This window comes from Odontesthes bonariensis, chromosome 10 (assembly GCF_027942865.1).
Source record: "Odontesthes bonariensis isolate fOdoBon6 chromosome 10, fOdoBon6.hap1, whole genome shotgun sequence".
NCBI lineage: Eukaryota > Metazoa > Chordata > Actinopteri > Atheriniformes > Atherinopsidae > Odontesthes > Odontesthes bonariensis.
Window position 1 is genome coordinate 33,178,692 of NC_134515.1, and position 72,089 is coordinate 33,250,780.

Below are 72,089 nucleotides of genomic sequence, written 5' to 3' on the forward strand. Positions count from 1 at the left end.
TCACCGATCTTCCTTGGTTGCCACCCAGACTTTCCTGGGAGTCACTGGTTGCCCAAAGGTTCTAGATTAAACATACATCCGAGGATGCTTCTCCTTCATTCACCCTAAGTGAATGTAGCCTTGGCCAGGAGGACTTGATGTCATCAGGTGGCATGCAGGGGCTAGTCTCCTTGACCTTTCCCTGAAGGGTCTGGGGTCATGCAGGCGTTCAACCCCCTTGGCCAAGCCAACATCCCACTCGTGCAGTGAGAAGACATTCCACCTCTCAGCTAACTTCTGCTGAAGCCGACTCTTCCACTCTTCGGGGATGGGGGAGTCTCCGAAGTTAAAGAGACTTGGGTCTAGGTTTTCAGCTGCAAGGTCAGATGGCTGGATTGGGGTAACTGTGTCAACGGCATACATCTCAGCAATGACGGTCCCTATTGGGAGGGAGGTTGTCTTTTTCGATTCCTTCTGAATTAGAACAGTGAAGCTGTTGTCGTCTACATCGGCATCTGAGAGCACTCCAGGCTGTACCAGCACACCAGCGGGGAGTAACTGGGCAGTGGGTGCATCAATCAGTACAAACTCTTTAGATGGGGCACTCTGTCATTTTACTTTGCAGGTTGCATAGTACTTTGCACCTGGAGCAATAGAGAGTGGACCAGGTCCTTTCCACTTTATCTGTCCCAAAATTTCATTTTTTGGTAACTGCTCTTGTGCTTTGACAGGGGCGTACACAGACTGAATTCTCATTGAGTGCACAGTGTTCTTGTCACCTTCTGTCTTCACCAGCTCCCATAAGCGGCGGAACAGAGATGTATTGGTTCCAACCAGCACAGGGGTTTGTTGTTGGTTTCTTGGCTCAGGACAAATCAAAGCGAGCACTTCTACACGTCCCGACACACCAGTGATCTCTTCAGTGAACTCCATCTCTACCACGATGTACCCTTTGTACGGATACTCCGTGTCAGCGAGGCCCCAGAGTCCAAGGCGTGAGAGGGGTTTTATCGGAACGTCTGATAAGTGTTTGTTGTATCAGCTTTCAAAGATAATAGTCACATTAGACCCACTGTCGATGAGAGCTTCACAGACCACATCATTAACTTTGATGGTGTGAATAAATGATGGACCTACAAGACCCTCAGGTAAATCAGTGTTGTTCTCTGGGACTTTAACCTTATTGGTTCTAGCTACACACTGCTCTTCAGCCGCGGGCTTTGGGTTCTCTTTGTTGGGAAAGGGGGAAACTCGCACCAAGCGTATGAGCTTTCTGATGACCTTCTGAAGGTTCTCAGGGGCAGTACATCTGGTGGCTATGTGACCATTTTCCCCACACCTATAACAAAAAAACTCATCGTTATCTTTGGGAGAGGACACTTGAACAGGAGCGGGTTTGTGACCTGGAGCAGCTTTGTATCGGTAAGGCTGTGGTGTGTGTTCTCGTGGGAGGTCTGGAACCTTTCAGAGGGAGATTGGAGACAGATCGAGTGTGTCCCAGTCCTCTGTGAGTCGTGCGCTCCCCTTGGTCATCAAAGCTCTCATCAGTTTATCACCCATGGTACATCAAATTCCCATACACCGCTGTCCAACAAGTACAAATTAAGAGGGACTTTCATGCCGTGGCTGGACTGCCAATCATAATTGGAGCACGAGACACATATACGCATCAAAGCACCCGTGCCCCTGTCGTGGAGCGCACTGAGCTGAAGGCCAGGTGGGGGTGTCTCGATACAGCGGAGGCAAATAGCCCAGAGAAGGCATGCCAGATATTTGCACAATATTGCCATGAACGAGGGTCTTCTACAACCTGAACCAGCCCAGGCAGACCAGAAGGTGTGGGGCCAAAAGCTTTCTGACGACCTTCTGAAGGTTCTCAGGGGCAGTACATCTGGTGGCTATGTGACCATTTTCCCCACACCTATAACAAAAAAACTCATCATTATCTTTGGGAGAGGACACTTGAACAGGAGCGGGTTTGTGACCTGGAGCAGCTTTGTATCGGTAAGGCTGTGGTGTGTGTTCTCGTGGGAGGTCTGATGTGTATTTTACTGCCATTACACTCATTTTACTCTCCAGGGCTTTCACTTGTTTTCTCAGTTCTCATGTTTACTTCATGTTGATTAATCCCTATTTACGATAAATAATCCCAGCGGTGCCTCCATTTATGCAACCCAGATCTCTAGTTTAAGGATAATAAACTACTTACTAAAGTGAGACTGGGCTTGAGTTCGTACCAAAACAGGGAAAAATTATTACTATGATCTCAGTAAAATATCTTAAATGAATCTAAACCTTTTTCAGTTTTTCTAATTAAATTTAAAGGACCACCACGGCTGTGTTTTAAAGGAAACCTTCAACAGGTGTTTATTTACACAGAAAAATAAATGAAATGGTTGTTAACTCTCAGGAAGATAAATATAAAATAAAATAAAACATTAATAAATTCACATTTATCACATGTGGACCCACATCAAAAAGGACAAACTCAAAATTACGTTGCAGGCCTGTAATGACGCTCGGGTGCGGTGAGGCCTAAAAACTGTTATGACCGCTTCACTCAGTCAAGAGCAGAAAATAAAAGCACGTGCATTGTCATGTTAGTTCAATACTCACGGATCCAAACAAGGGGCAAAAGTGGATAACAGGGGGGAATAAGGCAATGGCGTTCACAGATGGGGGTGATGGCAGTCACAAGTCCAAACACAGCAACACACGAAATCCAGGGAAGAATAAACAGCAGTCCATCCACCAGCAACCGTCTCAATCTCTCTCTCTTCACAGCGTCCGTCTCCTTCTGCAGATCACATAGAAGAGCAATATAAGGACCACGGGTAGTCGACCTCGATTACTCCTAAATGTTTCTCACTCAGAACTTCTGACGATAGCTCTCTGGTTGATAGCGTCTGTGTCTCTCCCATACGTGCTCACTGACCTGCACCAATAGTCCCGCCCCTTACCCATCAAATACATTCTGATTGGCTCTTGAACTCACTAACCATTTTATAACACCTCGAACTGTATTTATCATGAACTTTTTCTCTTTACATCATGAATTATTTGTGAAACAACGTCTTATTATAATTTTTATACACTGTAACCTTTAAGAATTTTATACAGGGCTACATTACATTAAATTATATTTACAAATAATCATGAAAAAGTGAGTTTCTTAAATCTAAATAGATTCAGGCAGCGGATGCTTCCTCATCTTATTAGATCAATGAAGCATATTAGCCAGTTAAAAAAAAAGACAGGCTCAGATTTACTTAGAGAGACTATAAAAGTCGAAGAGTTTCTGTGCCACATGTATTTATTAATTTTCAATCTATTCTGCCTCTAGAATAGCTGTCTGTAAACACATTGGCATATCTTGAAGTCTGATCCTTGATTTTCCACCATTTGTAAAGACCCACCTTTGTTTTAACATAAAAATAAAACTAGTGAAAAAATACAAACACTCTTGCTCTTCTTATTGGTAGTTATCACTATGGAAGTTGCTACAATGCAATAATACCATAAGAATTAATTATTTTTTCCATGTTCATTCAGGCACCATCAGTTGTGCCTGTGATTTATATGATACCCAAATATGATTGGGACTATTATATTGCAATCCATTTTAATGATGCTTACTGTGACATTTCTTAATTATGTCTCTGTGGGATTGAACTGGTCACCTAGGGGTCGTGACCATGACATTAGACTCAAACAGTGTGAAGCTTACTGGAGTTACACTTTTCAAATAATGGGCCTCATGCAAGAACCGTTCGTATGCAAAGATTTGTTCTTAAATCGTGCGTACGAGTGATTTAAGAGAATTTGCGCATTCACCAATCTTTTCGTATTTTACGTTTTCTTTCAGGTACGAACAGAATTTACGAGTGATCCAGACCTGTCATAGAATTTCGTAAAATAGTCCGCTGTTATTCCAATCAAGTTTGCTTGACTAATGGATTGTATATTTAATTACTTTGAAGCAAACATAAATAAATATATACATTATACCCCAAAATTATGCTGACATTATTCTGTTTGACTTAAATTACGCACTAATTGAAGGTTAATTTGACTCTGTATATAACAAGGTCAATGGGAAGTGTAACCAGCGGCTGACTTGCTACTTCTGGATGCCTTAGAATATTGGAACAATATTACTGGGCATGTATTGTTGTAATGTTTTAAATACTTGAACGCAGTTTTTCTAGAGAAGATAATTGTTTTGTATATGGGATTATCGTCCATTGACTCTTTTGGGCTTTCACATGCGCGCGCCTACCGACAAGAGGTAAGTGACATGCTGTTTATAAAGTTGTTTTGTAACGTCCCCATGCCAGTAATGTGAGAACCATGCATATGGTTTTGATGGTAAGGCTTGTGACTTTATTGTCGGATGGTTTATAAAGTGGTGTGACGTTTCTGCAGTGTGCAAGTTGTTGTTTTACGTGGAAGGTTTAGCTCTTGCCCCTTAGCCACCACGTATTTGGTTAGCATGACAGGCTGCGCAAACAGCGCAATCGCTTCACAGGGAGCACCGATTTGCACCAGTCTGTGTCCTACCGTCAGTATTTGACAACCTCTAGCAATGGAAATGCGCTTCAAATGCCCCGGAGTTCCCCTTTAAGAGTGTTTGTTGAATCTGACGTGGCGCGTTCGTACGAGACCTTCTTACGAAAAAAGTAAGAGAAATTTAGAATAAAAATACGAAAATGTTCTTGCATGAGGCCCATTGTCTCCAAAAGTACTTTATTATTCACAAATTCTTTGTCTTTTTTAAATTTATAAGACAGCACTGTGATGGACTGTCCAGTGTGTACCCCGCATCTCTCCCAATAGCAGCTGCGACCTCCTATCCCCCTGCCAATCTGCATTGGATCAAATGGGCATAGAAAATGGATAAATAGATGGATGGATGGATTTTATATAACAACAATTTATGTTCATTATTTAAAAATATATATGGATCTTGTTGATAATGTTTACATATTAGATCCATTTTTTAATCTTTTTCTGACATTACCTGTTAAATCATTTTCATTGTTTGTACTTGCATTTTAACTTTGTATACATTTATTACTAGTGCTCCTACCTAATGGATGTATTTCTAATGAGATACAGGAATTTCAAAAATAAAAAAAAAGTTTTAATGTAAATGGAGTTTACAGATTCGAACTGGTTGTGTTTTCATGTTCACTGTGTGGTGTTCTGTCTTTAATTTGTCCCAAAACTTGTTCTTTTAAACTGTAACACTTTTGAATTATGTCGTTGAAAGAGACAGCATTACCATCAAATGTTTTGCAAGTCAGTACAGTAAGCAGGAGTTTCTTCTGTTTTCTTTCATTGCCCACATTTTTTCCTTTTGCTTGTCAGGGAAATTACCCTTTTCACTTCCAAACCACCTTTCTCGACTTCAAGCCACAGGGGTTATGTCAAAATATGTCACCTCAAAATGTATCTTTATGTTCCATAGATGATGATGATAGTTAAGCCATTGCAATGAATGGCTTCTGAAAACCCTTTCAGAAGTAGATGGAATGCTTGAATGTAAATCAAAAGACAACATCAACAAAAAACAACTAGTATTTTTAAAAACTAACAATTTGGCTTGATTCAATCGATCAAATGACTTGATGGTGTGGCTATGTTTATTTCAAATAGTGTGAATGTGTGCTGCAGACATAAGCTTTAAACAGTTAATTGACAAGTTAAAAGAAGCATACTACTTACTCTTATGCACATATCAAACTGAAGTCAAAATATTTCATCATATACAAAATAACATAATCCTAGTGAACAAATGAAAACATACACAGAAAACACCAAATTCAGTGAAAATGCAGGACATATAGAATGTAAGATAGATATCTGTTCAGAATTATTTACAACAAAATACAAAATTAAGAAATAAGTGCAATGTCATCCAACCACAAACACAATAACAAAACTGTACAAGTTGAGAGGTGCATTGTTCATGTCTGAAAACCTTTTCTGTCCACACAAAGCTCAGAATAATTCTGTGGGTACAAACTTTGAGTACAAAATACTGCTTATACATTGGAATTTATTGAGGAAAACTCAACAGTTCTTTAATTAGGTTTATGATTTATACTGATCCAAATAGAGAATAATTCTAAAGAATATTATATATGATATTTATTCATTTATTTTTCTCTATGTAACTGCTTAGCTTTTTTTCCCAGACACAATACATTGCAAGAATCAGACAATAACTTCAGCTTAAAGATTTGGAAAAAGTCAATGCTGTGCATACAAGACAATATGCATCTCTGTAGTTAAAGAAATTGTTAAATCAACTGAATTGCACAGGAGAAGCCAAATCAGGGCACATCTTTAAAAATTATCTAAAAAGCCCATAGTTTCCTTTGGAATATACCCTTACCCATTGTTTTATTTCTTCTTCTTTCTTTCTAGTCAGCCTACATGTTGCCTATTCCTTTTTCCTGTAAAGAAAGCTTTAACTTATGTGGCGATCATTTAGATTTTTGGATTAAGTCAAAAAGCAAAAAGTTGCAGAATATATATAGGAGCTATGAATGAGTGCAAAGTTTGTCTCTGTGTATAGATCAACATTCACCCAAGTCAGTTTCCTAAGATGATTATCTTCTCATTTCATTTCCATCTTGAGATGTCTCTCACCTTTCAGCCCTTGAATCAGTTTGACTGTTCTTAGTGAGCCAATGCCATTCAGGGCAAAAGAGCTGGGTTAATATATGGCGCATAGGGGCAGTTTTTGTGACAAACACATGAATGGATCATCATCACAGCTCGCTGTAACAGTCTGCCTGTTGGGCAGCGGAAGGTCACTTGAACAGTGGAGGTTTGGTATGGCGTGCAGCAGCGGGAGTCGGTGCACTGTCCGCAGTACCGCAGCTGGTAGGCACGAAGGCTGTAGCAGCCCTGGTGAACAAGCTGAATGGGCCCAGGTGATGTATAACTGGCCTTGCATCGCTTCTGCTGTCCCCTCTGTGAAAACAGTGTACCACGGACACACATCCAGTAAGCAATGTAAACATTAGTCAAGGGTGAGGTTGATTAGGTAGAATTAGTTTTAAAAGTACTTTTTCTGACATTTTTAGGGGCCACTTCATTAAAGCAGATCAAACTCAGCAAATCAATGTTTTCCTGGAAACTCCCCTGCAGTTAGCCACTATATTCTCAGCTAAAACACGTTTGCCAGTCAAATACATAGAGTTTTTGATGCTGGAAAACCCAGTCACAAAATTCTTGTCAACATACTTGAGCATTATTTACTCATGATAAGTATAATTTGGCTAAATTTAGGGAAAGATAATTGTTATGGTAAGTGAAACCAGCTAGGGTAGGTTAGTTAGGCAACAAAAGAAATGGGGTAAGGTAAAGAAACGTTCATGGTTCAAGAGAAGGAAAAAATAATTAATTAATTAATTTGTGCTGAAACATCTAGTAATTGCAAGGATAACTTAAATGGTATTTTTAATTTCTAAGCATGAGTACCAGACCTGATAATTAAAGTCTTTGCACCAGCCATTTTCATTGGCAGTTTATAGTTTAATTTTAAACAGCAGCTCTACCTCTAAGAAATACTTGTAATCAGCTGAGTAACTGAAGTAAAAGAGGACCCGACATGTCCATTTCTAGCTCCATTTATATTCTGGGATAAAGCTAAAGTGATTTTGCAGGTTGAATATAGATTATTTTTCACTTCTAAAAATAATTTGTATTCCGCTTATACAGACTGTTTATGCAGTCTTCCCAGTTAATACAATGTTGAAGAAAGCCATTTTAGCTCCTGTGTCTTCAATAGATTGTGTCCTTCTTCAGAGGAGTCTGAAGCTTTTTGCCATGACTAAATTTAAATATGTTTACCTTATTGCAACCCTTGTTGGCTATATGTAATGTAAACATCTGAACAGTTTATGAAAATAAGGAAAGCCACAATGAGTCCCCTTTGATTATATTACTATGTGTAAAAAGTTGTTTTGACCAGAGGCACAAGACAGTTTGCCCTCTGGAAAGTTTGTCCTCAGGAGCCGAGATACTTGGGATACGTGAGAAACTTTTCACACTAAACCTGCACCAATTTTTGTGATTTGGTTGAGTTTAACTTTTCAGTCATGACTGGATGATTACATAAAATTTGAGATTATTCTCAAAGTAAGAACTCATGGGTACAGGTTTTTTTTTAAACTTACCATGGGTTTCCTTGGTCCAGACTGAACAGAATGGCAAGGCCTTACTTTACAAAGTCGAGTTTCCATTTGCAGCTTACAGGCAGGATTCTGGTTTGACACCCTTGTGGATACCCCAGCCCCGCAGCTCTGGGAGCAGGTGCTCCATTGCGTGCTCTGTTCTACACAAGTAGGGCCAGGTGAGACCAGTTTTCTTAGAGGGTGATTCCTAGGCAGAGCTGGCCATACCCTCTCAGGTCTCATGGCTGTGAAATAAATCAGTCAAAACAGCAAGAAAAGTAAGAAGAATTTTCAACTGTAACTACAGTCAATGTTGCACCAAGCTAACATGTTGGGATTCGAAACTTGGAGATATGTGGTGATTAGATATTCAAAAATTACTTACTGGCTCTCCTGATTCAATTCAATTCAATTCAATTCAGTTTTATTTATATTGCGCCAAATTACAACAAATGTCATCTCAAGGCACTTAAATAATATAGTTCAATTCAAGCCAATTTTAGTTAAATTCAATGCAATCATAATCCAATGAAATCCAATTAATTAATTTCAAAATAATCCAATTTATTCATATAGAGCCAATTCAAAAACAATTTCCTAGCTAAGGAAACCAACAGATTGCACCGAAACTTCTCTTCAGTCTGTTCTGTCCCTCATGCTATATTTTTTATTCTTCACTTTGATAACTTACAGTTTGTTGTAATTTGTTCCATAATTAAGTTAGTAGATGTGCCTTCAGCATAGATATAATGATTCTGAGTCTGTTCTGTGGTGAATGTCGCCATCTATTGGTCGCATGAGGAAGCAACACGTACGTGTGTATTTGAGGCTAGAGGTAGCCATTTTGTCTGAGCATTCAGAGGGAAATGCTCTATGTGCCGTGTCTCTGTCATTCCCTATATTCGCTGCCCTTGATAAGGCAGATATCCCAAGTTCCAAAAACTAATTTCAAGTAAACCGGCAGTTTGGGAGCGAAGTCCTCTGTTAGGAAAATATCTTACAATGATATGTAATGTAATGTAATGTAAGGTACTTTATTTATACAGCCCTTTACAGACAATCCTTTTGTTGTATCAAAGTGCTTTACAGCAGGTAATAGATAAAGTCAAGAATTAGGGCTGGGACTTTAGCGCGTTAATTTCGATTAATTAACTACACACATATTAGCGCGTTAAAAAAAATAACGCATTTTAATTGCACACTATAATTATTTATTTATTTTTTTAAAATACAGACGGATGGAAGCGTCGACAAGAGCGTGGTTGTGTGCAGATTATGCAACAAGGAATTTGCGTATCACCGCAGCGTATCAAGCCTCAAATATCACCTCAACGCTAAACATGTAGCAGCTAGCGTGGAAGCCAACGGGGGCCCAATGCAGCTTAACATCCAAGATTCTATATACTGTGTTTTCATGCATGCTACATTCAGATTTCAAATAGGGATATGTTCTGTGTTTGTTGAAATATTGTTGAAAATGTTAATTTTCTAAAGGATAAAGTATATGCGATTAAAATGCGATTAATTTCGATTAATTAATTTCAAAGCCTGTTGTAGCATCCCCGGTTTAATGATGGTCTTACTCTCTCATACTGATGGTTTTTATTTTGATACTCTTAACATTTTTAACCTTTTCCACCGTAAGAGCTGCAAGGGACAAGAAACATAAAAACATCACCTTTTTACAAATGACTTGAGTTATAAACTAAACCATTTGAACCATAGTTTAATGAAACTAAATAATGAATTTTTAATAAATAACTGAAATAATTATTAACCATTCCAATTAACATAAGAAATCAGAATTACATAGCAGGCAAAATAAATGCTCTATCGTCTGATCAAAGCGCTAACACTTAGCATCGCGCTAGCTAACATGTGCGTCATGCTAATTTTTAAATCCCAACAAAAGGTCAGCAAATATTAAACACAAACCTTGTGCCTCTGTCAACCGGGTGCTGAATATATACAAAATGCCGAAACCCACACTGAGAATGGCATATAATCCAAAAGTTTTCCTTTACTTATATTTCTCTGATTTCCCTTTTCCGTTTTTCCTTTTCCGTTCTTGTGACATCCCTTCAAAATAAAATCCCGGTCATATCACAAACGTAAAATAAAGATGAACATCGAAATACAATGGATAAACCACACAAAACAAGATTATCTACACTCCCACCAAATTATGAGTGCCCCCCTTTTTTTGCATATGAAATGTAAAGCACGAATAATTTCTAAACTTAGTATGACCTTCAATCTTTCACTCATACATCTATAAAAATGTCCATGAACAAGACTTCATACTGTAAAGGATATGATTCTGCTGTGACACGAGTGGTTAAACAGTTTCTAAGAGCAGAATGAGCTTCTGAACTGGACGTTCAACAATGGACGGCTTGCCAGAACACTGTCCCTGCTTCCATGTCTTCTGGTCTCTAAGACGAATCTTTACCTTTCTCACGAGTCCATCTTTACCTGTCATTGTTTCCACAACTTTGGCCAATTTCCACTCATTCCGAGGTAGATCTGTTTTCTCCAAGACAATATCGCCGACCTTAAGGTTTCTTTTTGGAGCATGCCAGCGTTGTCTGGTGGCAATGTTAAAGAGGTACTCTCTTTTCCAGCGGCTCCAGAATTGCTCTGCAAGATATTGAACATGGCGCCACCTTTTGCGAGCATACATATCTTCTCTTATGAATCTGCCTGGAGGTGGTGCGGCTGTGACAGTTTTAATGGTGAGCAGATGATTAGGCGTTAAGGGCTCTGGACTATTTGGATCACTCAGATTGTTAACTGTCAATGGACGACTGTTCACAATAGCCATAGCTTCATAAAAGAATGTTCGTAGAGAAGCATCGTCTAGCCTGCTTGATGAGAGTGAGAGAGTGCAACGAAGAACATTTCTCACTGTCCTGATCTGTCGTTCCCAAACACCTCCTACATGGCTAGCATGGGGAGTGTTCATGAGAAAATCACATTGTTTCTCTGCTAAAAACGTGGTCAGACGATCAGCATCCACTTGTTTGAGAGCTTCCTTTAGTTCATTCTTTGCTCCCATGAAATTAGTTCCTTGATCAGATCTTATCTGACGCACTGCCCCTCTTATGGCAATAAAACAACGCAGTCCGTTAATGAAGGAATCAGTTGACATGTCATCCAACATTTCGATGTGGATGGCTCGACAGCTAAGGCATGTGATAAGGAGACCATATCTTTTTTGCACTTTGCGTCCTTGTTTGGTGAGAAATGGACCGAAACAATCCATTCCACAGTAGGTGAATGGTGGTGATGGCTCCACACGCTCTGATGGTAGATCTGCCATCCGCTGTTCCTCTGTGAACCTTCTGAGTTTTCTGCATCGAACACACTGATGAAGGTAAGTTGCCACAGCTCTGTTCATTCCTTGAACCCAATATCCCTGTGTTCTGAGCTCATTAATAGTCATACCTTTGCCTTGATGTTGCACCTTTTCATGACAATGAGCTATTATTTTTCTGGAAATGTGATGATCCTTTGGGATTATCACTGGATGCTTGACTGTGGTAGGGAGAGATGCATTTTTCAGTCTTCCTCCCACCCTGAGGAGTCCATCCTGATCAAGAAAGGCATCCATCTTGTAAAGTTTGCTCTGAGGAGAAAGTTGAGTCTTCTTACTCAGCAACCTTATCTCTTCTGAGTACACTTGTCTCTGTAAGTCTTTTATAATGACACACTGTGCATCCTCTCGTTCTTGTACTCGGCTAAGATCTGTTGACTTATCTCCTCTAGCACAACGGATGAGACGAGCGACAGCTTGAGTGACCTTTGACCATGAAGAAAACTTTGAAAGTCGATCTATAAGCCTCATTTTCTCTACTGTTTGTGTGTTTAGTGTCTGGATCCTTTTGACTTCAGGATCTCCGATCTGCATTTCTGTGATGACATCTACAGCTGGTTGTAGCTCCTTCTTCCATAGAAACTGAGGTCCTGTGAGCCAGTTGGATGTGAGAATCTCATTTGCAGTTGAACCTCTTGACGCAAGGTCTGCAGGGTTCTCATTAGTAGAGACGTATCTCCACTGCTGAGGAGTTGTACTCAGATGTATTTTCTGTATCCGGTTTGACACGAATGTGTGGAAACGACGTGCCTCATTATTGACATATCCCAGAACCACTTTGGAGTCAGTCCAGAAATATTCATCAATGTCTGTCAATCCAAGTTCCTCTTTCAAGGTGTTGCTTGCTGCAACTGACACAACGGCAGCTGTCAACTCTAGCCTGGGAATAGTTGTCACCTTAATTGGAGTTACTCTGGATTTTCCCATGATCAGAGTACAATGAACATCTCCAGCCTCATTTACATGTCTCAAGTATGAGCACTGGCCATAACCTTGTGTGCTTGCATCTGAGAAGTGATGTAGCTCCCTTTTTACCACTCTTCCAAAGTCAGCAGGCACACAGCAGCGTGGTATGATAATTTTTCCCAAGTTTGGAAGATCATTCTTCCAACGTTCCCATTCTGGTTGAAGTTCACTGGGAAGGGGTTCGTCCCAGCTTGTGCCATGTCTGCACATTTCCTGCAGCACTCTTTTTCCCTTGAGCAGAAAAGGAGATACAAACCCCAGCGGGTCGTAGAGGGAGGCAACTGTAGACAGTATGCCACGCCGTGTTGCTGGCTGTTCTTTTAGGCAGACATGATATCTGAAAGTGTCAGTTTCAATGTGCCAAAGGATTCCCAAGGCTCTCTCCAGGGTTGAATCATTGAAGACCAGATCAAGAGATGTTGTCTCAGCTGCACGCTCAGTTGGAGGTATACTCTGCAACACTGATTTGTCGTTGCACACAAACTTGTGCAGTCTCAGACCACCCTTAGCACAGAGTTTCTGGGCTTCCTTTGCCAGCTGGATGGCGTTGTTTGCACATGGTACACTGACAACACCATCATCAACATAAAAGTCTTTCATTATAAATTGTGAGCCTAGAGGAAACAGGCTCTCATTCTCTTTGGCAAGTTGTTTCAGTCCATAGTTGGCACATCCTGGTGATGATGTTGCACCAAAGAGATGAACTTTCATGCGAAACTCCTGTGGTTCTGTCCCAAGATTGCCATCTTTCCACCACAGGAAACGTAAATAGTCTCTGTCAGCTTCATACACATGGAACTGATGAAACATCTTTTCAATGTCACACATCAGGGCGATATGGTGCTGCCTGAATCTGATGAGAACACCAATCAGATTATTCAGCAAGTCTGGTCCTGACAGGAGGTGTTCATTTAGGCTGGTTCCCTTGTACCTAGCAGAACAATCAAACACCACGCGAAGTTTCTCAGGTTTTTTGGAGTGGTAAACTCCGTGGTGTGGAATATACCACTTCTCTCCTTCCTTCCCTCCGTCTTGAACTTCCTCTGCTTCACCTTTATCAATTACCTCATTCATGAATTTCACATACTGTTCCTTGTACTTGTCATCTCTTAGCAGTTTCCTTTTGAGATGACTGAGCCGGACCAGGGCTAGTGGCTTATTGTCCGGGAGGCAAGGTCTCTCTTTAAAGGGGAGTGGCATCTCATAATGACCATGCATGTTCTTCTCAATTCCTTCCTTTAGCAAATTCAGGAAGAGGATGTCATCCTGAGACACAGTTTTTCCATCTTTACAGGTGTCTTTGAAGTCGGACTCCAGTACTCTGATTGCATCTGCTGGAGTCACTGGAGGAAGCTCTTTGACAGCAACTCTGTGGCAAATATTTGTGATGTCCGTTAAATCATGGTGTGATGATGTACGACCCACAATACTCCATCCCAGTTCTGTGCGAACTGCATAGGGTTCATTATCTCCTCCAAGCATTACCTGCCGTGGTGCCAGTGCCTTTGAGCAATTATAGCCTATTAAAAGGCCAATTTCACACTCTAGCTGTGGTGGGATTTCATCTGCTATTGCGCTGAGATGACTCCAGTGCCTTGCCGTTTCACAGGTAGGAATGTGTTTTCGATTTACTGGTATGCAATCTTTAGTGTAAGCTGGAGGGAGATTAATGAGGACTGTGGAGTTGTAGCCTCTCACTCTGAGACCTGAGACCCTTTCACTATGGATTAATGCATCCTTTGTAACCATTGTTGTTAGCCTTAGCTTCACAGGATGTCTCTCTGTTTGCAAGCTATTGCTAACTTCCTGATCAATGAAGACTGTATCACTTTGAGTGTCCAGCAGTGCATAAACGAGTTTTTCCATACCTGGATTGCTTATCGAAGAAACCCATACTGGCACGATCATGGAGGTGTTAGATGATGGGTCCTCTGTCTCCACATTGAGAGATAGTGTGGTTGCTCCTTCATCTGTGCTGCTCTGATTTGGAACTGACACTGTTTTAACTTTGATGTAGCTGTCATCATGGAGAGACGTAGGATGTTTCCCCTTGCAGCTGTCACATGAGTGTCGATGGCGGCAGTCTTTTGCATTGTGACCTGGCTTCAAACAACCATAGCACAGATTATTTTCCCTTACATATTTTCTCCGTTCGTACAGGGTTTTGCTTTTAAACTCAGGACAAAAGTGAAGACGATGATTACTATCTTGACAAAGTACACAAGGGGCTTTAAAACCTGTATTTGTCTGCTCTCGCTTTTCAGTCTCTTTAGCTGTCTGGGTGTTGAAAACACTAATTTTACCCCTTTTTTCTTTCAGATGACGTTTCTCTGAGGTCAACTCTGCTGAGTGGAGAGCACTGAATGAGGTTATGGGATTACAAGCAATCTCTGCCTCTGTTAACATGAAATCAACAAACTGCTGGAAGTTAGGAAACTCATGTTCACTTTTCATGTTTTGAGTGACCTTTCTGTTCCACTGTGATGCCGCCCAGTCAGGTAGTTTCTTCACCAGTTTCTGATTTTCCTCACAGTCATTCAAAATGTCCAGACCTTTAACATGTGACATGGCTTCTTGACATGAGTTGAGGAAATCAGCAAAGGTTCTTAATCCCTCAGCATCCTTTGTTTGTATTTTTGGCCAGTTCGACAGTTTCTCTCTAAAAGCTCTCTGTATGACAAAAGGCTGACCGTACCTTTGATTGAGACGACTCCATGCATCTTTGTAGGCTTCCTCATCACTTCTATAGAAAATGCCGTCAAGTATTCTCCGAGCTGGACCTCCTACATACCTTCTCAAATAATGTAGTTTGTCAGCTGAAGAAATGTTCCTTTTGTCTATGAGTGATGTGAATGAGGCCTTCCACTCAATGAACTGAATCGGGTCGCCGGTGAATACAGGTGGCTCTGGGATTGGGAGCCTGTTCAGGGTCATAGTATCTTGGACAGCTTGAGCCAGGTAAGTAACATCTGTCTGGGGAGGTGATGTTGTCACTGCAGCGCCAGTGGGTTGGATAGGAGCTGAAAACATAAACGGCTGAGGAAGCACATGTTGTTGTTCTCTGCTGTGCCTGTCAAAGGAACGGACACTATTTTCCTGCATTACTTCCTGGTTATAGGTTACTAGTCTAGCTCGTGCAACTTTTACATTCTTCACTGCCTTTAGTCTTTCCAACTCACGTTTTTGAGCTTCAAGTTCTCTCCTTTGTTGTTCCTCTAGCAGTTGTATCCTTTCCTTTTGTTCTTCCTCCTCCAAGAGCACTTCATACTCTGCTTCCTTCGCTGCTAACTCTGCTGCAGCGTCTGCCCTTTTTGCTGCTACATTGGAGCACATGGAGTGATGACTGGAAGCGGAGTGTCCACTTGAGGGTGAGGCCGTGGATCCGTAGATGGAGCGGGCATAGTCTCTGTTAAGCAGTTCACGAAGACATTGTTTTGCTGCTTCACTGTCAAATTCTCCATCAACACCTGCTAACCTCTCATAGGCAATCTTAACAATATCCTTAGTCACTGCTTCACAGGCATCAATGCGACGTCTTGTCTCCGTGGATGGAGGTAGGAAATCTCGTATTTCCATATAGACTTTAGTAACATTGTCTCTTTCATTTTCTAGTATATCTACAATAGCTGCAATTTGGCTCTCAGTAATGTCTGACTTTAACTGCTCTCTTGCCTTACGTGCTTGAACCTTCCATAGTTCATAGAAGTGAATGAGTCCTTTCTCCTTTTTGTGAGCCTCTTCCCTCTGAAATGCTTGCATCTTCTCCGTGGGGTTCTTTGGACGAGCAGAGCGCCGAGGTTCCTCTTTTTCACTGTCCTTAGAAGGGTCCATATTCTGGTCCATGTCTCTGTCGTCTAGAGATGCGTTGTCTGATGCCATTTCTTGAGTGAGTGTCACAACCTTAGGCTATCACATCAGATTCCCTGCAGTCATACTTGGGTAGCAGCGTGGTGGAACTGATGAGGTGAAGCTCTTACTGTAGCATCCCCGGTTTAATGATGGTCTTACTCTCTCATACTGATGGTTTTTATTTTGATACTCTTAACATTTTTAACCTTTTCCACCGTAAGAGCTGCAAGGGACAAGAAACATAAAAACATCACCTTTTTACAAATGACTTGAGTTATAAACTAAACCATTTGAACCATAGTTTAATGAAACTAAATAATGAATTTTTAATAAATAACTGAAATAATTATTAACCATTCCAATTAACATAAGAAATCAGAATTACATAGCAGGCAAAATAAATGCTCTATCGTCTGATCAAAGCGCTAACACTTAGCATCGCGCTAGCTAACATGTGCGTCATGCTAATTTTTAAATCCCAACAAAAGGTCAGCAAATATTAAACACAAACCTTGTGCCTCTGTCAACCGGGTGCTGAATATATACAAAATGCCGAAACCCACACTGAGAATGGCATATAATCCAAAAGTTTTCCTTTACTTATATTTCTCTGATTTCCCTTTTCCGTTTTTCCTTTTCCGTTCTTGTGACATCCCTTCAAAATAAAATCCCGGTCATATCACAAACGTAAAATAAAGATGAACATCGAAATACAATGGATAAACCACACAAAACAAGATTATCTACACCTGTAGTTAACTCGATTAAAATTTTTAATCGAGTCACAGCCCTAAGAAGAATATGTCAAAACAAATAAAAACAATAAAAGAACAGTGAAAACAATAAAATACAACAAAATGGAATAAGATAAAAGTGTCATCATACTACTAGGTATTAAAAGCCATCCTAAATAAGTAGGTTTTTATCCTAGATTTGAAGAGGCCCAGGTTAGAAATAAGACGCTGCTCGACGGGGAGCTTATTCCAGAGCCTGGGGACAGCGACAGAAAAGGCTCGGTCACCCCAGTGTTTGTATTTTGACCTGGGCACTTCCAGGAAAAATTGATTTGTTGACCTTAGAGCTCTACCAAGATTGCAGACTGCTCAGATAAATACGATGGGGCGAGGCTGTAAAGAGCTTTAAAAACAAACATTAAAAGTTTAAAATCGGGGTGGTCGGTGGCATAGTGGGTTAAGCAGGCGCCCCATGTACAGAGGCTACAGTCCTCGCTGCAGCTGGCCCCGGTTTGAGTCCCGCACCGGGTGGCCCTTTACTGCATGTCTTCCCCCTCTCTCTGCCCACTGCTTCCTGTCTCTCTCCAACTGTCCTGTCCATTAAAGGCATAAAAAGCCCAAAAAATAAAAATAAAGTTTAAAATCAATTCTATAAAGGACAGGAAGCCAACGGAGGGAGTTAAGAACAGGAGTGATGTGCACACGTCTGTTAGTGTTGGTTAAAAGACGGGCAGCAGCATTTTGCACAAGTTGAAGGCGACTGAGAGAAGACTGGGAGACGCCGACATAAAGTGCATTGCAATAGTCTAACCTTGAACTTATTAGGGCATGGATGGCTTTCTCAATGTCATGACGGCTTAAAAACATTTTAACTTTGGCAAGGAGACACAACTGGAAAAAAATGGTCCTGACAACAGTTTTAATTTGTTTGTCCAACCTCAGATGACTGTCAAAGGTCACTCCCAGATTTCTGACGGTTGAACTAAGCTTTGAAGACAAGGTGCCAAAGCCAGCCGTCACAGTATCCCCAAACACAATGCATTCAGTTTTGTCATCATTTTAATGAAGAAAATTTTGGGCCAACCCCTACTTAATATCAGCAAGACAATTAAACAAAGAACATTGTGCACTGTTACTATTTGGCTTCAATGGTAGATAGATTTGTAAATCGTCTGCATAACAGTGGTAAGAAAGGTTGTGCCTGGCTATAATTGACCCAAGTGGTAGCATGTACAATGAGAAGAGGATAGGGCCAAGAATAGATCCTTGTGGGACTCCACAGGAGAGAGGAGCACTGGAAGAGGACAGGTCACCAACCATAACGGAGAAGGTTCTGCTGAACAAGTAAGACGCAAACCACTTCAATGCAGTGCCGTGAATGCCAACATAATTAGACGGGACAGGAGGACTGCATGGTCCACCGTGTCAAAGGCTGCTGTGAGATCAAGCAGCACTAAGACAACAGGGCACTTGGCATCCACAGACAGAGCAATATTGTTGTGCACCTATAACACTGCAGACTCAGTGCTGTGATGAGACCTAAACCCAGAATGGAATTTCTTAAGAACTATCCTAGTTAGTTTAGTTATCCTAAAGAAAGGACTGTAATTGTATAAAAACAACTTTTTCTAAAACCTTAGAAAGAAACGGCAGATTGGAAACAGGTCTAAAATTTTATAACACTGAGGGGTCAAGATTAGGCTTTTTAAGAAGGGGCCTGACCACAGCATGTTTAAATGCAGCTGGGACAGTTTATAATCTCAGACAGGAGTTAATAAAAACCAGGAGACTGGGCCCCACAGTTTTAAAAACCACTTTCAAAACTTTGGCTGGGTGTCAGGATTTCCTGTGTGTCCTGACTAGAGGTTGGTCTGGAGCTGGAACCAATTACCACCACACCTGCAAGCAATGGAGCCTCGTCTACACCTACTCTCTTCCCCATAAAGTCCTGGTTCAGTCCTCCACTCATCGCCAGATCGTCTGCTTACCTTCAGTGGTATTGTGCTTTGACTCTGGTCTTTTCGTCACGTTACTGATTATTATTTCCCTGTCTTCAGCTCCTGGTCCCAGCTACTCACCTGCAACGCCGTGGTCTCCCTGGAATCCTCCTTCTGCTTCACCAAGCCACCAGCCTCCCTCACAGAAGATCTGTCCCTGTTTTCCTACTGGATTCCCCACCTTCTGGATACTGGTCCATCTCCATTGTCCTGCGCCTCTGTTCCCACCTGTTACCCGTGTCTTGGCAATAAACCGGTTTATCACCACCACATCTGATCCTTTTGGTTTGTGTACGATCTGGCCACAAGATGGACACCTCAAACACAGACCATAAACCAAGCCCCCTCCACCATGCAGTTTCCCAGCAAGAGATCCTACTCGGACAACACAAAGAGTGCATTCGGACTCTTTACGAACGCAACCAAAGTTTAATTCAACAAGTATCCCAACTAACCTCTCAGATTTCTGCTCTTCTCACCTTGCAGCCCTCATCTTTCGCCACAGCTGCCGCCGTTCCTGCGAGCTCAGAGCCCAGGGACTCCAAGGCCCCTGACCCGGAACCGTACTCTGGCCTGCCAAGTCTGTGCAGAGGTTTCCTCTTCCAGTGTTCCACTGTTTTCCAGCTAAAACCTATATTTTTTGCCTCTGATTCTCCAAGGTTCAGTATGTTTGTAGTTTATTAAGGGGAAAAGCACTAGCCTGGGCAGAGGCCCGTTTGTCCCGCCGTACAGCCCATAACCTGAGCTTTGAGGATTTTTTGGAGGAGTTCAAGGGAGTGTTTGATCATTCAGATTATCAATATGATGCGTCCATGAAGTTGATTAATTTATCCCAGGGTTCTTGGCCCATTTCTGAGTATACCATTGAATTCTGGATGCTGGCAGAGGAGGTGGATTGGACTGACGATGCTTTAAGAACAGCTTTTGTGATGGGATTGAAGGAACAGTTGAAGGATGAGCTGGTCTCCAGAGATGAGCCTGCTAACTTGGATGCCTTGATTTCTTTGACTAATAGGATCGATAACCGACTTTGCACTCGTCTTCGGGAGAAGACTCCTGCTTCTGCTCCCAGGTCAAGGCCTCCTCTGTCACTACCAACCTCCAGCCCGGCTCCTGCTGCAGCTCTTTTCTTACCTTCCAGGACCCCGGAGGAGCCTTTGCAGCTGGGTCGGGCTCACCTAACTCCCGAGGAGAGGCTACGGAGGCGCCAGGCAGGTGAGGACCTCTATTGTGGCAGAAGAGGACATTTTATTGCTGTCTGCCCCATACGGCCTAAATACCAAGCTCACCAGTAACTGTGGGGGTACTGGTGGGCCAAACCAAGTCCCCCCAGAGGAAGCCAAACGGTTTTCAGTTGCCTGCCTCTCTCTGTTGTAACTCCTCTTTACCCATGTTGGCGTTGGTGGACTCAGGGGCTGAAGAGAATTTCCTTGACCAACAGGTGGCGGAACAAGCAGGTCTTACGCTGGAGCCTTTGGAGGAGCCTCAGACTGCTCTTTCTGTTGATGGGTGAGTCCTTGCCCGAGTTACACACCCCACCCAGCCTGTCTTGCTTGTTATTTCTGGTAACCATAGAGAATCCACTTCCACATCATTTCCAGACCCAGCACGCCACTCACTTCTTGGGCTCCCCTGGTTATGATTACACAACCCCAACATAAATTGGTCAAGTGGCAAGGTCCTTAGCTGGAGCACCTTTTGCTTTGAGAATTGTTTGAGATCTGCCTACTGTCCAGCAGGTGGAGCAGATCCCCCGCCTGAACCACCAAACCTTGATGGTGTCCCTGAGGCATATCATGACCTACAGCAGGTGTTTAGTAAGTCGAAAGCACTCTCTCTGCCCCCTCATAGGCCCTATGATTCCTCTATTGACCTGCTCCCTGGCGCCCCCCCACCCTTCCAGCCGCCTCTTCAATCTCTCCAGACCCGAGCACGAGGCTATGGAAAAATACATCCGGGATTCCCTGGCTGCAGGGATCATCCAGCCTTCCTCGTCCCCCCTAGGAGCTGGATTCTTTTTTGTGTCCAAGAAAGACTCTACATTGAGACCTTGCATTGATTTACAGGCAGTTGAACAACATCACAGTAAAAAATAAATATCCTCTGCCCCTCATTGATTCAGCATTTACTCCACTCCACGGAGCAACCATATTCATTAAGCTAGACCTCCGAAATGCTTATCACTTGGTACGGATTAGGGAAGAAGACGAATGGAAAACTGCGTTTAACACCCCTTTGGGCCATTTTGAGTATCGTGTCATGTCTTTTGGACTCACCAACGCCCCTGCAGTCTTCCAGGCATTAATAAATTACGTATTACGAGATTTCTTGAACAGATTTGTCTTTGTGTATCTAGACGATATCCTGATCTTTTCCCGATCCCTAGAGGAGCACCAGGAGCATGTGCGGGCCGCTCTCCAGCGTCTTCTGGAAAACAGACTCTATGCTAAGGCCACTAAGTGCGAATTTCATGCCAAGAAGGTCAGTTTTCTGGGGTTTATTATTGAGGAGGGACAGATCAGGACCACCCCGGAGAAAGTGGAAGCAGTGACTAAGTGGCCCATTCCTGGCAACCGTAAGGAGCTGCAAAGATTTATTGGTTTTGCCAACTTCTATAGAAGATTCATTAGGAACTTTAGCACTGTGATTGCACCTCTCACCCGCCTAACCTCTTCTGCAGTGCCGTTTCAGTGGTCCCCGGGGGCTGATGCTGCTTTTCTTCGTCTCAAGAGACTCTTCACCACAGCCCAGGTCCTTGTTCATCCTGATTCATCCTTGCCATTCGTTGTGAAGGTGGATGCTTCGGAGGCAGGAGTGGGAGCCGTCCTCTCAGCACTGCGGTGATGGGAACAAGCTCCACCCCTGCGCATTCTTCTCTAAACAGCTGTCACTGGCAGAACGGAACTATGATGTTGGCGATGGGGAGTTGCTGGCGGTGAAGATGGCCTTGGAGGAGTGGCGACATCGGCTGGAGGGCGCTGAACAGCCATTTGTGGTATGGACTGACCACAAGAACTTAGCATATATCCAGTCAGCCAAGAGATTAAATCCCCGACAAGCGAGGTGGGCCATTTTCTTCAGCAGATTTAGCTTTACTCTTACCTATCGCCCTGGTTCCCACAACGTAAAACCTGACGCCCTGTCTCGCTAGTTCAGCTGGGAGGAGGTCCCTGTCAAACCCAATACTATTCTCCCTTCCTCCTGCATTGTCGCCCCTATCACCTGGGAGATTGAGTCCTGTATCCAGGAAGCCCTTCACACTCAACCTGATCCAGCCATCCCCAAACTGCCATCAGCCAAATAAACTACTGATCTACTTACCAACCATGTCATTAGTTTACATGGCATCCCAGAGGACATTGTGTCTGACAGGGTACCTCAGTTTGTATCACAGGTATGGCGAACCTTTTATCAGGGTATCGGGGCCACGGCAAGCCTTTCTTCGGGTTTCCATCCCCAATCGAATGGCCAGACAGAGAGGGATAATCAGGACCTGGAAACAGCCCTCCATTGCATGGTGACGGCCAACCCAGCTTCCTGGAGCACATACCTTCCCTGAATCGAATATGCCCACAACTCCCTGGTCTCGTCTGCTATAGGTATGTCTCCATTTGAAGCCTCACTGGGTTACCAGCCCCCTCTGTTTCCCTGTCATGAGAAGCAGCTGGCAGTGCCATCCATCCAGCAGCATCTAATACGCTGTCAGAGGGTATGGGAAAAGGCCCGCTCATCTCTTCTTCGTTCCTCTGCCCGGACCAAGCAGGCAGCTGACCGCCATCGGACTCCCGCTCCTCAGTACCAAGCAGGTCAGTCAGTTTGGTTGTCTTCTAGAGATATACCGCTGAAGACAGATTCTCGCAAGCTGTCGCCTCGTTATCTTAGTCCCCTTAAGATTTTGAAGATTATCAGTCCCACTGCTGTCCGTCTGGAACTGCCCAGGCCTCTCAGGATCCATCCAACATTCCATGTATCTCAGTTGAAGCCTGTTCGTCACAGTGATCTTTGCCCTCTGGCCGAACCCCCGGCTCATGGACAACCACCCTGCAGTCACAGTTCGGCGCCTGCTGGATGTGCGGTGGAGGGGAAGACGTCTCCAGTATTTGGTCGATTGGGAAGGTTATGGCCCTGAGGAGCGGTCTTGGGTGCCACGGTCCTTGGTCCTGGATGCTACCATGGTGCGGGAGTTCCATGCAGCTCATCCTTCCAAGCCTGGGGGTCGCTGGGAGGCGACCCGTTAGTGGGGGGGGACTGTCAGGATTTCCTGTGTGTCCTGACTAGAGGTTGGTCTGGAGCTGTAACCAGTGTTGTTTTTGACAACCATCTTAGATTTAGTCTTAGTCTTAGTCTTTTGGACTAAAATGCTTATTAGTTTTAGTCACATTTTAGTCACTTCTATATGTGATAGTTATAGTCGACGAGAACTCAAAAGGGTTTTAGTCTAGTTTTAGTAAAAAAAAAAAGAAAAAATAAGTATAGTCTACCGTGTTAAGAAAATAGTATGGTCTTAACTATCAAACAAGCAGAACAAAAATACATAGCTTATTAACTGACCCTGTACTAAAGCTTTCTGATTTTTCATTCTGTACTGTGCGTGTGTCCCAACTTTACTGTAAGCGCACTAAACGTACAGGTCCTGGTTAGGGCTGCACAACGTCACTTGTGGCTTTTAGGCTAAAGCTAGCAGACTCTACGTATAACAGTAACTCGACCTGTTTAACATATCAAGTTACGTGCTGACAGAACGTACACACAAAGAGATAACCACACCGTCACTGAATGTAAACATGGCTAAACATGCTGCTAAAGTAACACACACATAATGAATTGACGTTAGCGTAACAAAAGCTAACTTTAGCCTGAAGTTAGCAGCCCATTTGCGCCAGGAGTATGTGGAAAACGTACTAATGTATTAGCTTACTATGAAATTTATCGATTATGTTAACAGCATTTGTAACTTACCTTCGAAAAAATATCCCTGTGGCGAGCCTTAAGGTGCCGCAGCAGATACTTTTGAGGTTTTAATTGACACACACAATAAGCAGAAATGTCATGCATTTTAAACGTCTGACAGATCACCCACTAACATTTTCGTCCATTCTCGTCTCGTCAACGAAAACTCACACACGTCTCGTCATGTTTTCGTCATCAGAGAGCTATGTTTATCTCGTTACCGTCTCGTTATCGTCATGAAAAAAAGTGGCGTCAACGAAATGATTTCGTCATCGTTGACGAAAACAACACTGGCTGTAACCAATTACCACCACACCTGCAAGCAATGGAGCCTCGTCTACACATACTCTCTTCACCCATAAAGTCCTGGTTCAGTCCTCCACTCGTCGCCAGATCGTCTGCTTACCTTCAGTGGTATTGTGCTTTGACTCTGGTCTTTTCTGCAGTGTTTTCGTCACGTTACTGATTATTATTTCACTGTCTTCAGCTCCTGGTCCCAGCTACTCACCTGCACCACCGTGGTCTCCCTGGAATCCTCCTTCTGCTTCACCAAGCCATTCCCCACCTTCTGGTTACTGGTCCATCTCAATTGTCCTGCGCCTCTGTTACCCGTGTCTTGGCAATAAACTGGTTTATCACCACCACCTGTGATCCTTTTGGTTTGTGTCTGAAATAGTGTGTCCAGTTATAAAGACTGCCGTGACACAGGGACAATATCCAATGGGCAGTTTGTAGGTTTTAGAGATTTCACTACATCACAGAGAGAAGAGAGGGAAACCAGCTCAAACTGATCAAACACAGCAGAATGAGGTGGGGCAAGATCCTTATTTCTGGTGCCCAGAGTCAGGACTAAACAAGGTGAGGCTGCGTTTCAGTTTTATACCCCTAAAATCTGGAACAGTCTTCCAGAAGATGTGAGACAGGCCTCAACTCCGACAATGTTTAAATCCAGGCTGAAAACAGTTCTATTTAGCTGTGCATATGACACCTGAAAGTATTTTATCTGTACTCTTCACTTTTATCCATCCATCCATCCATCCATTATCTTCCGCTGGTCCGGGGATCGGGTCGCGGGGGCAGCAGCTTGAGCAAAGAGACCCAGACGTCCCTGTCCCCGGCCACTTCCTCCAGCTCTTCTGGGGGGACCCCGAGGCGTTCCCAGGCCAGCCGAGAGACATAGTCTCTCCAACGTGTCCTGGGTCTTCCCCGGGGCCTCCTCCCAGTGGGACGGGCCCGGAACACCTCACCGGGGAGGCGTCCAGGAGGCATTCTCACCAGATGCCCGAGCCACCTCATCTGACTCCTCTCGATGCGGAGGAGCAGCGGTTCTACTCCGAGCCCCTCCCGGATGACCGAGCTTCTCACCCTATCTCTAAGGGAGAGCCCAGACACCCTGCGGAGGAAACTCATTTCGGCCGCTTGTATTCGCGATCTCGTTCTTTCGGTCACTACCCACAGCTCGTGACCATAGGTGAGGGTAGGAACATAGATTGACCGGTAAATCGAGAGCTTCGCCTTCTGGCTCAGCTCCTTCTTCACCACGACGGGCCGGTGCAGAGCCCGCATCACTGCAGACGCCGCACCAATCCGTCTGTCAATCTCCTGTTCCATTCGTCCCTCACTCGTGAACAAGACCCCGAGATACTTGAACTCCTCCACTTGGGGAAGGATCTCATTCCCGACCCGAAGAGAGCATTCCACCCTTTTCCGGCTGAAGACCATGGTCTCAGATTTGGAGGTGCTGATGGTCATCCCAGCCGCTTCACACTCGGCTGCGAACCGCTCCAGTGAGAGCTGAAGGTCACGGCCTGACGACGCCAACAGAACCAAATCGTCCGCAAAAAGCAGAGACCCGATTCTGAGGTCGCCAAACCGGACCCCCTCAACGCCCTGGCTGCGCCTAGAAATTCTGTCCATAAAAATTATGAACAGAATCGGTGACAAAGGGCAGCCCTGACGGAGTCCAACCCTCACAGGAAACATGTCCGACTTACTGCCGGCAATGCGGACCAAACTCTGACACCGGTCATACAGAGACCGAACAGCCCATATCAAGGAGTCCGGCACTCCATACTCCATACATCTTCACTTTTAAATTAATTAATTATTATTTTTAATTAGGTTTTTTATTTTTTATTTCTTTTTAATGATTTTATTGCCTTCTTGTGATTTTATGTAGCTTTAAAGCACTTTGAATTACCTTGTGTACGAATTGTGCTCTATAAATAAAATTGCATTGTCTGACAGAATCCACTTTGTCAACAAAGTAATGATGTCAGGATCTGGGTTTTTGGTTATGTTTTTGGACTTGGTTATTGGTGGTGTTTTTTGTTCAGTGCTCTTGGTGTTTTCTGTGTTGGCTCAGTCTTTGTTTCACCTTGGTTCTGTTTATCGGTATTCAGTTGTGTTTTGTTGCTTCTTGTGTGTTCTTTGTGTTAGATTAATTTTCAAAATTGGTGTGCTCTCCCTCACCCCCTGTGTTCTGCCATTTCTCTCTCTTTCACCAGTCCGTCTCCTGCCCTCTGCTCTCTTCACTCTCACCTGCAACCTGTTACTAATCAGCCACCAGTTCCTGCTCCAGTAATCACCTCCCCAGTATATATGTCTTTCTAGTTCCACCACTCCTCGCCGTATCCTCGTCTTATACATCTGTATTCCTTGTCTTACTCGTCTGTATTTCCCATCCTATTCCTCGTCTTAATTTCCTATGTCCTATGTCCATGGTTTTCCTCGTCAGTCCTGTCCCGCAAGTATTCAGTCTAGTTTTGTTATTTTCTTAGTTTTATGTTCAGTATAGTTTTTCAGTGTTCCAGCCTTGCTGCGCCTTCTGTTTATATTTAGAAAATAAAACCGTATAACTTAATTTTTGGCTCTCGTCCGTGTCTGCACCTGGGTCCTCCATTACCGCACCATGACAAATTAAGAAAATTCTCACAAGTGGCTATTGATACATCAATCACAGAAGAAGTGCATGGGTTAACCACAGCGTTAATTGTATCAAATAACACCTTGGGACAATGACTGCTGCTAGAAATAATATTAGAGAGGTACTGAGATTTTGCTTCACGTACGGCTATCTGATAATCAGCGAGACAGTCCCTTAACATTTCCAGAGACACATGCAGTTTGTCCTTCTTAAATCTGCGTTCCGCCTGCCTGCAATGTTGCCTGATGGCGCAGGTTGTCATTCAACCAGGGGTCCGTTCTTGGCTTGGCAGATTTTGCCTAAAAGGGGCAATAGATTCCAGAATCCCAGCACAGGTGGAGTGGTAGGAGGAAAGAAAATAATCAGGACAGAGAGGGGACGCAAAACCGTTAAAGGGAAAAAACTGAGTCATTGAAAGCAGCAGTAAATTCATCGGCCGGGATGGAGCAAGGGGTTTGCTGACTGGTTGGGGGGTTATCACTTCAAAAACGATAGGGAGATGATCTGAGATTGCCGTCTCAGAAATTTCTTTAAGGGAAACTTAAAACCCAAAAGAAATAACAAAGTCCAGTGTGTGCCCAAAATGGTGCGTTGGTTTATCCACGGATTGAGTCAAATTAAAAGTTGCCAACAGGCTTTTGAAGTCAGTCAGCGGGTCTACATGATGAGATTAATTCAATTATAGCTATAGTTGGGTTATGCTCCTTATTTGAGCAAGGGTATTTATCCTTGGATATATATGGCGGTGAATTATTCGAATCATAGGCACAAATCATGTCATGATAGGTGGCGCTGTACCCATTTCAACTATTGCTAATAGAGCCATTTCCAGTTGACCTCTTCACCACCACCAATAACAACAAACTCGAAAGATGGCGAACAAAGAGCAAGATGAAGCAACTACCCTCTACACTTTCATTTGTGATGAGCATGGTTATTGCAAAACGGATCTTGTTGTTTTTTTCTTTCCGACAGCGGCGACAACAACAGTAATCGTCTCCTTTGACTTCCGGTTCACAATCCCTGGAAAAAATCTCGAGCATGCGCAGTACGCAAAATCCAATTCACCACATGCTTTACCGTCTACATGCACGTTTAATTTGACTTTCAACCGAGTTATCTCGGAGTCCAAATCCGATCGCAAGTAAGATCCAATTTCTTGTCAGATTAAGGAGTATACATGAACTTAATAACTTATTGTAATTTAGCCAATAATCCAATCCTTTCAGTGCCATGTAACCCCACTGAGTGGCGAATTGGTTAGATGGGCAACAAACATGATCATTAAAATCCCCACAGATCAGGAGCTTGTCATATTTTGGGAGAATGTCAGCCAGAAACTAAGATAACTCATGAATAAAGCCCTTACTATTGAGGGGCTTCTGAATCAAGAGTAGTTTTTTTAAGTAAAGGTTTAATTACAACAACCTTAAAAGTCTGAGGTATATATCCTGTCAACAAAGACAGATTGTTTAAATCCAATATGAAAGTGTCAATTAAGGGGAAAACCTCCTTGAACAGTCTGGTTGGGATTGGGTCTAAAATACAAGTTGATGGTTTAGAAGAGACTATTGCTGTTGTTAGCTCAGAGAGATCAACTGGGCAGAAGCCGTCTAAATACAAATCAGATTCTAAAGATACTTATAAAGCTGCTGTATTTGATGATACACAAGTGATAATAGTGGAAAAGATTCCATTAATCTTCTCTCTGATAAAAACAATTTCATTGATAAAGAATTTCATGAAATCATCACTACTGAGAGTTAAAGGAATACCTGGCTCAACAGAGCTCAGACTCTTTGTCAGCCTAGCTACAGTGCTGAAAAGAAACCTGGGATTATTTTTATTCTCTTATATCTATGATGAATAATAAGCAGTTCTAGCTTAATGAATGGCTTTCTTATACGTTATTAAACTATCTTTCCAGACTACTTGAGACGACTAAATTAGAGGAACGCCACTGTCTCTCCAGGTTTTTTGCAGTCTACTTTAAAGCGTGCAGCTGTGAATTATACCAAGGAGCCAACCTCTTGTGACTGATGAAAGTCAAACTTTTTACACTTATTGAAAAACTAGCTACTGCTAAAACCTGACTTGTCAAGTGCCTCAAAGGACTCTACTGTAGTTGCAAGGATTAAGGATTTGTCCTCAATCACTATACACTCCGACTGAGTACATAATCAAAAACAGTGAGGGTGCTATGGTCACTGAGCCTACTCCTGAAGCCGACTATGCAAGAGCTAATATATTAGGATGTAAACTTATCTTTAAGATTTGAATCCTGACATCAAAAATGTATCTGTCATTCCCTCTCTACACCAAAAGTAGTGTGAGTATGTAGAGAGGTCACTTATTCTTTACTGAAACACATATACTGACCGTAACATCTGACAAGAAAGCTCTGTCACTAACTGTAAGAAATTAGATTGATTCTAAATGTCTGGAAGACATTGAATTTCAGTCCCATTGAAGGAAAGTGAACTAATTTATTTCTTAACAAACAAAAAGCGTTATCGGAAATACATGAAAACTAAACTGGAGATAAACCAAAACCAAAATGCTAACAAAACTTGAAGAGAACAAGACTGACTAGAATAAAACATGTAACAAGAAACGGAACCTGAGACAGTAACAGCAAGGATCTGATAATGACTGTGAGAAAACAGTGATCTTAAACAACTAAGGAGAACTGACTGGAGTATGGTAGCAGCTGAGAAGACTGAAGATAGGCAAATGAGTGGAGCTAATTACCTAAAGATGGAGAATGAGGAAAATTTGGGTGAGAAATGTGAAACAAGAAAACTACAATACTGAAAACAAGACTACAGACTACAGAAATAATGACAGATAAAACATGAGTGTAAACAAGACTTGGCAGAATAAATGCTAACAAAAAATCCATACCTAAACAACAAAAAAAAAAACAGAATAGAACAAAACCCAGAAAAAGAGGCCACAAAATCAACGAATCCTAACAAGTTTATGGCAGTATGTTATTCAGATTAAGGTATTTACTGGGTTGCTATTTATGTAAACAGCTAATGTGAAATTAATTAATCTGTTTCATATAACTACCTTTAGAAAATATATTTAAAAAATGCAACTTTTAGTGTAAAGACACTAAAAGTTGCATTTTACCATTATACCATTTCTACACCAAAACTACAATGAGTATTTAGAGAGGCTTTATTTCACAACAAGTTTACAAAGTGTAAACTTGTCCGGGGATCGGGTCGCGGGGGCAGCAGCTTGAGCAGAGAAACCCAGACGTCCCTGTCCCCAGCCACTTCCTCCAGCTCTTCTGGGGGGACCCCGAGGCGTTCCTAGGCCAGCCGAGAAACATAAGCCCCTTTCACACTGAGGAATAACCCGCGTTTAATCCGCGAATTTAAAGGGGACTTCCGGGGCATTTGAAGCGCATTTCCATTGCTAGAGGTTGTCAAATACTGACGGTAGGACACAGACCGGTGCAAATCGGCGCTCCCTGTGAAGCGATTGCGCTGTTTGCGCAGCCTGTCATGCTAACCAAATACGTGGTGGCTAAGGGGCAAGAGCTAAACCTTCCACGTAAAACAACAACTTGCACACTGCAGAAATGTCACACCACTTTATAAACCATCCGACAATAAAGTCACAAGCCTTACCATCAAAACCATATGCATGGTTCTCACATTACTGGCATGGGGATGTTACAAAACAACTTTATAAACAGCATGTCACTTACCGGTTGTCGGTATGCTCGCGCATGTGAAAGCCCAAAAGAGTCAATGGACGATAATCCCATATACAAAACAATTATCTTCTCTAGAAAAACTGCGTTCAAGTATTTAAAACATTACAACAATACATGCCCAGTAATATTGTTGTAATGTTTTAAATACTTGAACGCAGTTTGATAGGAAGGATAGGAACATAGATTGACCGGTAAATCGAGAGCTTCGCCTTCTGGCTCAGCTCCTTCTTTACCACGACGGGCCGGTGCAGAGCCCGCATCACTGCAGACGCCGCACCGATCCGTCTGTCAATCTCCTGCTCCATTCGTCCCTCACTCGTGAACAAGACCCCGAGATACTTGAACTCCTCCACTTGGGGAAGGATCTCATTCCCGACCCGGAGAGGGCATTCCACCCTTTTCCGGCCGAGGACCATGGTCTCAGATTTGGAGGTGCTGATTCTCATCCCAGCCGCTTCATTGTGTCATTCCTGTATGATTCCGTTTCCTAAATCTGTGTATCACAGGGATATGTCTATCTTTTGGTTGCTTTTAGAACACAAAAATGCATACAATACCTTGAATCATAGCTAAAATACTTTAACTTAAACATGTAATACTACCAATGTTCCCTCTAATTTTTCATGTGTCACACAAGCTCCCTGAGCACACTGAGGACCACTGTGAGCAACATCAGATGTGCACGCTGTGGCCACACACCAGTATCACACCTGTTCAAAACCTGGGATCATAGCAAGTTACATGGCTTATTAAAAGAATCAAATCAGAACAGCAATTTTCATTAGTTTACTTTTAATACAAGTGAGCTGGCCCACTTAAAATTAAAAAGACAAGAATCTTGTTGTTCATGAGATGTGTAGTATGTTATACGTGAGAGTGTTATATGTGAGAGTCATGCTTGCAGCCTGCATGCAGCCTGCATGTTTTGCAGAGTAGACCTTTCTCACTCGAAAAAGAAAAAATTTTACCCAGTTTCACCGCTTGTTCTTCTATTTGCACATACTCAGACAGCCATTCCATCCTAAAAGAACCGCATTTCTTTTTTACTTTGGCTTGGTAAAGGGATGTGTCACTGGCACGCACTGCCCGTTCGTTTTCCGCTGCACTGTTGTTAGCTAGCTAACCTGCACGGCGCGTATGGGCAGGGCACATATGCAAGCACTATCAATGCTATGATTGGCTGCATAGCGTAAGTAAACCGTATCATATCATTGGCTGAACACCTGTCACTCACTGCGTTATATTGAAAAATGGTACAGAAAAACACATTATTGGTCTAATTAATTAGATTAGATTAGATTAGATTAGGTCTAGTATTAGATATTAATTAATACGTTTATGGTGAATTTTATTTTATGCGCTGCATAGATTTTCTTGTATGCTGAGACTGTGCGCAATTGCGCAGGCGCGCAGCTTAGAGGGAACATTGAATACTACCCTCTGATACATTGCATAGGATGACTCAAGAGGCAGCAGATATTCTAGGATATTACGTAATGTTTAACTGTCACACATCTGTGATTTTTATAAAACTAGGACAGATGGTGTCTTGTACATAAATATGATTCAGTTTAAACCATGTGGGTTATATTTGGACATTGGGAGTTTTCTTGTGTCCAAACACACCTTGGTTTAATGCCAACATCCTCAAGTAAAATCTTCCAGAAATTATTTCTGCCCTATAGTACATTTTTTTAAATTGTGTGTGTGTGTGTGTGTGTGTGTGTGCACGTGTGAACATTCTCTTTATATCTCTCCATCCACTTCTCCTTACCTCTCCAAAACTGAGCTTTTGAACACCTTGGCTCTAAATTCAAAACATCTTGATTCTGAATGAAATCCCTCACCACTGTGATTAATTTCCAGTATAGACAAGTATGACTTGTCTAGTTGTATTTCACTCACAAAAATTTCCATGTGTAATCCAATGCTCTGGATTTTTGTCCACATGAAAATCTAAAACAAATTTCTCTCCCAGTGCTAATAGTTAGAGGTCACAACAATCAGCTGATTTTCAAGCATGATGTTGCATTGTTTGTATTTGAGAACAAAATGTTCCTGTGCTGTTCCCATAAAGTAATTTGACTCAGACAGTATTTAGAAGTCCAGATGTTTTCAGACTGGCTTCATTTCCCAAACACCAGTCACATGCGATTCTCACTCACACACCCCTCTTTTAACAGGGCAACATAATCCCTAATTGGGTTCATATGTTTAACTGTCTCTTAACTGTGGATTTTGTTATGAAACAACAAACATGGTAACTGTAAAAAAATGTTTTGACTACGAAAATGTGGCTTATATTTGGACTTTTCCTTTGACCAGACACACCCAAGGTTTAATGCAAAAACGCTCCAGTAAAAACTTCCAGACATGACCACTGGTGAAAGAGCTCATAAAAGTGATTGAAGCATTACTTTACATATGAAATAACTGATCATCAGTGAGAATCAACTGAAGCTGAGAAATTCAGTCAAACTGCACATAAAGATACATCTGGCTCTAGCATCCAGACACTGGAAACAATTTTGTACATTCCCAGCCCCGATGTCAGGATAAGATTCTAAAGGATTTTTTTTTCTCAGTGTCTCAATGTCTTACCTGCAGTCGACAGCAATCAGAGTGCTTTCAGTTTGGAAAATCAGGGAGGAATTCTGACGGGATCTAAGTTAAAAATTTCTCAGAAGAAACTAACAGAAGGTAGCAGAAGAGCAAATCTAAAACAACTCAAACCTCAAAAATGTAATGGTGGTTTGAGTGAAAGCTATATAAAGTAAATTTTACACTGTGTTATTTTTGTATCAGACCGTTGCTTACTGTCACTATAATTTCTGCTGAATAACTTCTATGTTTCTACATTGCATTGCATGCATGGTAGCTGGTCAACATATCCTGCTGCTGATAAGCTAAATCAGTCAAGAGTTGAGTCAGACTTGTTGAATACTGTAGCTTACTGCAGGGATATTTTTTTAGAAAATCAAAAGAAAGTATTTGTGCTCTTCTGGCCTTTTCATTTACTTTTAAATACCTCTTAGACTGGTGGACCTTTGAGTCACAGCTGATCAGCAGTAGGATATGCAACATAATAGGTCCATGAGACAAAGCCCTATGCTAACTCTATGAATGAGAATGTCCAAACTTATCATATCATCATAGAGGAGTCGGACATACTTAAATCAATAAATCAATTCCCTTCTTTGGCTTGTATACTGGGACAAGGACAGCAGTAATATACATGGATAGTTGTAATAAATCCATTCGAAAACATACATATACTTCTTTACTAGAGGATGTGTGATGATGAACTCATGCACCCATTTGAATGTTATGCTTACCTGTGATGGCATCCTGAATGACCATGTTATCAAGGTTTTCACACACCCATTCCCTGCAGCACTTCCCTGGTAGACGGATGTGTTGTGGGTTGGGACAGTCTAGAGTGGGAAGCCGAACATTCATGGGACAAGCCGACACACAGCTCACACCACCACCTCTGCAATGGCAGAAAGCATTACAGGAGGGCTGGAATGACTGGCCCTCTTGGTAAGTGATGCCATTAACTTCACAGCCCAGATCATTCTGACCTGTAAGAGAAACAGCAAAGACAATCCGTCTTTGCTCAATCACACCAGTATCTTAGGTGTGGTAAACTTAATAAGGAAATGAAAGGATGAAAATGAATGGGAACAAGGCAGAGGAAGGTGACAGAGATTGGTGAGGACGCAAGCCGCTGTTCCTGCCAGTAGTTGGGCAGCTTTTTGGGAAAACAGGCCTCTCCTCTGGAAAACTGAGGGGTCTGTTTTGCAATATATAAATACATTCTATCACTCTCAAAGAGCAGTCATTATAGGAAATGTATCAACATCCGCATTTGAAATAGAAGTTAAAATGTTTTGGGTTTCAAAGACTGCTGTTCATCAGGTCTGAACGCCTGGCTGCACAGACTATACATTAACTGTCTGCGTGTCCCACTCATGCAAACAGGCTGTAGGTCTATCAACCCTTCCCACTGTGTGTTACCCACACAAACATGGGCCAAATTGTTTGCTTGTTAGAGGAGGCACTCACTGACACACTCCCCAGGGTCCCCAGGGAAGCTGGCGGTGTAGTCACACTCCAGTCCTTTCTGGCTGTCGCAGGGCAACATCTCAGTGCAGGGCTCTCCTTGTTGCCGAGCACACACCTGGCAACAACTGCAGCCATCCAGCATCAGTTGGACCCCGGTGGGACACTTAGTGGCAGGATCAGGGCAGAAGCAAGGTCTGTCACACAACTGACAGAGCACCTGAAGGAACAACAGATAGGTATAAGTTAGCTCAATAGAGCAAAACCTACAAGAATGTCAGACTTTTCATATTAAAAATATCAATGTATTACCACCACAAAATAATTATCATTATCGTTTTATGATTATACTCAATTCTACATTTTTGAATATGAGAGTGGAAACTCTATGTCGCTCTCAGAAACCGTGTCAGTATCCAACGCAGTAAGGCCAAATCACTGGCTACAATCTCATGAATGTGATGGAGCCAAGTTGCAGACAAAATTTGGACAAGCCCAGTCACTTTTAACCTTTTAAGAAAAAGACATCAATTCTCCTTAGTGCCTGGCAGCGTGAAAATACACCTACCCTTAATGAACTTTGAAGCACAAGGCGACATGGCTATAATAATAACAACAGTCGATGTGTTGCATCTTCTGAATCTTACTATATTTGGGACTGAAGAATCAAATAACAAGAACAAGCATGAATTCCAATTGCTAGACATTTAAAAAAAAAAAAAAAAGATAAAATTTGCTTTTTGCTTGTCTTATATGGTTGTAAATTGATCTTATTGAGGTTTTGCATGTTGATCAGACAAAACAAGCAATTTGTATATATATGTATATATTGTATGTATTAAAAACTTAATGACTCATTAGTGGTGAAAATAATCAGCAGTTATTAAAAAAAAACGTATCTAATAATTCACACAGAGTTGTCTATCACTATTTTTTTTGTCATGATTTTTGTTCACACTTCTCTAATCTTTTTTCAAATCAGGATAGTAATCACAGGCAGATACTATTATTTTTCCAAGCAAACATAAATTGACACATTCAGTGAAATAACTGATTTTTTCATCAACTCTCTGTCTATGTGATTTTCATCCATTATCTTGTAACAGTAAAGTTAGAAAAATCACAGGAAATCATTGTCATTGTTTGAACTTGTACATCTTTCACACACACTTAAGAATGAACTACCATAAACAAGCAGGAGTAGGCCTCACCTGTGTAGCCAAACACAGCAGTCCAACCAAAGCAATCACACAATCACAAAGTAATCGGTCCATGGGTGCTTGTTTTGTTGATGGAGCTCAGTCTGTCCCTAACCTGGGCGATGGTATGGTGAGACTAGTGTATCTGTTTGCTAACTGCTCATTTTTGTGCCTGCTGACATTTATAAAGTCTGAACTCTGATGTCACGGGCTGACTACAGTGTAAACAGCCACTGGACCAGCATCAGAAATGTTTCACATTCCTCCTCCCTGCTGCCCATTTCCACTTCCAAACACACATGCACACCTCCACCCCCTCTTTTTCCTCTCCACCCTCTTTCCAGTCTTGTGGCACTCATGAGTTTGCACAGCTTACCATGAGCTAAGGGAAGAATAATATATTAGCCAAGCTGTCTTTAGGTTTAAATAACATCCAGGGCTTTTGTAGTGACAGTTCTGGTTTAAGAAGATGTTATCTTACTGAGGTTTTCATAAGCTGCTGGTCAGTCATTCACATGTAGTGGCTTATCTTTTGAAAGCACAAATAAAGAACAGTAATATGAACCTTTACTTTCAAAGCACACAAATACTTGTAAAACCCAATTATACTGGGACCAGACTTCCTCTGGCCAGACCATAGAATGTCTGATCGTTGGCATGAGCTTGAGTCATCATGGTTTTTCCTCCATTGTAAGAAAGGCTTACTTCTGAACAGAAGTCAAATAGGAACTAGACAGGCTTTAAGCAGACTGCCGCTTCATTCATATCTTGTTACAGCAGATGTGTTTGAAAAAAACTCACTCAGCTCAGAATATATGCAGTCATTTGAAAACACAAATTCAACACTCTTTCATTTCCAAGTATGTATGTGTCAGAACATAATTAAAACGTGTGATTGGTTATGTATTGCATGTTGTACTCCCTTCTGTTTTTATTAATTACTTAGCTTTTGATTTTACCTGAGTTGCATGTAGTGTCTTTTTTACATGCTGACCTTGAACGGTACACAGACTTGCAAGCAACGGACTTCATTAACGATGAGCCACAGGTGGTGGCAACTGGATTTTACACCCTTTTTATTCGGGAGGCTGCAGTGAAGCAAAAGGTTAAAGGATCGGGAGGATCAGAGATCGAGAGAGAATGGCAGGATGCCGGACAGGCCGAGATGCTGGAAAGGCTGAGATGCTGGAAAGGCCGGGGTCGCCAAGGACTGAGGACCTGGGCTGCCGGCGGGCAGGTATAGCCTAGTTTCCACTGTCAGTAGAGTTCGGGTCACTTCGTATCGGTTCGTATCGGGTCGCTTTGGGGTCAGCTTTGCGTTCCCACCGTACAAAGGAGACCCTCAGGGGTGGGCAGAGTGCGTGCCGAAGCGTAAATAGCATCCATAATTTGAACCACCTCCAAGCTTCTTCAGCTTAATGCAACACTGGCTCGCGGTCCGGTTGAAACCACTCTGCCATTTTTGCGGCAATCAGCTGGAAAACTTCAAAACGGGGCTTATGAGACACCGCCGTCGGAGGCAGTCATGTCCTTGGCGACTCTAGCCGGGCAGTGCCGGCAACGCAGGGGACGCCAACGGCAGAGGACCCAAGCTACGAGCAGGCAGGCAGGAGACATCATCACCAAAAGAGGACACCCACACCTGAAGCGCAAGCATGTCCCGTCGGGAAAGCACCAGAGTATCGAATCGAAGGGAAGCGCCATGGGATTGTTGAGGGGTGTTGTTGCGACGCACCCCTCTTGGAGCTAAGTACCCTTTTTTAATTGTTTTAACTGAAGTGGATTTTAACGGATCTCAGACCCAGAGGATTCTCTTCCGGTTTTAACTTTAGTATTGACGCCAGGTGTCTCTTTTGGGCTGTCTTTATGTTTCGGTGTGACTGAGGCGTGCTTTATCGCTCTCGGAAATTGGAGGTCTGTGCTCGCCCCAGCTAAAGAGCGAGACTATCCAGAAGCTGTGAGGCCCTCAGGGAGACTTTGGGCTGGGATTACTTTATGTTTATAAATCTTGTGTAGCCTACACTGCTTAGACTCCTGGTTTCGGCTCTGTTCAACCCTGTTTTTTAGAACCTGTGCTTTTAAAGGAGACATATTTTACCTATTTAAACAAGTTAGAATTGGTCTATGGGCTATACAAAACATGTTCATGAAGTTCTTTGCACAAAATCACTCTAACATAAAGAGATTTCACCAGCTCTATTCTTGCCAGTTTCAGTCTCTCCCAAATTGAGCTGTTTAAAGGGCTCTGTCACTTTTATGCAAATAAGCTGTTGCTGGCCACGCCCCGCCCCACTCATGAGAAGCCTCCGGCTGCGTGTACTGTTTACCCTTTTGTTTTGAGGGTCCAAAAGGTACATATATGTACCTTTTTTTCTACATGCTGGGGTACAATAGACAGTCTGTGTTAGGCTACTTCAGTATAAGGGTACAAAACTATACCTTCAGAGGGTACTGCCCCAGTGACAAGCCATCGTACCCCTAAAGGTACAATTCTGTACTTTATTTTCTGAGAGTGTATTTTTAAACTGTTTTGTGTCCTACACTTAATAAAAAAAAAATTAAAAAATTAAAAAGTTGAGAAACGTAAAATGTCAAGGCAACATGATGCAAGAGATTTTTGAGTTTTCTCAACTTTTTCCAGCTGTTGTTGACTTAACTAAAGACTCTAGCATGGTTGCCGCGATGGCTCTCGTGAGCTGTGTTGATGACGTTACGGTTTCGTGCCGGCCATTTACAGTGGCGCGAGTCGATGCGCCAGTAGTTGCAATTTTCTCCGTCACAGAGGTGTCGCTGCTACATGAAGCTTACCTTTAACTACTCTACAATGACAAAAGTGGAGAAGAAAACAATGACACTGCAGCACTGTTATCAATAGGCGCATTCCCACTGTAGGAACCTTTGGCAGTTCCTATAACCTTTTCAGGAACGGGGCCGTTTTTTCCCACATTCGGACATACAGGAACTAGGAACCACGGCCCTCAGTTCCTATAACCATGTGGCGGAATCACCATGCGGTTACGGGGAGGGAGATCAACTGACAACGCCACCTGGGGGAGTTTCACCCTCCAGGAAATGAATGTGGAAAGTAACACACAATAACAGACACACAGGTTCCAAATAAATCCCGTAGGGCCAGAGACAGTAGGTATATAAAAATGACAATTTATTAAAGGAAAACAAAGAAAAGGGAAAATAACCTAATGATGTACCAAAACCTATAAGAAAACTTAGTTAAAAGTAGTACTAAGTAGCAAAACTAAATAAATGCAAACAGAGCTGGAGCTTACCGGGCGGCAGGGGAAAACCAAATGAAAAAGTCCACAAAGAAAACACCCGTGCCACTGCACTCACACTTCCACACTCACACGGTGAGAAAACCACCACCAGGACGGGACTGGCGGAGGCCCACAGCACCTGTTCAACAAATCAAACAAAAGTTAAACAAACATTCCTAGAAATACATGACGTCACATAACACACTGATATAAAAAAATTATTGAACTCAACAGTTGCGACAGAGTATCAAAACGTCATTGATATTGTTCTGATGGAGAACCGTGACAATGTCACACTGTGCGAGTCGGAAATGATAAGAAATTATGTGTGGAAAAAGAAACGAAGACCAAAACAGCAGTGCGTCGGAGCACTGGGAGGTGGCAAGACACCGTCCAGTTGAAAGGCGAGGACTTTGCTCCACAGACTGCGGACGGATTGAAATGCTGAGCCCCGTGTGTTACTTCATTGGAAATCCAGGTGGAGCACCCAGGAAAGGCTTCTGGTAACGCTCCTGTGCAAAATAGAGATCATAAATTCAATGAACCCATGCACAATGGAGGACTGACAAAAGTACTTTACCTGAATGAGGGAGGCTCTACACACAGACACGCCAACAATCAATGGCGGAGACGGAAGTGCAGCCAGAGAGGCGCACTCCCATATACATAGGTGCAGGCACCTGCGCCACCCCTTAAAGGTGCCATGGCATGAAAATAAATGTAGGCTTTTATATATTTTTATAGGCTTTAATGGTCCCCTAATACTGTATCTGAGTTTTTTTCCCCAAAATTCTGCCTTGGTGCAGAATTAAAGCCAGTCCCAAAAATGAGCCTTAGGATCCTCAGAATGAGCTGTTTAGGGTCTGCAGCTTTAAATGCAAATTAGGAGGAGAAAGGCGGGGCAAAGATGCTAGCGACTAAAACTAGCAAAACCTGTTGAAATGCTTACTTTGACAATATGACGAACTAGTTAGTGAACAACTTTCGTAACACAGTCAAACATCAAGCAAGTGCTACACAAGACACAGCAAGACGACAAAAAAGGCGTGCGTGAAGGGGAAAGCAGGAGTGAGGATTTTGACATTCTCATCTGATTGCTCTGGTTTGGAAAGATGCACGTAGCGCTAGTCATTTCAATCAGGGGAAAGGCAGATATCGTGCGCGCCATAACACCAACAGCAGGACGGCTATCAAAACAACAAAACTCGCATTACAGTAAATGAGGTGTCCACTCGCATACCTCATGCTATTTACCGTTACATTAGCGACAGTGACTGAGCTATTAGCTGCAGAGCTAACGACACAGACAGACTGACCGTTTTGACTCTGGAACCATGAATGAATCATTATCCTGATGAAATGCACTGAATTTGCGGATTCATTGTTCTTCAGGAAGCTTGAAGTAGGGGGTTTTGGTCTAAAATGAGCGAGCTAACCATCTCATGGGCATGCAAACACCTCCAACAGTCCAGTTGGCAGAGATAAGAGCTTGCTAACATGACACACACATACCTGATGCTATCACCTGCATAGCTAACGATACAAACACTTTCTTGTGGTAACAAGCTATGTAACTATACTGTACATACAGGAAAGCAACACAATTATAGAGCGTTAAATTACTTACTTGTTCGAGGTCTATAGTTGGGCCAAAGAGAGTTGGTACTGATCCAGGGTTAATTTTCAGACGTTCGGCATGGCCAGCTCGGTATTGGCCCAAGTTCTGGAAACATTCGTCGGTGAAATGATTGGCGCACACATACACAAATCTCTTAGGTTCTGTCGTCACTTTCCCAGAAAAAACAAAATCTGTCCACTGGCTCTTTAGAGGTTCTGATGCAGGAGCTCTAAACAGATTTTTTACATCCATTGTACATCCATGTACAGAGCAATGAGCTGGCCAAAGAGCTGTGGGGGGGCAAGGCGGTTTTGGCATAGCCATATATGGGCTCTGGGGGGAAATAACCTCGACGTCACATGAGGCGCTACGTCACATGAGGCAGCTTTCCCGATCAGGCCACCTGCATGGTCACATTACCAAAGGCGGAGAATAATTTCCAGTGCATGGTTTAGGTCTATTGTCATTTTTAGCCACTGGGGGACCGCAGGCAGGCTAGGGGAACTCATATAAATGTTAAACAACCTTAAAAAGTGAAAATTTCATGCCATGGCTCCTTTAAGAGTAAAAAAAATAACCTTTGTATAATCAACTAAGATGAATGAGTGATGAGTGAATGATATAGTGACCAAAACTACCAGGGTTAACCCAAATCTACATTACCTACCGGCAATATGCTATGTGAGCTAGCTAACCACGATTGTTATGCTATATGCTATATATGCTATATCGCTATGGTATGCTATATCGCTATGCTATATTACAAAGTTAAAAGTTAAATCGTAGAGACAGATTCACCCGCTTCCCATCTGCATAAACAAGCACATATTAACAGTTTTAACAGTTTACTTACAGTGTACGATTTGCCGAAGGAGACGTTTCGTTGTTGCTTTCCAACTTCCAACTTCGAATGACGCTGTAACAAAGAATGGTCCGTCTAGAGCAGGGGTGCCCAAATACTTCCCAATGGAGGGCCAAAATTGAACGTGAGGGGAGGGCCGAGGGCCAAAATGATAATTTTGCAGTACATTAAGTTAAAGGGATAATCCGGAGTAAAATGTACTTTAGATCAATTTACGGGATGATTGGGAGTACATACGTTGAGTTGACATCAAAATCATGTCATTCGGATGTGTTTTGAGAATTTCGATTTGATCGTTTTTAGCCAAAAGTCGTTAGCCTGGAAGTGACGGGGGCATATCATATCGCCGCTACAAAACGCTATTTTTATACCTCTTCTACAGCTCCAAACAACATAACACTTACGTGGTAGTGAGTAGAGGGTCTCTAAAGCCAAACCGAAGTGTCCCGAGGTCTTCATGTGGTCGGATATAGAGTCCAGAATTAATTTAATCAAGCCAGTACCTTTCTTCTCTGCTGCTGAATCAGAGCCTCTTCCGTCAACAGGAGGCTACCTCACGCGAGACATCACGTCACGTGAGTCCGTAGGAGTTGATTGCCGAGTGTGGAGTAAAGCCTGATTCTTACTCGGCGCAACCTCGCTTTGACCCATTCTTACTAGCTGGTCGCAAATGGCGCAAACGGTCACGTGACCCAAAATTCCGCCACGCCCCCCGTCGCAAGCTAAAAAATCCTCGCGCGTCGCAAGGGCGCGCACACAACTTTTTTTCTGACTTTGCGCAAGCTCAACCGGAAACAGCTGACCAAGAGAAAGGAAACATGAACACTGCAGGGACCGCGGTGACCGAGAGGGTGCGCCTCTACAAACATCTGTACGACACGTCTATGAAGTTACACTGGGACAACGTTGTCCCAAAGGACAACGTTTGACAACGTTTGACAACGTTTGACAAAGTTCGTCTTGTTGCAAAGGACGAACATTCCACCTTCTCTTCTGTTTTTGCCGCAGCCGCTTAGCTCTGAGATACATATACTGTTCTACACCCAGAGTAAATTCATTCCGCATCAGATGTGCCAGCCTCTGCTGACGTGACACCACAGGTGGCATTGTGTATGCTTTCTTCGTATGCTTTTCTTCGTCCGGTTCTTCAGCTTGTTTCCTCAACAGTGACGCCCGCTGGTCTGGAGAGAACTGCAAATGTGACGCATACTCGGCGCAACTGCACTTATGAGCTGAAGGAACTGTGAAGGGGCTGGCGCTTTCGATGACGTCATTAATGGTTCTCGAGCCAGAACAGTTGCGCGGTTGCGCCGGGTAAGAATCAGGCTTAACACACTCTGGAAATTCACAATTTCGTTGCCGTTTTTTTTACAAACATAGTCCAGTATTTCTTTCGAAAGTGAAATGAAGTTGTATGCAACAGCAAAGCCTAGCTTACTAACAGGTTGGAATTTTGAAATGTCATGTGACGTGATGTCTCGCATGAGGTAGCCTCCTGTTGACAGAGAATTTCTTTTTTTCTCATTTTTTTTAACTTGGATGTACAATACCTTGGACTAAAGAGCACCCAAACCCAAGAAGCCTACAAACAATTGGGATAAGAGCACGCCATATTCTACAAACTCAAACTAACATTACTTTGTTAGGGGTTGAAATCAAAACTAATTGGTTAGGGCTAAAATGCTTTCTTCTTACAATGCCACTTTCACCTCATTAGAAACCATATTGCTGGTTATCTTGGTGACATATCGAAACGGCGACAAGTTGTGTCTACTGTCTGTCACTCCCCAATTAGGTTTATGGACTAACATTACTTGCTTGGGTAACCGTTACATCCTGGACGGATCGCAAGTCCATCACAGGGCCACACAGAGACAAACAACCATGCACTCTAACACTCACATCTATGGCCAGTTTAGAATCAGCAATAACCTAACACATGTTTTTGGACTGGGGAGGAAGCTGGAGTACTCTAAAAGAGAGGTTATATTCTATATTCTTTGAGCGTAATTATAGGTCGACACTGCCTGTATGAACAAGTGACCTGTGAAGTTGTTTTTGGAAGGAGGTGTAAAGGAAAGTTCATTCTTATATACATTGTATTGAGTATTACTGTGTGATACTGTGTATAACCTGCAAATGACCTCATTGCAGGATACCACCCTGTCCTGTTTTCTTTTAATTCCTGTTTTACAACAGTGGACTTGTTAGAATAGATAGAGATCTAGATAGCTGCACTGTAAGGGGGACAGGGATGAAGCTGGGTTTTACGACACAGATCTGGGTAACTTCAACTATAGTTGGGGGAGGAAAGGTAGAAGAAAGATACAAAGATACCCAATGAGTGATGATGTGACAATGGGCAATATAAATTAAGTGTCTTTGCCTCAATGGTCAGAACAACTCTGTATTTTGTACTGTGCTGTTCTCTCTTGCAAGATATCATTATAAATGCCTTTTATCTCCCCAGAAGAAAATAACTGACTCTGTGCCTTACTAAAATTTCCACCACAGAGGACAGTCTTGTTTTATTCTACAGTTAATCTGCAACTGATACCCTGATTGTTTGTGGAAAGTGATCACAGTCACTTGTTAACTTTCTTCTTTTTTTGTGAAAATTTGTTTTCTTCTCCTTGGATTTTCTACACTTGGATCTCAGCAAACCCAGACAACATTCCAGTCTGCCAGTCTGTGGGTCTGTGTGGTGCCAACTGGCTATGACTGATATAAGTGTGACACTAATAATACTCAAATCTTCTTCCAAGACAAAATTTGACACACTCCTTAAACTGCGGTGCAACTACGAGTACACCTGGCATTTGCTGTCTGAGGTTTTGACACCACAAGGACTCTGCCATTGTCTCCAGGTTTCCTCTTAACTGCATTATGTGGATTATGCATGACTGCTGGTAGTCACAAACAGAGACGAGCATGCAAGTTGCAGTTTACTCATGATATTGACTGTACTGAGTTATACTACGTCATTCTTCCAGTAAAGCTATAATCATTGCCTATTCTCCAGAAAACAATTTGCCCCACTGTTCTGTCTGCTGTCCGTCCATCTTTCTACAACTTTCTCCGATATTCTCTTTTTTCTCATCAGGTCTGCACTAGAGATAATATTTTCTGTCATTGATACTGACTTTGAAATCAAATAGCATAGCTAAATAACCTCTGGAGGGATGTGAAAGCTGAATTAACTTTTTGTCACCCAGGATATTTGTAGAAATCAAGACTGACCTGACACTGCAACAACTTATTCATAAAATCTTAATTGAAAAGAAAAAGGCACGTTGAAGTGGTTTAAATGCTTAAACAGATAAAATATTTTTTAAATTTCAAGACATTTGGTAAACTGCAGATGAAATAACACAGGTGCACAGCTACAGTATTATATGATGTTACATACAACTTTTTATATACAGTCTAAATATATCTAAAATAAAAAAACTGAGACATGGTTTAATTCTGCCTTGCCCTTCTGCTAGACTAAATACAGCAATTACCAAAATTCCACACACTAAAAGTCTGAAAATGTCCTAGGACAGAAGTGAATACCACAAAATGCAAACCATAACAACAAAAAGGAATTTTGATGTATGATTTGATATGATGATATAATTAATGTGTCAAGACGTGGACCAGATGTGAGATGGTAGTGGAAGACACATACACATGCACTGCATGGACTCTTCCAACATGGATTTCTCACACTGCTGCCAAAATGTTATCCCAAATAATTACACCTAGATTCCAGGCATTCCAGTTGGATGTGTGAAAGAGCCACAGTGTTGCCACAGGAACAGAGCAGGCAATAAGGACATCATTGTGACCAAAGGTCATCTCCTGACGTATACAGGGCCGAGGTCACTGCTGTGTCAACACCTCCTCCAGACACCCATTCACACCCATTCATTTTGAATGATCTCCTCCTTTCTTCCTCGATAGTTACATGGATTTTTCTATCCATCCACCCATCCGTCCTTCCAAACCAGACATCCCTCTCCCCAGCGACACTATCCAGCTTGTTCTGGGGGATCCTGAGGCATTCCTCAGAAGGGTATGAGGGTTATATCATCAGAAAGGATATATGAAGTAAGTACATGGAATTTATTTCCAGATGCATATATGACTGCTGTTGGATGGATTTCCTTGAATGTTTTTGCAGACTTTCATGATCCCGAGATGATGAATCCTAATGATGAGTAATAATTACTGAAGAACCAAGCATCTTCATGGTGGATGGATGATCCTAACTTTTCCTCCTGTCTTATCAAGGGATAGACATAAAACTTGAAAGAAATTATCTGCTGAAGTATTGTCAAGTTTACTAGAAAACTACAAATTCCAACATGATACTCACCAAATTAATAACTTCTCATCTGAATCAGCCATACTTTGTATAAATCTATGGACATATTACAGTCATCATTTTAAAAAATTTAAGCCTTGAAAAACAAATGCTGCCTCATACAAAAGTTAGCAACCTTGTTAGTATGATGGCACGATGATGTTCATATTTAGCTCAAAGCACTGTACTGCTTGCCCCCTCTCAGACCTTCAAATTCACCTATTCCTAAACACATAAACCTGACTTTCTATCTTATTGCCTCTGGATCTGGTCACTTTTTGGGCCGACCCTTGGTTCAGAGAGTGTGATTGGAGCAACATAGAGTCAAAATATCCTCCTGAATTTGTTGACACACCTAAACCAACAGCACATCCATTTCTAGCTTCAGTTACTATTAATAAATCAGAACAAATAAATATGGAACAAGGCCTCCATTCATTGGGACAACTACTTCCTAGCATAGTACACAGTGTGAACACTTGAGCTGAGATTGTTTCCAACTTAAGGCAGGGGAAAATTGGACGAGTTGGTCACTTTTTTTTCATATCAGCTCCCACTGGCAAAATTTAAAACATACTTAAATGCTCTTATAAACACAAAAATAAATCTTATGAAACAATATTGAGGAGCTGTTGCACGAATGTGCAATTTAATATATAATTATATTATTTTGCACATTCATGGCTGATTAGGTTTCTGGAAATCTTGAAAAAATCATCACAGACCTGATTCCTTGTATATTATTGGCAAAAGTAAATATTCTAATACATTTCCAATAACAACTCCAATAATGGGGTGGTTGTAGCTCCGGAGGAAGAGCAGTCGCCCACCAATTGGAAGGTCAGTGGTTTGACTCCAGCCACATGTCAAAGTGTCTTTGGGCAAGACACTGAACCCCAGGTTGCCTACTGATGCATCCATCGGTGTGTGAATGGATAGGAAGCATGTAGTTATGCACAGACTAAAATGTGCTGTATGAGTATGGGTGAATAAGGCATGTAGTGTTAGTAGTGCTTTGAGTGGTCAGTTAGACTAGAAAAGCGCTATACATCCATTTATCATTTAATGTTTTGAATAGGGAGAGTCAAATTTTACAAAGACCACAAATGTTTGATAAACAGTATTCGATATGCCACAGCTCTCCAGAGATGCACTTATAAATTAAATGGTTAGCTGATAGCATGGCATAAAGCTGCAGTTGCCAAAGTGTGGGAGAGTCAGAATGTACTTGCTTTTCTTGTGATACTTTTGAAACACTCTGATAGAAAGCATTATAACTTTTCACAATGTTTGGCGCCAAATTCTGGTAAAGACTTTTACTATTTACTTAATTTGATGGAGTTGTTTAAAAGCTTCAGGCAGAAATAACCTTTTTTTATTTGAAATTAATTTGTAAATGGTCTGCACTTATGTAGGGCCTTTGAACTTTTTCTGCATTGAATAAAATGCTTCTAAATGTGCTCTCATTCACCTAAACATTCACAATGTTTGGCACCAAATTCTGGTAAAGACTTTTATTGTTTACTTAACCCCTTAACGTTTTTATGTCCCGCCTACGGGACATTGCATACTTCAGGGCAAATCTGGGGTTTTCCTCAGCCCCCCTTTATATGTACCTACATATGTTATATACCGTTGGAAAGCTAAGGGTCTTGCAATTCCAATGATGTATGGCAATCCAAGATACAATCAGATCTGTGGACACAATAAACACTTATGGAAAACCAGTCGCAAATACAAAAAAGTGTCAAAGTCACCTATAAAGCCTCACAGTATTCTAAGAAAAGATACAACTCCAACAAAAACGGTCCTGATACGTTGGCAAGGGTCCAGTAAATGTGCTCAAGTAAAATAGATAGTCTACAACAAGTCTTTCGCCCACAAAGACACAAAGTCTGCGGCAGCAAACTTTCAGAATTTCCATCAGAAGCATATTTTTCCGCATATTCTTGATCATAACTTCAGTTAGCATGCATGTATTAGCCCCAACGTGATACCGAAACAGCTCTGGTCTTTTAACTTTTGAATGACATCTTACTTGTTCCAATAGATGATTCCTGTCTGCTGGGAAACAATAGTCAATTACTCACTGACACGTCAAAAGTATCTGCCCCTACTCTTATGTGTGCGGCTTGAACCAGTTTCGGTGGATTTTACTTTGAAGTGGCGCATTGAATAGCTAATGAAATTCTGAAAAAAAATCGGTTGAGGGGTGGTCTCTTCTTCCATATATGGAAAATGTAACGCGTAAAAAGCGTCACAGGGAAGTAGTCTAGCTTTTTGAGTTGCAAATTACGTATCGTCGTGCGTAATTTCAAATTCTGCAGTTTATTTGTTTATTTTTCTACAATATGGCTAAACGGACCTAAAAACAAAATACAAAAAACAGTAAGGAGGAAGCCGCGGAGGTTTGTTTACACCGGGACAGTGATACATCTGACGTCAGACGGGGACAGTAATAATGACTGGACGAAGCATCTGAAGAGGGAAACTTGCTGTCGACAAGTGAGTATTATTTATATTTCATTGTTATTTTACTTCATATTATTATAGTTATAGATAGATGGATAGAGAGATACTTTATAGTTAGATACTTTATTGTTCCCGAAGGAAATTGTGGGCTCAGCGTTATCACTCAGCAGCATTCTCATCAATAAAGCAAACATCGAAAAAGAGCTAGAAGTAGTGTCAATTATTATATACACAGCTCAGTCTTTCTTGTATTCTAAAACACATTTCTTTGTTTTTTTCTTTGTTTTACATAACAGAACGTCTGAAGATAATTCAGAGGAGGGGGTCCCACATGCTACTTTCTCTAAAAACATAGTGGAACAAAACAAAATTTTAGAGGAGCCCAATCCCCCCTCTGGAAAAGGTAAAAAGCACGTGGTCGAGGGAGAACGGGGGATGGGGGTGGGGGGTGGCTCTGCCTTTTGAAATGTAATAATTTGTGTGCAGGACATATTTTGATATAATTTTTCCTTTTTTGTTTTTCCAAGGTACATGGGGGGAGTTGACCTATCAGATGGCATGATAAGATACTTCAAGGTCTTGCACAAAACACAGAAGTAGACTTTCTTCTACCACTTCATGGACATTGCTTTTGTGAATGCATCTTGCACAAAGAACATGACAGAAGCAGAGGTGAGGTTCCTTTGCACCACAAGGCATTCAGGGAGACCTAAGCCTTGGAGTTGGCAGAGACGGGATCTACCACCTCAGTTGAGCCTGGACCATTTCTTGCCATCACAAACCCGTGCACTTTATTGATGCCATGTGTAAATAACAAGAAATAACTGTTGCATAACCTCACACCTGTGAGGCTTCATGCCAAGCTTCATGCCAATTGCATGAAGCTTTAGTTCAGCTTCATGCAATTGGCTGTTGGCTATTATGTAACGTCCTAGCAGGGATTGTTGCAGTTCTCTGGCTCACCTTGAAGAAACTGAAATTATCTCCTTGTTTATTTGTTTTTTATGACAAGTGATTACCCCTCCTCCTTGCACCAGCTCAGCTCTTTTTGTTGCTGCTGCTGCTTTTCTCCATCTGTCAGCAGCAGGGTCGTTAGTGCGATGGGCCACACCTGGGCCTTATAAAAAGGCTTTTTACAACACTCTGGGCCCAATGTGCTCTACCCCTTGGAATAGCTGCCTCAATTGCAGTCTGGTGGCTCTCTTCTTGCTGTCACCTAGACAGACAGCACCTCAGCAGCATGAGCTTGTCCTGTAGTTTTTCTTTTTTTTTTCTCAATGTCTCAAAAAATTCAGTGTTAAAAAAAAAATCAATTTCTAAAAAAAAATCAATGTAAAAAAATTCAGTGGAAAAAGAACCAGACTCAACATCTGGGTAACCAGGGAGAAGCAATCGACACTTAGACGTGCAATACAATGTTGTAGTGTGGTTTGCTAGAATCAGAATTTTATATGAAAACTATGGTGATAACAGAAAAACAAAATATAGTAAAAGATGGTATAAACGCAAAAAAGTATTAATTTGATCAGTAATCACTGAAGCTTTAAAATCTGCAGAATATTAAACCCTCCTAAACTTCTTGCATCCTCCCTAAAACTCGTGTTACAGCCTGGCTCACTGGCTGCAACATGGAGGAAGACAGACACGAGGTGGTGCCAGATATGTGTTTGTAACGACTCAGTTAGAAACTGAGGCTGATTTTATATGAAACACATGTGAACCTGATGGTTTCTCATTGTTAGAATTGGCTTTGTTCTTAGACATTATAAATGAAATAGTCTCTGTACTCTGTACTTTTCCATGCAGGAATGGGAAGACAAAACAATTGTGAAAGCCTGGGAAAGCAAGGGCAGATTCACACACACACATTGTTTGGCTGATCCAGAGAATATGATGAAGCATGTTGAACCTACTCATGTCCAATCATACTCGGCCGAGTGTGAGTCCAACCTATGAGGCTATAAATGCAAATGATACCCGGAAATCGACGCTCAGTCTGACGGATTTCCTGCGGGAGCTCTGTTCCACTGAGCCCAGCGCTGATATGCTTTGACATGTGACCACCAATAAACACTTTATTTTACTTGAGATTCCTCCGGCTTGTTCTTGAGCTGCCAGTGAAAGAATCGATCTAACAAATGGTGCCGTGTACCCGGATGGCAGATTCTAAGGACGGTCCGAGGGAGGACTGCTGGAGGTGATCGAGGGGGACCCTTTTTTCAGACAATTTGAGGCCCGAACATCAGGTGAGCAGAAAACCTCTTGAATAAATATGTGAAATTTCTGCACATTGCTCAAGCTAAATTAATTTGTCTGAATTAAGATGTCCTCTGATCATTAAAAATCCTAGTATGAATTTACTGTCTGTTGGTCTCATTGAATTCAATTCAAAAATACTTTATTTATCCCAGAGGGAAATTAAATGTTGATGTAGCTCAATTAAATCAAGGAGTTATTATAGATGCTGATGGCTGTGGGCAGGAAAGATTTCCTGTAGCGGTCAGTTTTGCATCCAAACTGAAGAAGCCTTTGACTGAAGAGACTCTGTTTTCCGATAACAGTCTCATTGAGAGGATGTTCAGGGTTGTCCATAATTCTCTTGATTTTATGCAAAATCCTTCTTTGCATTATTGTCTCCAGAGGTTCCACAGCCGTCCCCAGAACAGAACCAGCCTTCTTTATCAGGTTGTTGAGTCTTTTTAGGTCCCTATGCTGATATGTAAAGTATAAACACATAGTCTCACATTCAGGGAAAGTAAATAAGTGTCCAGATAGGTTAATTCGAACAAATAAAAGACAAAATAAATTAATTTTATAAATGATTATCCCATGGGGGGAATTGTCTTCTAAATTGAGAGGTTTCCGTACGCGAGAGCTCCGCGGGACGAAGGGTCTAAATGTCCCACGTGGGGTGGGTGACTAATTGAAATAAATTTGAGAGATTTCCGTGGGCGGAAGGTTTTCTCCCCCTGACAGGTGTTAGGACGGATTGAAAACTTCCGGGCGCGAAGAGTCATTAATCCCCATGTGTGGTGGGTCGGCTAAAGATTTCGGCACAAGGACACAGGGAAAGAGTATTTTATTTTTTTATTTTTTTTCCTTGAAACTGTGGGGGCGGGTTCCTGCTTGATTGATATTTTACTGCTCATATCACGCAGATCTCAAGTGGTTTCTGTTTCAAAATGGGGGCATTGGTATAGATAAAAAGGGGGAACAGTATTTAGTGTGTGACCCAGAGTGTTGAAATAAAACGAATGAGTGGAGTGGGTGAACCCCCAGCGATCAAGCGCACAGAACAGAGGTTCAGCGTAAAAGTTTCTTGACCGGCTCCAGAATTCGGGCATTGCGCCATTTCATCCACTCTGAAGGACACGTGTATAGCGTTTGAATGTGTCACAGAAATTGATCAACGACTGGAAAAAATGTAAACCCAGCTCATTAGAGTTGGTATTAGTTAACACCTTGAATAGATGGCAGAAAATGGTCCCGAGGTAAGAAGAAAAACAAGGGACAGATATATTTGTTAATTGGACTGGAGAAGTGCAGAAAACAAGGATTGTGCGAGTTTGCTACACTGAAGCTGAGTGTGTCTGTTCAAAATGTTTTCAAAACAAGCGAGGGAGTAAGGATCAGGCAACTGCATAATACAGAAGGAAGAAGTTTATGATATATTTGATTCCAAAGTTCATTGACAGAAATTAATATATTTTTTTTCATCATCAACGCACTAATAAGAGACCTATAAGAGAAAAAGGAAAAAAATCAACAGAGTTGGAGGCTTGACCTGAGGCCTGAGGTTTCTAACTAAAGATCAGAGGTCCGTTTCACGAAGCAGGTTTAGTGAAAACTCTGAGTTGATTAACCCTGAAATGAGGGAAACCCTGAGTTTTCCGTTTCACAACTCAACCCCGAGAAAGAGGGGTAACTATAGCCTGTTTCACAAAGAGAGGTAACGTGAGTTACGAATGTAACTACGGATCTGTGAGACCGAGGGATGACCGTCACTACGGTCTTAAAAAGGAATGATCACCTTCGTTCTGCCTATCACCGAAACCATATGTCAAAAACGTCACGCCCGTGACCTCCGGAAGCAGAACGACCTGCGTTAACAAATAGCAGGGATTGCTCCCGGTTCAGTCTCCTACCTTGAGCGCCTCAGGCTGTTCTGAGCGACAAAAGATAGTGACGGTCATCCCTCGGTCTCACAGATCCGTAGTTACATTCGTAACTCACGATCTGTTTCGACCTCACTCTGACCGTCACTACGGTCTTAAAAAGGGATGACAAATACCAAAATGGTCGCGAAGGACATAAAAGCTAATTATTAAAACCTCGCTCGGTCACGGACATGAGGGCGGCGTCGCCGACCGAAGCTGGGCGAGTTACATCCACCCTATAAAACCTAGTAAAAGTGCATGGCGTAGACCATGAGGCCGCTGCACAGATATCGTCTGCTGGTACTCCCCTGAGGGCAGCCCAGGACGTTGCCATACTTCTGGTAGAATGAGCTCTCATACCAGGAGGGGCTTGCATCCCCCGTGCCTTATAGGCATGGGAAATAACCTCTACTAGCCAATGGGACAGCCTTTGCTTTGAAAGAGGCAACCCCCTTTTTGCTGCCCCATAGCAGACAAACAGTTGGGAGTGTGCTCTCCTCAGTGGCTGTGTAAGGGCCAGATAAGCCCTCAAGGATCTCACTGGGCACAAGGTGAGTAACTTCTCCTGCTCTGCCTGTGAGGCAGAGGCAGGCTGAAACTGATCCACCTCCAGAACATGGTTGATGGACTGCCTGTTAATAACCTTTGGTAAAAAGGCTGGATTTGGCCACAGTGACACACCAGTGCCGCCTTCCCTCCATCTGAGGCAGTCGTCACTGACAGAGAGGGCACACAGTTCCCCGACTCGTCTTGCTGAGCAGAGAGCCAGAAGGAAAGCAGTCTTGAGAGACAAAGAGCGTGGATCGGAATCCGAAATGGGCTCGTACGGAGCCTCCGTGAGTGAAGTTAAAACCATCGGAAGGTCCCAGCCTGGAGCCCGTAGGGTACGAACTGGACGTAACTGGCGCGCCCCTTTTAAGAACTGGCCAACCAAAGGATGCCTTCCGAGAGGCCCGTTGTTCGCCCCCTGGTGGAAAGCGGAAATGGCTGAAGCATAGACTTTCACCGTACTAACCGCCTTGCCTTGATCCAGTTGGGACTGCAAGAAGCGTAACACATGAGGCACAGGGCAAGTTGCTGCTGGCTCAATATCCATACTACGGCACCAGTCAGAAAAAATTCTCCATCTGAGCGCATAACTGGCTCGAGTAGATGGGCCCTGACGTTGTTGAGTGTCTCCTGTACAGACTCACCTAAGCGATCAGCGACCGGCTCTGCAACGGCCAAACCCAAAGGCGCAGGGCGGCTGGGTTCGGATGCCAGACCTTACCGTCTGCTTGTGACAGCAGATCTGCTCTGCTTGGCAACCGCCATGGCTGACCCTGCAGTAACTGGAGCAGGTCCGAGAACCAGGGTCTCGCTGGCCAACGTGGGGCAACCAGCAGGACTGTGTGTTGGCCCTCCTTGATCCTCTGTAGAACCTGAGGGATGAGAGGGAGTGGAGGAAAAGCGTACAGTAAGCCTATTGGCCACTCTTTCGATAGAGCATCCAGGCCCAAACTGCCCCCCTGCCCCCTGAGGGAGTACCACTCCGGGCAGTGGGTCGTTTCTGCTGACGCAAACAGGTCCACTTGCGCAACCCTGTACCGCATCCAGATCTGGTTGACCACATCTGTGTGCAGTCTCCATTCTCCCGGGAGTGGACCAGTCCTGGAGAGCATGTCGGCCGCGCCGTTCTCCACGCCCGGGACGTGCACAGCCCTCAGTGACGCCAGTCGTGGCCATGCCCATGTTAGGAGCTCCTCCGCCACTTGGAGGCATTTCTGGGACTTTGTCCCCCCCTGGTGGTTGACGTGATACACCGCAGAGGTGTTGTCCGATCTCACCAGAACATGGCTGTGCTGCAATGTTGGCAGGAACCGCTGTAGCGCAAGGTGAATGGCCTTCAGTTCGAGAACATTGATATGTTCCGACGTCCATGGAGGTTGCCAAATGCCCCACACTGAACGTCCTTCCCAGACAGCCCCCCAGCCCGTTAGGGATGCATCTGTCGAGATGACCTGTCTCCTGTGAGGATGACCCCCCAGGGGGACGCCACTGAGCAGGAACTCCCTGCTCCTCCAAGGACGCAGGGCTCGGATGCAAGCCCGAGAAACACGCAGCCTGACCTTCCTGTCGTCTCTCGGGTGGAGTCGGAACGCATTGAACCAGCATTGGAAGGGACGTGACCTCAGCAGGCCAAGAGGAACCACGACGGCTGCCGCAGCCATCAAGCCCAGCAACCTTTGGACTCTGTGGGCGGTAACTAGTCCGCCGAGCCGAAAGCACTTCAGGGCCTCTATTAGGCTGTCTACTCTCCGGCCAGTGAGAGACGCTTTCATGTGGGCTGAATCTAGGAGGATACCCAGGAATTCTGCCTGTTGGCGGGGCCGCAAATTGGATTTCTTCCAATTTACCACGAAGCCCAGGAACTGGATGTGGGCCAGCAGTGTCTCCGTGTCGCGCACCACTTGCTCTTGAGAATGGGCGCAAACGAGCCAATCGTCTAAGTACGGTAGTATCTTCAAACCCTGTGCCTGGAGGGGGGCTAGTGCAGCGGACACCACACGACTGAAAACTCTTGGGGCCAGGGAGAGGCCGAAAGGAAGGACCTGAAACTGGAACGCCCTGCCTCGAAAGGCGAAACGGAGGTATGGCCTGTGTTCTGGGCAGATTGGGACATGAAAATATGCGTCCTTCAGGTCCAGAGACGTAAACCACTCCCCCTGCTGGATTGATCGTATTACCACTGCGGTGTGAACCATTTTGAATGGCAGCACCTTGAGGTATTGATTTAGGGGCCTGAGGTCGAGGACAGGCCGATGACCGCCGTCCTTTTTGGGCACAATAAAATATTTGGAATAAAACCCAGCTCGCTGTGCGCTGGGTGGTACCTCCGAGATAGCCCCTTTTAAAAGTAGTTCTCGAACCTCGTTGTCGAGTACGGACTTTAAAATTGGGTCTCTTACAGCTGTTATTCTGACCCCTGAAAAAACTGGGGGCCGCCGTCGAAATTGTAGCCGGTACCCGTGGGCAACCATTGTCACGACCCAAGGGTCTGGCACAATCCCCTCCCAGGAGATCCGAGACAGCTGGGAAGGGCATCCGACGGGCAGCCCCTGACTGCTACGCCGGGCCACCGCCCCGGCCTGTGTTTCTGCCCCTGTTTGGTTTTGCTCCCCGCCTCCCCCTGAACTGGGGATGTGGGGCTGGCCCCTGGGTAACTGCCTGAAAGCGCTGGCCCTGAGCGATACTAGCCTGAGGAGGCCGGCCGGGCTGCCGTTGCCTGAACCTACCCCCTGCTGCTCTGTAGACGCCGGGAGCTGCTTTAACGCCTACCCGTTGGACAGCCTCCCTTGATGCTGCGGCACGTTCGGCACGGTCCAGCACCTCCTGGGATCCTGGATGAAAAACACACCCAGGTGCCACAGGGAGGTTAATCAGCTCTGCTTTAATAGCCTCTGGCAGACAGGTTTGCGCAAGCCACACCTGACGACGGCACAACACTGCCGAGGCCATCGAGTCTCCTACATCCCGTGTGAGCTGGGAGTGAGCAGATAGCGCAGCCTCCACCAGGGCCATGGCATCTCCGTCTGCCGGGTCTAGCGTCTTACGCAGAGCCGCCAGCGTCATAGCAAGGGCATTGCCCATACGGGCTGCTCGTGCCGAAGCGTTAAAAGACCTACTGACCAGGCGGTCTGTCTTTGCACACTCCTTACGCGGGCAACGTGGATTAGGGGATGCCCGCGCAGGCCCAAGTGACGTCCAAGAGGCAACTGACGCCTCCACTGGTGGCATGTCTCCCAGCCCTGTTTCAGCAGGGTGTACAGCCATTGCCAACTGACGGCAGCCTGGGTTAAACTGGGGCCGCTGCAAGGTCTTACCCCAAGCGGTCCTCAGCATCTTGGTGTAGTCCTCCGCCACGGGAATAGAAGGTGGGGGGCTAGCGTGAGATACACCCTCCCAAACACCCCCATAAGGGGCTGGGTCTGGTGTGGGGGGCTGAAGGCCTAGAATTTTAGAGGCACACAATACCCTTGACAGCAGATGGCTTACCGGTATCTCCCCCACGACTGTGGGCTCACCTCTAGAGCCAGTGTGTAGTTCACCACCACGGCTGCCTCCACCTGTGGCGTCAGAGGTCTGTGACGCGTGGAGGGACAGCACGTCTGTATCGGCCCAGTCCTCCTCCTCACCATGGCTCTCAGGCCTGCGTAAGGGGGGACCCTCCTGGCCCGGCGGTAGGGATGGCGGTAGGGATGGCGGGCCTTGATGGCCTTCTAGCCTGTCCATCCTCCTTGATAGCCCCTGAAGAGCTGAGAGGATATGGGCTAACCCCGCACTGCCGCCCTCTGCTGCCTCAGCTGGAACAGGGCGCTTCGCAGCTCTGGAGGCCCCTTCCTGGTCAGACCTATGGGGGGACTCACGCTGCCGGTCCCTTGAGCATTTGCGCGTACGCTTATGCCCATGTTTTCGGGCCGACCGATGGGGTGAGCGTCGCCCTTCCGCCCTGCCTTCATGCATGTGACCAGACACCAGGTTGGCACGGCGAAGTCGTTCCCCCCTAAGCAGGTCAACTGCTGCACTGCAGGGGTTGTCCACGTCCTCCAACACGTGGGCGGCCCCAAGGCAAGTAGGGCACTCCCTGTGCCCGTCTGCGGTGCTCATCGCAACCATGCAGACTCTGCAGTGGTGCGAGGCCATTATGGCGAGTTGCAGGAAAAAAGCTGGTGGCCGGCAACAGCGCGCAAACGCACCTAACCGGCACACACTCAACCCAACGGCTGCGAACAGCGGCTATAGGGTGCTGTTTGATAAACCACTTAATTAATTAATTAATTTATTTATTTATGTCACCACTGAAACGGTAAACAATAATCAGTAAGCACCAATCTGTACTTACCTGAACAACACTCATTTATTTATAACAATAATCCTTACCTTATCTGGCTACTTACCTGAAAAATTCCAGTGGCCAAAGTAACACACAGAACAAACAAATATGCAGGTGCAGAACTGAGTGTTTTTTTTTTTTAAACAACAAAAAATGCCCAAATGCACTTGCTTACCCGCGACAGTGCACGCATTCACCTACTGGCTTACTACAACCAGTTACAACAGCGGTAGAGTAATGTGAAACTTAAACAACACACTACCTTAGAAAACAATATGCTACCGGCAATACAAAATATATGCAAGTGTAGCGCTAGGGTGGCCCGTACGTATGCAAACGCGTTAAGAAGGCTCACTTAGTGGTAACCAACAGCACTTAATAATCTTCCTCTGGCGGCCCGCACCAGTGCGCGAACGCACCTAGCAGGCGCACACTAACCCCACGGCTGCGAACAGCGGTATAGGGCACGCAACGTATAACAAACAATAAATAACAAAACAAGTGAAGCGCTACGGTGATCTGCAACAGAGCGCGAACGCAATTAAAGCAGGCTCACGGCAACGTGATATTAGCTTAACTGCACAGTCCAATTCACAGGGACACAAGGCACCTGTTACCCTCGGGTAGTGAATTCTGTGACTGTGTAGCCTTTGCAAAAAATATCTGCTTCTTACCTGGTCCGGTTTTGAGGCGATCAAGGTGAGAGACTGAACCGGGAGCAATCCCTGCTATTTGTTAACGCAGGTCGTTCTGCTTCCGGAGGTCACGGGCGTGACGTTTTTGACATATGGTTTCGGTGATAGGCAGAACGAAGGTGATCATTCCTTTTTAAGACCGTAGTGACGGTCAGAGTGAGGTCGAAACAGATCTTAACCTCTCGGTCAGTTACCATAGTCTTCTAAATTGAGAGGTTTCCGTACGCGAGAGCTCCGCGGGACGAAGGGTCAGGTTAGGTTCAGACTCTCTGAACCTAACCTGGGGCCCGTTGCACAAAAGTAGGATAAGGGATTAAGCGGGGATATGTTGGCTATCCTGGATCAACTTATCCGTGATCCGGTTGCACAAAAGTAGGATAAGGGAAGTGGGATATGTTCAGACGTAAGTTACCATGGAGATTTATTCTGTGAAGCTAGCCTGCTCCAGACCAGGCTAAGTTCCAGGATCTATTTAATCTCATTCCTTATCTCAGTCAGCGGTCGCCACATATGGAAACCAATATTTATTCCACTGCCTAGAACATATTGTTAAAACATTTAACTATACCCACTATCATTATTGAAACATTTGTGATCATTAATTACAATCATTTTAGATAACTGACGATTTTAGATGAACTTGCAATCATTAGATAATTTAGTTTCCCACTGACTACACATAAAGTACATCACCATATAAATATAAATACACATTAGAGAGTACCATGATGTTCCTTTATTGAACAAGGATAAATCAAAGCAAGTAAACCATCAGCTCCTTTCAAAACTGAAGTCACACAGTGCTCTACAAGACAAAAAGCACAGAATCAAAGCATGCAGTTTGAGACAAACTGTTTGTAAAAATGGGCTATACAAATAAAATTGCCTTGCCTATACAGCACAAAAACCTAACAAAAATTCCTCTGCCATTGCAGGCCCAACTTAAATCAACATGCAATATTAATTAAAATAATTTAACACATATTGGTCTCTGACCAGCCGACCACAGTCGTCATCCGGGAAGATGGCAGGATTGTCCCAGTCTATGAGAGCTGGCACTCTGGGGGCCCTCTCCTTTCTCAGGCAGGCCACATTGTGGAGGACAGCACAGGCCACAATGATATCACATGCCCTGTCTGGGCTGACTCTCAGGTGGTTCAGACACTGAAAGCGTGCCTTCAGTAGGCCAAATGTCATTTCTATCCGGGCCCTTGTTCTGGCATGGGCATGGTTGTATGCCAGTTGTGCCTCCAGAGGGTCTGCAAATGGAGTGAGCAGAAAAGGCTGGCAGGCATACCCTCTGTCACCCAGTAATACACCCAGGAATTCACCTGTGAATACAAAATGTTACCATCACAACCTCATAAGTAGTGACATTCTTAACACAGCCATGATGTTAAAAGTGGTTATCAATAGAGGTTCTGTGGCTCACCTTGTGATAGGCGCCGATAGATCTCTGAGTTCCGAAACACTCAGGAGTCGTGGACCGAGCTGGGCCACTTTGCCACAACATTACTTAACAAATAGTTAGCATTGCAGACCATCTGAAATGATAAGATGTTAAACCAATTAATGCACATCACAGGCAATGTACAGTGTTCATTAATCAACTTTATCAAAAGTCATGTTCACCTGTACATTGATGCTATGGAAGTTTTTCCTGTTCACAAAATCCCTATAGAACTCCTCCTTGATGTCACAGAGTCTTCTATGCCCAGGGAAGGAGATGAAGATGCTTACAAGTCCTTTAATTGCGTTTTTTTCCACTGCTAAAACAGTACAGACAATGTGTGGGCAGGCACATTCTTAATAAAAAGTTGCTGCCATGTCCATTTTGGTTGCTTGCTTGCGCTTGACTCAGAGCGCGGATCTCGAAAACACATGAGAAGCTATACAGAATCATACTCGGCGGACAGCACAGCTTTATGCCAATTACGCACACAGGCTCCACACCTCCACACACGCATCGCGTCTGCAATCATAACTAATCAGGGGAAATCACAATTTGCCAATATTTTAGAGACCCGCCAACATTTCCCAAATCATGTTTTCGGGGGGGTCTCGTGTCAGTTTCAGGGGGTCTCGGATCCCCCGAGTCCCCCGTAGTTCGAACACTGCCTAATTGTGATAATTTCAGTGGAGTGGTGAGTGTGTATTTGTGCACTACTTACGCATTCAGGCGGTCAGCAATGGTTTGCTACGCTTGCTCCCTTTGTTTTTTAACTGTGGCAGTATTTCCTTTTTGTTTTATTTTCTCCGTCACCTCTTCACCTCTATATGCTTCCATTAATAATTATTGCTCCGCTGGGGAGAAATACGCCGCCCTTGTTGCCATGGTGAATCAGTGAATCTATGATCGATCGTGGGGTCTATTTAAGAAAGCCGTGTGCAGCACTTATCCAGGATCGCTTTCACCTGGCTCAATGAATCCGTGTCTGCTCATCCTAGATTGGCCTTTGTGCAACCAACTAAGCCTGGGCGCCCATGTTTTGGATTCCTTGAACCTGGCTAAGTAATTCATCCTGGATGTCTAAATCCTACTTTTGTGCAACGGGCCCCTGGTCGGGACCAGGTTTTCCTCAAGAAACCTCGAGTTTCTTTCTGTCTCCGCCCTCTTTAAGCCACACACGCCATTTGATTTCCTCATTCATTCATCCAGCAGAGCGAGTTCTTCTACTTCTAGAAGTCCATTAGGTGCAGTAGGAGATTACTCTTTTCACGAACATGTCCTTTTGACAACGATCCCGTGGATGAAGGTGCAGCATTATTGCGCAGAGAAATAAATATTCGCCGGAGATGGTTATCAGACCGCGCATAGATTTTTGCATTTACAGACAATTATCTTTTTGAGCGGCACCATCAGAATTTTGTTGGGACAAAAGAAAAAAAAAGACATAAAAGACAAATAAATATTTGTATGAATAGGCTTAAAAAAGACATATATAGGCCTATTATATTTTATAAAGGCACTCGTGTCTTGGGGGTGGACTCCCTCAGGGATTCCCTCAGCCACTGCCCTTCAGTAAGAGGTGGCGGTGCTGGGCCACCACCCGTTTTATGGGCATCTGCCTTCTTTCTGTTGGTTCAGTAGAAGTTTGTGTTAGTTTAAATAGGCATAAGTATTTAACAGAACATGATATAGATGAGAAGGCATAGTTTATGTGTGTGAAAACAGCATTATGTTGGGAATAAAATAACTGCACAGTCAAATAGCCACTTAATATTTATTTTACAGTGTAAAACATGATCAAAATGAGGTACTTCCATGCCGAGGTCTCACCTGTTTGAACAATGTTTTTATAATTCATATTAAGCTGCTGCCAAGTGCGCTTCTCACCCGCGAGATTGCACCTAAATGAAATAAATGAATGGGCTACCATTCAAGCAGTTTTCCCCTGTAATATTATTGTGATTGCAAAGGACTACATTTAAACTTACACTTTTGCTGCTGCAACGGTGTTGCACTTATTTCTAAAAACGTATTGAAACTCGCCGTATGAGCGCAGCCCCTCCTCTTCCCCATTGCCATGGTGACTCGTCGAATCGGGGCTCCATTGATGCTGGCTTTTTAAAGTTGTGGCGCACACGCAAAACTCAAGGTGAACCTACTCAGAGTTGATTAACCTCACTCAAATCAGCGTTTCTGGAACCGAAAACTCAGGGTTTTCTATCTCAGAGTAGATCAACTCAGAGATCAGGAATAGACTCAGAGTTGGTTGAACCTGCTTTGTGAAACGGACCCCAGTTGTTTTGTTTTGGTTTATGTTTATTTTATGATTTCTTTGATTTAATTTTTCTTTTATTTTGTTTTTGTTTTGGTCTGGTGTCCATATGAAAAAATAAATAAATAAATGATGAATTGGGCATTAGGATTGAACCTTTCAAAGACACATGCCCTAAGTATAAAAATACAGTGCAAATGACATTTTGCACTGGTGTGCTGCAAGATTTGTTCTCCTGCTAACATTATTCCACAGATTCAGAACCACTACAGGACGTACGGCCGGAGGACTCATGAGCTTGAGTTCTGGAAGGCCTTGCCCATCATGTCAAGATGATGGTGGAAAAACCACACAAAAAATTATCCCAAAAGATTAGTTAGGAAAAAGGGTGGTAAAGACCCTTTATGGAAGTGATGTGCTAGTAACCTCTCCTTCCAAGATTAGTTCCGAATCAGAATGCTGAACTGATGTTCAGCCAGGAGGAGAACCAAGCACCGAGGAGTGACAGGATTGGACCAGAAGAGACCACACGACTCGTCACGTGGTCATCAGAAAAAATATATATCATTTTTGTTCAGTTAAAAGAAAAGTTAATCATAATTTCTCAACAGGCTAATATACTCATAATCGAGCCTTGGTTAAATTTGTATTTCATATATGTTTTCATTTTTAAATCATTTAGCGAATTCCTCTTAAATGTTGTTAATTAATCACTTTTAGTATGTCCATTGCCATTGGTGTGACTCAGCTGATCAGAGTGGGACCTTAGACATTGATTCGGTCGGTCGCCAAGTGGAAATGGGGCCATAGGAGGGATTCCCGGTTCACAAATCGGGTTTTTCACTCCTATTCACTGCGAGCAGTTGACAATCCTGATGGTAATGTTAATCGCCTTAAGCAATGGTTGAGTGTCAGTAGTTTAGAAATGATGTGATAATTTTTGATTAATCAGTGTTGTGTGTTGTGATGGTACTTATGGGTGATTAGGGCCTTGACACTGCTCAAACCACATATAGTTTTAGGCCATTATGAACCGAGATTCCACACAGAGGATGGGTTCGGGGCCACATACACACAATACATATATCAAAATATTTTTTTTTTTCTACAAAAAATCTATTAATAAATGTGCTCATTTGCAGAGTTATAATCAGTGAGTTATGAAGGTCTTAACCCTCTCTGAAAGTGGTTCTGTTTCGAGCAAAATGATGGAATATTCCTGCTAGAAAAGGTTTTTTGCTAACGCATTAGAATTGTTTTATTATTAGTGGTGGGCATAGATTAATTTTTTTAATCTAGATTAATCTCACTGAAATCTTGAAATTAATCTAGATTAATCTAGATTAAAATGGCTCATTCAGGGGTCCGGCAATCCGCGGGGTTCGCGGAAACAGACGTGTAAACTTTGGTTCCTATCCAAACAATAGTCGTTTAATCCTGAGACTGTTGCAATTGCCGTGTCGAGTGCTTCAATACAATAGTGTAGTAACCCCACGCATACCTTTCTCACTGCAATTAAGTTTTATTTCTGATTTATTTCGGATTTTATTTCGAATTTAGTTTCTTTTTCACAGCTGCCTCTGCTATTCCTGCTCTTCTCAGGTGTACCTAATGTAGTTTTACATAATTTGTAACGTGACGTATATCTTGAATAACAAATTGTAAATAACAACACGTTTATTCGTGTCCCTGCCCTCACTTTCCTCATGTTTTTTTCTTGCGGGGGTGCTGCACAGCCGCGGGGCCTTTAAGAATTTAACATTCTAAATGTGACGTCACGAGCTACCAAAGCTACCAAAGCTACCAAAGCTACCAAAGCAAATTCTCAAGCGAAGCTTCTCCAGCGAGGTCGCTCTTGGTGTACACGCAGCAGGCAGACCAGCTTATTCACATGCATGGCTCCAGCAGTTTCTCTAGCTTCGCCAACTTCTCATATTCAGCACTTGTTGGGAGGGCCAGGTGGTGCTGCTGTTGCGTTGTGTGCAGCGCGTCTCTGTTGCGCCACACGCGCTTGATCATCTCGAGGGTGGAATTCCACCGTGTTGGAACATCTTGCACGAGCGGCTCCTGAACTTGCCCAAGGGAGGTTTGCTGGACTTTCAGCTCGTCTGCGTTGGCCGGACTGTGTTTGATATGTCCCACCATTTGTCGACACTTGGCAAGTGCAGCATCAAAAACCCCTTCTCGCAGTGACATTACAATCGCTCTCTGTACAACATGTGCAACACACGGCAGATGCTCGAAGGGCAGTATCCTCCCTGCGGCCACCATATTAGGAGCGCTGTCTGTTCCAACAGAGCAGATTTTGTCAACTATCCCCCACAGATTAGCGACCTCCATAAACTGCCTAGCACAGGCTTCTGCAAAGTGGCGTTCTTCTGTTTTCATCACACCTAACGGCAGACAAAGTACATCGGCCTACACCCGAGCTAAAATATCAAGGCAAAAGTCATCACAGTTTGCTTACCTATTTTGACCCAGTTCCCAACCCAACTTTGAGAATAGATTAACGGCGATATTTTTTATATCGCCCGATAAGACTCTCAAATTATCGCAGCACGTTAACGCCGATAACGGCCCACCACTATTTATTATATTTATTATTTCCACATGCCTGTGCAATGAAGACTTGCTTGCTGCTGGTAATTGCAAAGAAGAACAGCTTACACATAAGCTTACATAATGACACATGGAGTCACTTCAAAAGGGATGACAGAAATCTCCTATCTGGTTGTGCTGCACCTTAAAGGTAAGTGGCGTCTTGCAGCTTGGGGGGACTGCTAAAAACTTGCTGCTGCTAAACAGGTGTGACACAATACAGAAGATAACATTCCTACCTCAGTTATTTGACTGAGTTAGTTGAAATGATAGAAATCACTTCAAAAGGGGGAATTGTTAAAATCGGCTTTGTTCTTAGACATTATAAATGAAATAGTCTCTGTACTCTGTACTTTTCCATGCAGGAATGGGAAGAAAAGCCCAGCGCTGATATGCTTTGACATGTGACCACCAATAAACACTTTATTTTACTTGAGATTCCTCTCAAAGAATCGATCTAACACTCATCACCTTTTGCCTTTATTTAACTGATAAACAGGCCCAAGCCCCTGGCTCCTTTCCATAAGTCGTTTGGTAAAGCAGAGAACTGCAGGTGTCCGAGGATACGTATCCTAAGCCTCATTACATGCATTCATAGACCTGATGAAAAGAAAGCAGCCATCGCTCCCTTCGATAGCTCAGTTGGGAGAGCGGAGGACTGTAGGTGCCCAATAACAGATATCCTTAGGTCGCTGGTTCAATTCCGGCTCGAAGGAAGTGTCAAGCTTATTTGTACAGAGGCCCTGTAGGCCTCCTCCATTAAACCTTTCCAAGCTGTTGGAAGGGCTCTTTTTCAGAACACTCTGCCGCTCTCCTTTTCTTTTTCTCAAGGGCTAGTGGCGCAATGGATAACGCGTCTGAGTACAGATCACAAGATTCTAGGTTCAACTCCTGGCTAGCTCGGCACGCAAGCTTTAGTATATGACGTCTCTCAGCTCTCCCACTGCTGCAAAACAGGAACTCATGAAACCTTCTTCAAAAAACTCCCTGAGTATCCCAGCACACTTATGCCCCAAAGATGCCACACACCATGCTGTCTTGCAGCACCAAAAGGAAACTTTGTCTTCCATCTAGATCTCTCCTGACAATGATTTTGCTCCAAACAGAAAAAAAATCTTGCCTGAAAGCCACATGCAGCAGAGCTAGGTATGCTATCCTTGGGATTTGAAGGTGTTTGGAATCACATAAATGCGGAAACCCACACACAACTAAACAGGACAACCTTCCGTGATCGTATAGTGGTTAGTACTCTGCGTTGTGGTCGCAGCAACCCCGGTTCGAATCCGGGTTACGGCAACACCAGGCACAAATGGGGTTTTTTGCATTGCTGAAAAAAGGTTCCACTTTGAACTTAGATTTCTCCATCTTTTGTTGAATTTCTGTCTACAGGTCTCTGTTCCACATCAAACGTCTGAAAGTATCAAACAGCACAAATGCACAAAAGGTGTCAAAGTATCAAACATCCAAAAAGGCCCCAATTACAAATAGTGCCTTTTTAATGAGCCGTCAAAGGCCGTATATGCTATGTATTTTTCAGCTCTACTTAAAGGCAAAGTTTTCGCACACGTCACCACGAACATTGTGTGAACAACCCAACAACAGATGATAAAGCACGTGTGAGAAATGAATGGATGGATAGACCTTTCCAAAAAAAGAAGCAAAACCAAAAGTGTGGACCTTTGCGCTGGACAATGTCAGGGTATATTGAGGATCAACATCTGTGTTGGACAATGTGGAGACTTTCCCAGATAGGTAGATGTCAGATATGTGTTTGTAACGACTTAATGCATGTTAGAAACTGAGGCTGATTTGATCTGAAACGCATGTGAAACTGATGGTTTCTCATCACCTTTTGCCTTTATTTAACTGATAAACAGGCCCAAGCCCCTGGCTCCTTTCCATAAGTCGTTTGGTAGAGCAGAGAACCGCAGGTGTCCTAGGATACATATCCTAAGCCTCATTTCATGCATTCATACACCTGATGAAAAGAAAGCAGCCGTCGCTTCATTCGATAGCTCAGTTGGTAGAGCGGAGGACTGTAGTTGCCCAATAACAGATATCCTTAGGTCGCTGGTAGCCTGGGAATTCCCATGCTGCTTTGCGCTCGATTTCATTCTCACTGCAAAGTCAGCCTGGAAACCACCGCCCTTATTTTTGCCAGAGTTTGGGAACCAATCACAGAACTGGGGGGGGCAGCAAGACGATGACGACGTCTATGCGCTACACCGAAGCTTGTAGAGTGTTAATCCAACATGACAGCGGACACAACGTTACCGTTCAATGCAGCCTTAGAAAGTGTTTCGGAGTAGATTCACCCTAGGGTCATTTGAACCGTGACATCCAGCCAAGTAGCCCACCCGAAGTTTTTCCGATATTGGCTGAACATCAACTGAGTTACTGAGTTATCCCGAATAGCTTAGTACAAGCGCTAATGGACCCTGGCAGTATCTCCAAAATTACCACACTAAAATCACATGTCATGACACCAAGCTTCTACAGTAGTACAAATATGGTCTGTACTCACAAAACGATGCATTTGGAAGTTTGTACATAGTCCAGGAGTTTATTATTATCATCAACACAAGCCTGATAGCTTTTCTGCTGCTAAAGCTGCGTCGACGTCACTTCTGGGAGCTTGGAGCTTCAAAGTAAGATGAGGGTTGATCTACTACTGTAGACAACAAAGCAAGGCTGCTCAATTTCTCCATTATTAAAATAAATTCACAACTCTACAACATAAAAATTCATGTAGAATATAGCATATAGGCCTACTTTGTTGTCAATTTAAGTAGCTTAGAGCGCAAGTTTACTTTTATTTTCCATTTTTTTCTTCTTCCTCGTCGAATTTCTGTCGTCATCTGGTATAAGTGATACAATTGGCTATGAATCGTGCGCAAAGCAGCATGGGAAGAACCTGACGTCATTTGATAGACATTCGTAGTGCCCAATAAACGGCTCTAGGCATTCGTAAACCACGCCTCAAATACGAGAAAATGCACACCTAGTTCCCAGACCACCATCTCATCGAGATTGTGGACGCGTCAGCCAGGCTAGGTCGCTGGTTCAATTCCGGCTCAAAGGATGTGCCAAGCTTATGTGTAAAGAGGCCATGTAGGCCTCCTCCATTAAACCTTTCCAAGCTGTTGGAAGGGCTCTTTTTCAGAAGACTCTGTCGCTCTCCTTTTCTTTTTCTCAAGGGCTAGTGGCGCAATGGATAACAGATCACAAGATTCTAGGTTCAACTCGTGGCTTACTCGGCACGCAAGCTTTAGCTTACGACGTCTCTCAGCTCTCCCACTACTGCACAACAGGAACTCATGAAACCTTCTTCACACGACTCCCTGAGTATCCCAGCACACTTATGCCCCAAAGATACCACACACCATGCTGTCTTGCAGCACCAAAAGGAAACTTTGTCTTCCATCTAGATCTCTCCTGACAATGATTTTGCTCCAAACAGAAAAAAAAACCTGCCTGAAAGTCACATGCAGCAGAGCTAGATATGCTATCCTTGGGATTTGAAGGTGTTTGGAATCACAGAAATGCAGAAACCCACACACAACTAAACAGGACAGCCTGCTGTGATTGTATAGTGGTTAGTACTCTGCGTTGTGGTCGCAGCAACCCCGGGTCGAATCCGGGTCATGGCAACACCAGGCACAAATGGAGTTTTTTGCATTGCTGAAAAAAGGTCCCACTTTGAACTTAGATTTCTGCATCTTTTGTTGAATTTCTGTCTACAGGCCTCTGTTCCACATCAAACGTCTGAAAGTATCAAACAGCACAAATGCACAAAAGATGTCAAAGTATCAAACATCCAAAAAGGCCCCAATTACAAATAGTGCCTTTTTAATGAGCCGTCAAAGGCCGCATATGCTATGTGTTTTTCAGCTCTACTTAAAGGCAAAGTTTTCGTACATGCAGCCACGAACATAGTGTAAACAACCCAACAACAGACGATGAAGCACGTGTGAGAAATGAATGGATGGATAGACCTTTCCAAAAAAAGAACCAAAACCAAAAGCGTGGACCTTTGTGATGGACAATGTCAGGGTATATTGAGGATCAACATCTGTGTAGCGACCAATCCTATACTCTGTCGCTACTGGATGCTGATTGTTTAGTTTTGACGTGTACTTCGGGCAATAATCCAACGAAACCTTCCTTTTGGCTTGAAATAATAATTTGCTTTTAATTTCTTTATGAAGTCACAATACTTATAATTTGTCCATACACAATAGACAGATATCGCTCAAGCACAGTCGAAAACTGTTTGCTTCCCCACTCATCAGCATCACCTGTGCCACACTGAGTACGCTGATGTAACCTGCCTGACCCCCCGCCAACATCCGGTAAAGGTCAGTGCACCAAAGAGAAACTGCCGCCTTGTGACTTGGCAGTGAAAATGTTCATAAATAAAATGTGGCTCAACACACCAGCCCCTAATTGCATCTGACAGAAGACAAAGCAATTAAAAAAACATAAATTAAAGGAGCCGTACAACTAAGAAACAACTTCAAAATGTATGAATATGCGTAAGAGCATAACCCAAACTTTACATAACCCACTGTACATATAAATCAAACTGTGGCTTCACACAACAGACATCATTTTGTTACAGGTCTTTCTATTACATTTGTTTTGGTTTGAAGACGAACCACACGCACCAAACCCTTATCTGGAAAGGTTTTGAGTACTCTTCCAAGCACCCAAGACCCACGTGGTGCTGTGGAATCCATCACCATGACAACATCTCCAGGCATTAAACTCCTTTTTTCCTTTGTCCATTTTTGACGCACTTGCAGTAATGGTAAATACTCTCGGATCCACCGCTTCCAAAAGAGGTCCGAGATGTATTGCACCTGTTTCCACCGTCTCCTGGTGTACAGATCTGTCTTGTCAAAAAATCTTGGTGGAAGAATTGGTTTTCCTTTCATGAGTAGTAAGTTGTTTGGTGTTAAGGCTTCAAGGTCGTTGGGGTCCTCTGACAGTTTTGTGATGGGGCGATCATTGAGCATTGCCTCTGCTTCGCATAACACGGTATGAAATCCTTCATCATCCAATGTTTGTTGACAAAGCACAGAACTCAGAACCTTTCTGATCATTCGTATGAGACGCTCCCAGGTGCCACCGTAATGTGACCCAGATGGTGGGTTAAAACTCCACTTGATTCCTCTCTGTGATAAGGCCTTTTCAATATGGTTGTGATTTAAAGCAGCCAAGGCTTCTCGTAGCTCTCTTTCCGCTCCCACAAAATTGGTGCCATTATCCGATCTCATGTGTGAAACTTGTCCTCTTCGAGCGATGAATCTTCTCAATGCGTTGATGCATGAGTCAGTATCTAGAGAGTAACCCACTTCCAGGTGCATGGCCCTACTTGTCATACAAGTGAACACAACTCCATACCTTTTTACAGTGTTACGTCCTCTTTTCACATCCACTGGCCAAAAATAATCTACGCCGACGTTAGTGAACGGCGGTAGATCAGGAACCACTCTCTCCACAGGTAAGTCAGCCATTTTTTGTTCACCCATCTTTCCTCCATAAAGCTTGCAGAACATGCATCTTGCTATGACCTTCCTTGCTGCAGAAAAACCACTTGTGATCCAGAATTTTCTCCTGGTAGTGGAAAGGACGTGATTTCTGCCGCCATGACCAAGCTGTAAATGGAAATTACGGAGAATAAGGTGAGAGATGTGCTGGTCCTTTGATAGGATGAGGGGATGTTTTATGTCCTCAGGGATAGCTGCCTTGCTCAGCCGTCCCCCAACACGTAGAAGCCCATTTTCTAAGATAGGATCTAGTTTATAGATGTTAGCGCAGCAATTTCATCAGGGAATCTTTCTCGTTGACAGAAGGCAATTATGGCTGTCTCAGCCTCTGTAAGGTCTTCCAGTAACACCCTTTGATTCCCAAGAGAATTTCTGAATGTTTGCATCTCTTTTTGCACATTCACTGGTGCTCCATTAGCACTTGCGTCAGCGGGCTGCAACTCCTTCCTTCTTTTACTCAGCTTCAGTAGAGCTCCTTTCAGCTTGCAACTGCGACCTTTAACCTTTGCCAGTCCGAGAAAAAGGTTATCAGCTGAGAAGTGGTATTAAGGCTGACAACTGTTGCATTGACCCTGAAGTTCCCCTTTACCTCTGGGTCGCCAGCAGTCACATTGAAATCCATAGAAGATTTTGGCCACTTTTCTTCAGGATCCCATAGAAACTCAGGGCTTTCCATCCATCTTTGTTTCAAAAGGCTTTCTGCCTTTAATCCACGAGAAGCATCATCAGCGGGATTTAAAGCTGTTGGAATGTATCTCCATTGTTGAACTTCTGTGTTATCCCTGATGGTAGCTATCCTGTTTGCAACAAAGGTTTGAAACCTCCGGTCCTCATTTCTTATGTACTTTAGAACCGATGTGCTGTCAGTCCAAAAGCAGGCTTTCTTCAATGGAAGCTGTAGCTCTGATTGAAGCATCCTATCTACTCTAACAGCAACAACAGCGGCTGTTAGCTCCAAACGGGGAATGGTAACAGCCTTAAGTGGAGCCACTCTGGCTTTACCAAACAGGAAAGCAACATGAACCATTTCCTTCATGTTCTGCATTCGGAGATAAGTAGCCGTACCGTAGCCGTTCTCACTAGCATCTGAGAAATGATGCAATTGAGCGCAAACTATCCTCCCAAATCCTTCGGGCTTGACACACCTGTTGACATGAAAATCTGCCACCTTTTCCAGAGACGTCAGCCACTTGTTCCATCTTTCTTGGAAAGCTGAAGGTATTGGATCATCCCAGTCATATCCCATTCTGCATAGGTCTTGCAACAGCAGCTTAGCAGGGAGTATGAGAGGTACTAGGAATCCTAATGGATCATAGATGGAACTGATCATGGACAACATACCTCGTTTGGTGGAAGGCTTCTCCTTGAGTTTCAGTTTGAATTTGAAACTGTCCGTCTCAATACACCACTGCAAACCTAGAGCCCTGAGTCACGGTTCAGGCACAGAAGGACACTGGGACTGAGCGACAGATTCAGAATCAAAGAGTCTTTATTTTAGACCCCTCACGCGCCCCCCCCCCGGGACAGCGTAGGGCGGCCTTGACGCATCTGAAAGTCCCGGATGAGTTGAGGGTCTAGTATGGCAGAACGAGGCTCCCAGCTATGCTCCTCCGGGCCATACCCCTCCCAATCCACCAGGTACTGCAGACCACGCCCCCGACGACGACGGACATCCAGGAGGCGGCGGACAGAATACGCCGGGGCGTCATCAACAAGCCTAGGAGGTGGGGGAGGTGGAGGGCAAAGTGGACTGGAGACAACAGGCTTGATTTGCGAGATATGTAATGATGGGTGGATTCTCATAGTGCGAGGGAGGTTAAGTCGGACAGTCACCGGATTGATTATCCTGTGGATGGAGAATGGTCCAATAAAACGTGGAGAGAGTTTCTTACTGTCCGTTTTCAGGGGTATGTTCCTCGTGGATAGCCAAACCCTCTGTCCAGGTCTGTAG

General features: G+C 43.5%; 2 protein-coding genes and 1 non-coding gene across 3 annotated transcripts; 1 reads left to right on the forward strand and 2 right to left on the reverse strand.

The window, feature by feature from the left end:
* Positions 1–6,270: 6,270 nt before the first annotated feature.
* On the reverse strand, positions 6,271–36,038 carry ccn5 (cellular communication network factor 5). The gene is made up of 5 exons (XM_075475811.1): positions 35,976–36,038; positions 34,768–34,984; positions 34,035–34,283; positions 8,172–8,413; positions 6,271–6,963 (listed from the first exon to the last, which is right to left on the reverse strand). The coding sequence occupies exons 1-5, from the start codon at positions 36,036–36,038 to the stop codon at positions 6,685–6,687; spliced, it is 1,050 nt and encodes a 349-aa protein (XP_075331926.1). The 3' UTR covers positions 6,271–6,684.
* A 17,853-nt stretch (positions 36,039–53,891) lies between these two features.
* On the reverse strand, positions 53,892–57,381 carry LOC142390425 (uncharacterized). Its single transcript, XM_075475840.1, has 2 exons — positions 56,049–57,381; positions 53,892–55,984 (listed from the first exon to the last, which is right to left on the reverse strand). Exons 1-2 carry the CDS (start codon positions 57,379–57,381, stop codon positions 53,892–53,894), a joined length of 3,426 nt encoding a protein of 1,141 aa, XP_075331955.1.
* Positions 57,382–65,213: 7,832 nt separating this feature from the next.
* On the forward strand, positions 65,214–65,302 carry trnay-gua (transfer RNA tyrosine (anticodon GUA)). The gene is given in 2 exon segments: positions 65,214–65,250; positions 65,267–65,302. It is a non-coding gene; the product is annotated as a tRNA-Tyr (tRNA).
* Positions 65,303–72,089: the final 6,787 nt, after the last annotated feature.

Coding starts and splice junctions, on each gene's coding strand:
- ccn5 (XM_075475811.1), bottom strand. CDS start 36,038: ATGGACCGATTACTTTGTGATTGTGTGATTGCTTTGGTTGGACTGCTG. Junction 34,985..35,975: donor TGCTGTGTTTGGCTACACAG/GTGAGGCCTACT, acceptor TTGTTCCTTCAG/GTGCTCTGTCAGTTGTGTGA. Junction 8,414..34,034: donor CATTCAGGATGCCATCACAG/GTAAGCATAACA, acceptor TTTATTTCACAG/CCATGAGACCTGAGAGGGTA.
- LOC142390425 (XM_075475840.1), bottom strand. CDS start 57,381: ATGGCCTCGCACCACTGCAGAGTCTGCATGGTTGCGATGAGCACCGCA. Junction 55,985..56,048: donor GGTGCTGGACCGTGCCGAAC/GTGCCGCAGCAT, acceptor CGGCGTCTACAG/AGCAGCAGGGGGTAGGTTCA.